General features: G+C 40.6%; 1 protein-coding gene across 1 annotated transcript; it reads left to right on the top strand.

Moving 5' to 3' along the window:
• Window positions 1-14919: 14919 nt before the first annotated feature.
• On the top strand, window positions 14920-61170 carry LOC140536096 (rho GTPase-activating protein 20-like). Its single transcript, XM_072657734.1, has 15 exons — window positions 14920-15009; window positions 29976-30061; window positions 38153-38323; window positions 41847-41996; window positions 43672-43713; window positions 44634-44709; window positions 44810-44884; window positions 45231-45297; window positions 47869-48057; window positions 48153-48334; window positions 49895-50059; window positions 53729-53844; window positions 53958-54147; window positions 56300-56414; window positions 56521-61170. The coding sequence occupies exons 1-15, from the start codon at window positions 14920-14922 to the stop codon at window positions 58215-58217; spliced, it is 3411 nt and encodes a 1136-aa protein (XP_072513835.1). The 3' UTR covers window positions 58218-61170.
• Window positions 61171-63766: the final 2596 nt, after the last annotated feature.

Here is a 63766-nt window from a genome sequence, read left to right as displayed (position 1 = left end):
ACCGTATTGTCATTACATACAGGGTCTACAGAGTTAATACCATTTCTGTGTACTATATAAACACATCATATCCTGATATTACGATTACCCCTGGTTTGGAATTAGCTCAGCCCCGGACGTCCCAAGTGTTGTCCAATGGTTGTACTGTTTACGTTTTCTCAACAACTCAACCTTGCCGTTAGGGAACATCGCCTCTTGGTCATAAGACAAACTTCTGGCAACTTCTCAAAATTCCAGTTGAATCGAATATTCTTATATTTCTGAATAGAGTGTTTGATGCGTTTCTTCTCGTATAAATAAGCAAGTACACCAGTCAGTTGTATCAAAACGATCTTCATGGGCAAAGTGCGTTAACAAACACCTTCCGTCACCTAATTCAGTCCATGCCATAACGCCTCTCTAGTGTCATCAGAGTCAAGGATGGTTATCCCCACTGTTAGGTAAGTGGTCATTATATTACATAATATTCTGATATGACTTTGTATATTGATTATTGTGTTCATAGTTGTCATAATTATGATCCTGATTATTTGTACAGCGTCTCCTTATGTAAACTATGGTGCATGTTTATATATGGATAGCCTATGATATATGGAGTCTGGAGCTGGCTGTTGCTGGGAGATGCTTTGGGTTCTTGTAAAAGGAACAGATTGGAAATGTCGAGCATTGTTTCAGTAAACAGAAAAGCTGCTTCACTCACAGTTTAACGGTGTCTAGTAGATCTGTTCATAAACAGAGGAAAAATTTGTATGACTGGAACGAAAAAGTGACTAACAGCCCCTATAAATATTTGTCACATGCATCAATACTCCCTATTCCCTGGCAAGAAACAAACCCTCTTTGAAAACAAACAGAGGACAAAGAAAAGGATTATGTGTCACATTAGCAATTACCAAGCCTATTTTTCATCTTGGGGGTATGTCCACTGACAATCGTGACCTTTCCATGCAAGGCAAGTATACAAGGTATGTGGTTTCTAATGATCAGTGGTCTCAGATCAATACATGACTCTATGTGATAAATAAATATTGGTGGCAAGCCATCCTTAACATTCTGACAGTGGAACACGACGCTGCGCAAATAACAGACACTGCAATCTCTAAACACCCTCCCAGCCGTCCCTCCCGGTTAGGGAAATAGGAGCATGTTTGTGTTGTGGAGAGTGACATTATGAGGACCTCCTTTTCTCTGGAATTAGTGTTCTTCACCCTTGTTGACTTTCACTTCCTGCTGGGAAATCCTACTCAGCCAGTGGCCTAGTGGATTTTGCTGTGTTTTTCAGTTTATTCCTTCCAATAATGCAGTAAACTCAGGATGTAATTTGCAAAATGTAGAAGCTCCCAACTTTTAATGATGACTGCAGTGCAAAATTATTTACAAGCCTGTTTGGTACTTAACAGTAAAGGGGTGCTCTACTATGACCTGCTGCAAATGGGATGCATAGCCAGACACCAGCTTCAGGATTTTAAACCCCTTCCTCATGGGCAGTGGTCTTCAATTTACTAATATTCCACCAAAGATTTTCTGTGGAGTTCAAGTCAGACCACTCCAGAACCTTAAAGGACTTCTAAAAACCAAGCCTTGGTGGATTTCTGAGGTATGCTTGGGATCATGGTTATGTAGGAAGGTCCAACGATGCTCCATCTTGTCCTCCAGACACTGCAGGTTTCCATTTCCAGAGAAAGCAAAGTCGCCCCAGAACATCACAGAGCCACCGTTATGGTCCATTGTAGGCAGGGTGTTCTTTCAGACGCTAATCCATTGGCCAGTTTTGTTTCATTGCTCAACAGAACAAAAACACAACCACTGTGGCTTATTTAGATGGTTTTGAGCCGACTGGAGCTGACTGGTCTTGTGCTTTTGGATCAGTAGAGGTGTACGGGCATGGGGAACCTTCAGCATGTAAACTGAAACTGCAGTACCTGCTGCCACCAAATCTTACTGCAGCTCTTTTGCAGTCACTTGAGGGGTTGTTGACCACATGCCTTCTCAGAAATCTGGTGACAACCAGTGGCGGCTTCCCCTTTCTGCTACATCTAGGTTTTGTATCCTTTTCCTTGTTCGTGCCAGGCAATGTTTTTTTTTTTTGTTTTTGTTTGTTTGTTTGTTTGTTTGTTTTTCCTCTTGCCCTATATTTTCTAATATTTCTAATATTGACCATGTTTTTAATATACAAATATCACAATCAGTAATGTTTTTAATATACAAATCCCCCCCCCCCCCCCCACAGCCAGTCTAGATATTTGACGTGTTTTATCTCAAGCTCACCTGATGCAATAAATTAAGCCCTTTTTTTTTCTTTTTTTTTAACAGGTTATGCTCTTGTGAGTGATTCTATTTAGGGGGGTTAATAATTAAATTTGTATTGTTTGATTGGTTCATTGAATGTTTGTACATTTTGGTAATAAAATAAAACAATTGAATGGGGGTTAAATAATGGTGATTGCAACTGTATTGAGCTTTCAAGAATTTATCAAAAGCCAGGCAAGCAATACTCCACACAATTTGAGCTTGGTGTATCTCCCAGGTGTAAGTTCAAGGAGGAGTCAAAGCAATGCAATTGCCTATAATGCTTGATACTAATACTATTATAATAATTATTTGTGGTTTAATAATTTGTCAGATAAACTGTTGTGGGCCTTCATTATGGTATCAAATTGCTTGCTCTGCAATCTGCCAATAAAGACCCTCATTTGATGTAAGAGTGTCCAACTCAAATGACTGATTATGTCTGACTGATGAACCTTGCTTGGTCCTTTGTCCAAGAAGATGCTACATCATGATAGCCTAGCACTGTCCCAGTCTTTTGTAGGACACATTGTTTGAAGTCTCTACTTAATAAGTGGTGCAGGTGGCCTTACAATGTAACATTTAGTGAAGCTACTGTCAGACACTGAAGTTTGCAGAATGTCTTCATGTAATGTCAACTCTGAGTTGCAGTTTGAAAGGTACCTGAAAGCAGCGCCAATTCCTCAAAAAGAGAATTAGAGCCGTCTGTGAACCTCTCCCTGAGCTCATTCGCAAAACAGGTAAGTCTAAACCAAATTTCCTAACCAAGTGGTAGGAGCAGAAAATGAATGAAGTGGCTCACATCTGTTTTCTCCCCCTCCCCTCTTGTAGGCCCAGACAGTCGGTGTCTAATCTCATTACTCTTTGCTGCCTGTCTCCCATGTTATTCATTTAAGTGTGGCCTCATGCAACCTGCAGGTTCCCCGAAGAAATCCAAAGTTTGGTCAACACACCGGCCATGCTTTGGAAAGCTGATTTTATAACTCGTTCTGTTTACAGAAACACACTTTGGGTGGGCAGGCTGTGAAAAGTGGGCAGGGCACCGTGGTCAACTATTTTTCAGGGATGTATTTTGAGTACAGTGTCATGAACGGCTGTGCAGTCATCCCAGAGCTGGGGTTCTCTGGTCATCTAACACTTTCCACTCAAAAGAGCTACACTGAACAGCTGTGCATAATAACAAGGTTCGTGGTTATCATATTGTTTCATGTAAATATATTGTAAAACCTAATCAACACGCATCCACACGCATCCACTTTTCCTTAAGATGCTGAAATCTGACAGTCTTCGCAACCCTCCACCACCTTGTCTCCTCCCTTTTAACCCGGTCATGCATCATTCTTGGTTCCACTTATCAGAGGGGGAACTGGTTCCTACCCCAAAGCAGAAGCCGTCTGAATGCTAGCCTGAAGTTCTTCTCCCTCTCTTACAGTCTTCTCCCAAATCACCATAAGCTAAACGCATGGGTGGAACTGGCAAAGAACCTAAAGGTCTCAAGAATCTTATTCTACAATGTAGCTCCTAAAGACGTTAGATTTGACATTGACACACTCCATTTTCAGTCCGAAATCTAGTTGAAACCTTGAACAGAAAATGACATCCTGCACACTAATAAAGGAATCCTATTAGAGGAACTATTGGAGGTTCTTTAGTCGGAAACTGGAACCTCTTAAGGAACCTTTTTCCTCAAAAAAATAAAAATTTTCTTGAAGGTTCCTCCACAGTTTCAAACTGAAGCACCTCCAAAACAGTGTGCTCTATTAGGTTCAGGCTTTCACTTTTACAGCTCCTTTTGGTGCATCGCTACCAAGTCTAACACTGATGTGGTGATTAGTAGCTAAAGGCCTACAGGCAACAGCAGATAATTGTTGATATGCATTGAGGAACCTCTTATGGTGCTTTGAGGAACCTTCAAGGAACATTTTTCTTCTAAAAACCTCTTCTTGACGATTCATCAAAGCACCTTAAGAGAGGTTCCTCCACAGTTTTAGACTGAAGAACCTCCGAAAGTTCCTTAAGGATCTCATACTTTTACTGGTGTGCTCTATTAGGTTCAGGCTTTCACTTTTACAGCTCCTTTTGGTGCATCGTTACCAAGTCTAACACTGATGTGGTGATGAGTAGCTGAAGGCCAACAGGCAACGGCAGATAATTGTTGATATGCTTTGAGGAACCTTCAAGGAACATTTTTCTTCTAAAAACCTTGTCTTGACGATTCATCAAAGCACCTTAAGAGAGGTTCCTCCACAGTTTCAAACTGAAGAACCTTCAAAAGTTCCTCAAGGATCTCATACTTTTACCGGTGTGCTCTATTAGGGCCAGACTTTCGCTTTTACAGCTCCCTCAGGTGCATCTCTTGAACTGCTGGTGCTACCAAGTAGCTTGCACTGGTGTGGTGATAAGTAAGTAACTGAAGGCCTAAAGGCATCGGCAGATGGCAGCGGTGGCTATGCAGAGATTGAAGGGTCAAGAAAATAAGAGAATTTGGGACTGGTCATTGGATTATAACTCCCACATTTAGGTATGATACATAGGGATTTGTGATCGGCCCCAATACAGCCGCACTAGTTTCTAGTGTCTGTGTCTATGTGCCTGGCTTAAACCTACACCCGTCTCTGCTTCTCTCTACCAGTTGTATGCAGTACATTGACCATGGTTTTAGTTGGCTCTTGTGTAGATCACAGCGAATGATCGAGTGATTCATAGCAGGGGAAAATGTAGCTCTAAAGGAAAATATTTCATAGGTTGAGGTCACTCTTTTTCTCCAGCATGATTCCATCGCAAAATGTGAAGGGAACTAATTTGCTCCTGCACTGATTAAGTACAGGCTGTAGGAATACCCTGCGGAATACCCTGTGGGCTACGTTGTGGCCGGGTATATTATTTGTGGTTTACCTAAAGCAGTTGCTACTTCATTAGCTAATTGAATACATAGGGGATGTATAGTCTTCCAGCAGATTGACGAAACCACTCAAGATTTGCTTTTCACACAAGGCCACCCTGTCCGCCCACCGCATTTCCAGTTCCATTTTTCCCAAAGGATTATCTTCATCATCTACCAGGTTTGGCCTGAGCATGTCTCTGATCCTCTATCTAACCATCTTTATGAGGTGGTGTTTGAACTACTGTAGGAGATGTCACCCTCAGTTAGCATCATATTTGCACATTGTGGAAAGCTGGCAATTAAAACTTCTTACTTCGCTGGAAGCCTCACTCCTCTGACACTGCTTATGATGGTGAACTGGCCTTAATGAAGAACAGAGCGCGGTCAGGTCGAGGGAGTGGAGCAAAGACAAAGAAATTCTTCATTCAGACCAAAATACAGAGTTGCCAGTTTATTGGGAACTCATATTTAGTACCTACACTCATAAGTCTTCCTGTGGACGCATCTCCAATGATATTTCTTACATCTGCTTCTTCTTTATCCTGAACGTATGCAGGTCTTGGACAGACGGCAGATTACACAGCACTGTTAAAAAATTTAAAAAAAACGACATATACAAACCAGAGCCTTGGAGGTGCTCAGCTTTAAGGTTCTCTGAACAATGTCAGTTCAAACAGCTAAATTCCTGTAGCCAGCTTTCTGGACCAGACCAAATCTAGACTAGATTTCCAGCAGAGAATCTCCACTGGCAGGACTATTTAGTCCAAGACATACTGCTGTGTATCGAGTATCACCGATTTTCCAATGACTGGCAGCAAGGGCTGTCAAACAAAAACCTTTTCTGCAGAGAAATGATATTGAATTAATTATTTTACAGATATTTTTCAGTGTGCAAATAGATGGTACTGTGAGCCAATGGGACAGATGTACCTGTTTCCTGCAGAACTTTTAGTGCTGTCACTTTTTTGAAGGTGTTTATGGTAATAATTCAGGAAAAATATGAATAATGATGCTTCTCTGCAGAAACTTTAATGAAAACATTATTTACTTTTATTTTAAGGTTTTTATTTGGCAGCCATTGTAAAATTTGTACCATTTGACTAAGTTATACAGTTTACTCATAAATATAATACTTGATCCTAATATATAAAATTACACAAAAAATATTTAATTAATAAAAATCTGCATGTTTAATTACATTTGGTCATAATTTAAGAAAGCAGAAAATCACAGTGTAAATAATTTTTACTGTGAAGAAAATTGGAAATGAATATGACTTATAAATATAACTTATAATTGGTATTATTGGCATATAACTTAAAGTAACAGTTGTTTTGTAATTTTATTATGTTTATATGCAATTAAAACATGTTACATTTTATAAAATTAGGATGTTTTATTTATTTATTTATTTGAGGGCTATTCTTTCAAAAGCGTAAATAATAGCTAGTAGTTTAGTTTACCTTTTGCCTTCCCCAGTGCAGCAACAAACCAGCCAATTCTGGCAGAGGTCAGGATGGACTCAAGGACCACTGTGTAGAATCGTCTGGTCGGGTCATCTGAGGTACAGTCATTGGTATTCCAAATACAGGAGGAAAAGCAGCGGAGAGACCACACATCCCTGAGGTGTGCCGCTGCGGAGGATGAGAGTATCCATCATGTGCTCAGTGAGGTAACTCAGCTAAAGTATTAGCTGGATCATGCTTCCATAAAACCTCTCAGCCAGCCTCTCATCCCAGGCACAATCCCAGATGAACTCAGATGAACTCTAGATGTGCTTAGCATACCTACACTACCTTTCACTTAAACCTTTAGTGAAAGAGAAAGGCTGTGCTGGTTAGAATGGCAGAACCATTGTTGTCGCACTATAGGACCGTTTTAAAAGGTTCCCAAATAACTAAACATGCAACTGGTTGGCCATTATTAAGAACCACTACGTACGTGTACAACAGGAGTTTACTGTACATTTGATTTATGCAGAACTGTTCAGATAATGCTGCCAAACAGGGCCAGAAAGGGTTGATGCCAGAGCAGAACCATTTCTTCCAGATGACTCTGGAGACGAGCGTGGCGTAGGCCCATGTCGTCAGCCCAGGTCTTGTAACATCTGGACCTTCGCAGATCCTGCCGTACATGGAAGGCAGGGGAGGAGCAAACCCCTTGGGCAACCGGGTGGGACCAAACTGGTGGCGACTGGGAGGAAGGACGGAACAAGAGAAGACTTCAGAATCTGCAAGCAGCAAGATAGGCATGTAAGTAGAGGACTTTTAAAGTCAGGTGGAGGCTGGTGAGCAATTGCCTCCTAAATATAAGAGTCGCTTGGTAATGAAACCTTTAAAGGGTGCTTCTTTAAAGAGCCATTATTGTAAAAATGACGTGGGTCAATATGACGAACCTGTAGTCTTTAAAGAACCGCTGCAAAATGTAAAGGTTTGATGTTGAAGTTTGAAGTTAAGTTTTTTACTCAACCCATATGTCCATGATGGGAACCATATACGAACCAGAGCCTTGGAGGTGCTCAGCTTTAAGGTTCACTGAACAATGTTCACAAAGTTCAAACAGCTAAATTCTTGCAGCCAGCTTTCTGGACTAGATTTCCAGCAGAGAATCTGCCCACAGTCCAAGACTAGGCTCAATCAGGGCCTGTCAAAACCCTCCCACAGTTGATTGCATCATGATTTTGCAGCTACCAAGACATACTGGTGTGTTCGTTCATAACCGGCTGCTGTGTTAGTTTTGGCAGAAATAGTATCACTAATTCTCAAACTGGCACGAGGACGAGTGAGGCATACCCTAAAGCCCCATGTGGCGACCATATTTCCCTCCCAGTCAGTCTCACTGGAGAGATGTAATGACAGAAATGTGGAATGACCAAAAAAAAAACAACAAAAAAAAAAAAACACACACACACACAGAGAGCTCTTGCCACTAACCCCAACCCTTCGCTCAGTTCCATGACCGATCCAGCAAATTACAGAGAGGAGTGCTTGGTGGGAAGCGCAGACTGCTGGTTACGACTCCATCTTTGTCTATTTCTGTCCTCTGCCAGCGTGTTGTGGAGGGCGGGGACGGCACATGCTCCTAAAACTATTTTTTTCCCCCCTTTTCCCTCTTTTTTTTATTTTTTTTATTAGCCTCTCAGGCTTTTCTTCTGGAGAAAGACAATCTGAAGGAGCAAGTCGCTGCCAAGGTTTGTGCTCAGAAAATGTTGGAGAAAGTAGGCAGCTGAGTTTAATACAACCTGATATGACAGTAATTCTTATAATTTTACAGGTTTACCATGGAAAAAAGCATTGGGGGGTTATGTCCTTTTGGCTATATGCTTTGGATCCCCCTTCAAAGAGGGTTTGGGGAATTAATGGAATAATAATAATAATAATAATAGATATTTCACCTTCTGGTTTGGTTGGCTGCTTCTCTGTTTGCTCTGTTTCCAGGCCGGTAGAAATGAAGGATTCCGTTTGGGTCTAAAAGTCATCTTTCTTCTTCGTGGCCTCCTACAATCAGATAACGTTCTTATCCATGTTCATATCCTTTATTAGATTAGATGTTGCTTTGGCATTTAATCACAGGCTGATCTCACTCACTCCCATTCACTGAAAGTGTAGATATGGGCTGATAAAGCTGTGCTGCCAGTTCTGGCCAATTCGTTTAGAGTCAGGATGGAACTCCATGGTGATCTTTTATAGCACTGACGAGTGTATTAGAGGTTGTAATGGCCACTTTTTCATCAACTCAAATCCACTACCAGCCAGTGCTTATCTGAAGTAAAGGTTTTTACTCGGCCCATAGGTCCATGACGGGAACCGTATAGGAACCAGGGTGTCGGATTTATGTGACTGGTGCCTAGGAGGTGTTCAGAGTATGTGAACACTGTATAAACGACTGGTTCACAAGTATCACTCAAAGAACCAGTGTAAAGAACCTTGTAAAGGTTCTCCATACTCACACAACTCTATGACAAACAAAGGGCCTCCAGTCGTTCTTAAGAATTTTTGCATTTTTCGCAAAGACTCTGAGATTCAGCAGTGATTTCTTAGTTGGCATTTTTTTTGGACAATTTACAAGGACCATGGGATCCGTCTGAGCTGAGAACAAGTCTGCAGTTTAAAAACAAACACAACGTGAATCTGACGTCGACTTTTTATTAGGACTTTTCTTAAGAACAAATCGAAGAAAATTCCAGGCTTCATGAGTTCGAATCCCGGAACATCAGGAGCCGGAGCCTGAGAGGGCACAATCGGCCATGCTCTCTCTGGGTGGGTGGATGGCTCTGTCCCCCGCTGCACTCCCACTGTGATGCTGGCCGGCACAGATGGCTGTTAGCTGATGTATCAGAGCTACTAGTGATCTGGGGCTTTCCTCTGAGTGCCTTGGCTGCCTAGGGATGCTGCACTGGCAGTGCAAAAATAGGCAGTGGCTGACTTCTCTTCTTCTTGAATGGGAGGAAGCATGTCCTCACCCTCATCCTAGTGTCGGGAACCTTGCAAATAGTAGGGGGAGTCCTAGTAGTCCTAGTGAGTGGGTGAGTTAAGAGACTCATATTGGGAAGATAATGGAGCCAATTTTTTATGGCATCCCTCAAATAACTATTTGACTTTATAACCTTTATTTTGAAGAACTTTACCGTTCAGGATATGAACATCGTCATTTAAGGGTATGTCTTCAGTACCGTTAGTTAGGGTACATCATAATTTGTAGCACCTTTCTTTTCAATGCTTTTCGAGGTCACATTTGCATTGTTTGTACCCTGTGGGAGGGGCATCAATGTTTCAGTGTGGTTAGGCCTTTTTTCCTGACTGCGTGATGAGGGCTTCTAAACTCATCTCTTCAGAACCTGTTGTTAGTGTCATATGAGCTGAACGTGATGGGTCAGTTCCCGAGGGAGATGCCATAATTATGACTTCACAACTTTCTTCCCTCGTTTATCATTTAACTCTCCAAACTTTTTTATAAAGAAGAGTCTGTTCGTTATTGCCGCAGGCACTGGGCTGCCATCGTTACGATGGTTCTCTAATTGTCTGAAGGAGTTCTTCTTGGTCTTCTTAATTATACGAGGTTTCCAGAGTACCCCCCCGCCCCCTCCGTAGGCTGCCTCTGCTAACTGCAGCACAGTTCATGGCCTACTTTCCCTTCCTTTTAACACAATTTACAACAAGGGCCACTTCTACTTCTTCGCTCCGTTTTTACACTAACCCAGTAATTGCTTTTTTTATTGAGTTGTTCTCTGCTTGCAGCGTAAGGCCGAATCGTCCTAACAGGCCCCGTCTGACTTACACTGACGGAGATGCAGAATAGTAAAATGTTTATTGCTGTTTTCACTGCTTTGCTCTCGGCCACTTTCAAAATGCCGCCCCTGGCCTTTTGTTTTCCAGTTTTCAGCAGCCCTTGGATCACTGGCTAAAAGAGTGACGAGAGCTCTGTTAACTTTCAGTCTCCAAGACAAAGCAGCCTGGAGTTGTTGTGACTTGCTGTATCTAGCAGGATTCAGTGGCTTGTCTTTTGAGACAAATGCAAAGTGGATGAGAATCTTGGAACATCCTCAATGACTACAGTCATGATTCAGATTACGGCTTAGATTAGACGGACACTACAGCAGAGATTAATGGACCTCGAAGTGGAACTGGAGTGTGGTTCTGCTCTTTTAACAGCTGCTCTTTTAATAACCCCAGTTCCGAGTTGAAAAAGTGTGTGTGAGTGTGTGTAATGTTGTTCAGCTTGGGAATTTCTTCTAAATATAGGAATTAAGGATACACTCATACCATTTTTCCCTTTCTGAAACTGATACCAATGCCAGAGTTCCAAGTATTTGCCGATACAGAGTACAGAGTACCAAGCTCAGAGCCGATACCCGCTCTGACTTAAATACTGGATAGACGCCTATAAATCCTGATATTTATAGTCTTCCACTTTTTACAGATTGTACTTTTATACCTTGTCCTAAATAAGAAAGCGTTTGAGGAACGGCACATTTGAATAGTTTCAGAGCTATGAAAACATTAAAATTGCCACAATGCAGAAACACAGGCAAGTAGGGTAGCATGGTCTTGCAAAGCTCGACCAAGCAGCTTTTAACTGGTGTTTAAAATTCACGTTTTATAGCAGTGAAAAAATGGCAGTTTCAAAATAAAAAGTGCTTAGTGTCTAAGCTTAGGGGTATCTTTGAATTAATATGTCTATTCAAACTAGCTGAGGTTTTTCTTGGGTAAATAGCAAAGCTCTCTGGATAAGAGTGTCTGCTAAATGCTTTAAATGTAAATGTAAATGCTTACACAGCAATTTCACATTCAGCTACACGTCTCTGTGTAATAAGCTACGAAACTTCAGTGCTTGTTCGTCTTTAAACAAGCTGCTTAAACTCAACTATTGGTTTCAGAACCAAAAAAAAAAAATAATCACATGGAAACATAAAGTGCTGTAAATGTAAAAGTTGCATTAAATGTCTGTTTAATGGTGATAACTATTCATGACTGACTTTAACTGGTTGTTTAAATGTTTTAATGGTTTATAACAAAGTTTGCGACCAAAAAATGTAGGGCATCAGTAAACTTCATGGTATCGGTGCTCTCTGTTGCCTCTCTGTTACTGTGTGTAAGTGCCAGTATCGGCACTGATCTCGATACAATGCAGCGCTAGTAGAGCTAGTACAGCTGCGAAATGCATGAAATGCAACACACCAGCAGTCCTCTAAAAATGGATAAGAATAAGACCTTAAATATACTTTTTAAATATACAGTGAAGACAAAGGTCAAATTCCAGAGCTGTAATTTTCATTTAAACCTGTAAACAAGTAATGAAATAAGGGCAAACTATAATATTATAACTTAAGAAAATGTCTGACATGTGAAGACCTTTTTTTAGTCTTATCTCTTCTAATGAATCTCGTTCTCAGATAACTCTGAGTTGGATCTGATCTACTCATCAGAGGTTTTCACGGCGTTCATGCAGGGCGAGAGCATGCTGTTATTCTTTTTCATTATAATGTTGGAAGTTTCATGTAAACTATATTTTTTTTAAATGGACGTTTTCACCAGTTGTCTCAGATTTGGGCCCTCACTGCAGTATGTAGGCTCATCACAAGCAGTGATTTTGTGCTATTTCAGGGCACATATTTTATTGCCTGTGCTTGTGGTGCGTAATGGCTGTCTAAACATCTGCTCCAAGCCTCACGACAAAGTGCTGACTCCCTCTAGCACCATTCAGACTGTTAGATTTGTGAAGGCATGTTTAGATTTATCAAGGCATTATGATTTGTCAGGTCTTTAATGGCTGGTCATGTTCTTTGGTTAAAAGACTGATCACATGCGTCCTCTGCCTCGAGTCTGATGTGGTCTTGGTTGTTCATATAGAGATTTGTTTTAAATACACAAAAGTAAAAGTAAAGAGGCTGGAGACTTGACTCACTATTTAGACTCCCTCTTTAGGCTTTAGACTCCCAACTCATCCAGATCCACACCTCAGAGGCTGGAGACCTGACTCTGACCTTACACCTCAGAGACTGGAGACCTGATTCTGACTTATACCTCAGAGACTTAACATTGACTCTGGTCTGCACCTCAGAGACTGAAGACCTGACTCTGACCTTACACCTCAGAGACTGGAGACCTGATTCTGACCTTACACCTCAGAGACTGGAGGCTTGACTCTGACCTTACACCTCAGAGACTGGAGACCTGACTCTGACCTTACACCTCAGAGACTGGAGGCTTGACTCTGACCTTACACCTCAGAGACTGGAGACCTGACTCTGACCTTACACCTCAGAGACTGGAGACCTGACTCTGACTTATACCTCAGAGACTTAACATTGACTCTGGTCTGCACCTCAGAGACTGGAGACTTGACTATTACTTACACCTCAGAGACTCAACAGTGACTCTGATCTCACCTCAGAGACTGAAGACGACTCTGATCTGCACCTCAGAGACTGAAGACGACTCTGATCCGCACCTCAGAGACTCAACAGTGACTCTGATCCGCACCTCAGAGACTCAACAGTGACTCTGATCCGCACCTCAGAGACTCAACAGTGACTCTGATCCGCACCTCAGAGACTCAACAGTGGCTCTGATCCGCACCTCAGAGACTCAACAGTGGCTCTGATCCGCACCTCAGAGACTGAAGACGACTCTGATCTGCACCTCAGAGACTGAAGACGACTCAGTGACTCAGATGTGCACCTCAGAGACTGGAGACCTGACACTGCCTTGCACCTCAGAGACTTAACATTGACTCAGATCTGGACCTTGGAGACTGAATACGATTCCATTCTGCACCTCAGAGACTGAAGACTTGACTTTGATCTGCACCTCAGAGACTGAAGACTTGACTTTGATCTGCACCTCAGAAACCCAACACTGACTCTGATGTGCACTTCAGAGACTGGAGACTTGACTATTACTTACACCTCAGAGACTGAAGACGACTCTGATCTGCACCTCAGAGACTGAAGACGACTCTGATCTGCACCTCAGAGACTGAAGACGACTCTGATCCGCACCTCAGAGACTCAACAGTGACTCTGATCCGCACCTCAGAGACTCAGCAGTGACTCCGATCCGCACCTCAGAGACTCAACAGTGACTCCGATCCGCACCTCAGAGACTCAACGGTGACTCCGATCCGCACCTCAGAGACTGAAGACGACTCGGATCTGCACCTCAGAGGCTCGAGGCTTGACTCCTACTCTGCCACTTAAAAGCTTGAGACTGACTCGCACTTAGAGACTTGAGATGTGACATTTCCCATACCTCAGAGGCTCGAACTTGCATCTCAGACACTGGAGACTCAACACTGGATTCTGACCCACACCTGCAACACAAACAAGAGACCTAGACCCTCATCTCAAAGACTTAAGGGTGCCTAAAATAATAGTGAACATCTCTGATGCAGTTCATCCAGAAAGCACCGCTGAAAGCTGTGTTAAGTAAGAGTGTGATGTGAGTAATGGCTTTAAAACGATATCAGCAGCAGAGCAGCGCTACGACAGCATCAGGAACCCCTGGATTAACCGGAGAAACACGCAGGAGGGCTTTAAGACCCAGCGGCGTAGCTGTTATAATCGGCCTTTAGCGAGACTCAGTGAACCGATTCTGAACTGCCGCTCCAACGATTCGTTGATTCCCTGGCCAGGACCAGCTATTCTCCTCACTTTTACTCGGATTCAGGGAACCAGTCTCTTTTCTTACTTCCTCAGTGCTTGAGATTTGTAATACACACAGCAGAAAGAAAGGACTGTTTACATTAATTTAAAAGAAAACGAAAGCGAATCATACATACTTCAGATTTGACACTATATCTTAGGTAATGAACGGATGTGGTTGAACTGTGAAACACTGACCCATTACTCGAACCTGGTTTTAAAATTCGCGGCGCGAATGGACGCGTAGAAAATGACCGGTTCAGTCTTCAGACCTTTGAACCGGTTCAAGTGAGTCATTGAAAAGAACCGTTTCGAACGAGCGAGTCACTCACGAGCCGCTAATAACCAAAAGGAAAGTTGGTGCTTCATTCAGAGCGCTGGAGCGCGAGGCACTGACGCCCCCCATTTCGCCTGGATGTCAGCGACTATGGACCGTGTGCGTCGCGCTGTCGTTCCCCCCTCCAGCGGATTCGGGATGTGTTCTGAAGTTTGCGTTCAGGTCCACGCTGTGTTGCCTTTGCTGGGATAACTTAAAGTTGGGGAGGGTTGGAGGGAGGGGGGTTGCTTTGCTTGGATCAGTCCGACCACCTGTTAACGTGTCTGAATGGAAACTATGTCACCTCAGCAGCAAATAAACATCAGCCAGAGTCGCTCTTCATCCCTGACGGAGGACACAAAAATGGAGAACAAACGGGTAAGCGAAGTGCAGCTGTTTACTATGGGGGGCTTTATGTGTAGGCATGCTGTTTCTGCAGAGTGGCAGCTTGCCTGGCAGCTTCGCAGGACTGAGGGGCAAGCGTTTGCAGAGCAGGAGCAGGCAGCAGTCTAGGCACTGTGGTGGGACCTTGAAGTCTCCAAGAGAGACTACAGCTCAGCACCTTTAGCTAGGGGACATAACTCCATATCTCCACCATATAGTTTATTTTTGCCTTTAGGTTCACACATGCCAGTCTTCACTCTAGTCTATCTTATTTTACTCTTCAGTTTTTTAAGTGAATGCAGTTAGTGCTCAGCTGGACCTTTTTTGGAGCATTCCTGTTACTGAATGTTGGGAATGTAGTTCACCATCAGAACACTGAGGTGGACCACCTGGGTTGTACACTTTGTAAAGGGACACCTTTAAAAGGTCAAAAAAAAAAAAAAAAAAAAAAAAAAAAAAAAAAAATATATATATATATATATATATATATATATATATATATATACTTTATTTTTTATTTATTTATATATTTTTTTTTACAGTAGAAGGACAAAACCGTCTTAACTTTCAATGGAAGTAAAAAAAAAAAAAGTTATTCAGTTATTTTGGAGACTTTTTGTTTGGAGATGTTTTCCGGAGCATTTCTTTTAGCGAATGTTGGGAATGTAGTTCACTCTCAGGACACTGAGTTGGACTTTGTGGAGCATGTTGTACAGCTTTTAAAGGGCACCTTTTGTCGCTGTTGCAAAAAAACCCAAAACAACTTTACAGTAGAAGGACAAAACCGCCTTAACTTTTAATAGAAGGAAAAAAACTTTTAAAACTTTTAGAGCATTGTTTGATTTTTTTCCCTGGAGCATTTCTATTAGGGAATGTTGGGAATGTCGTTCACTCTCAGGATACTCGGTTGGACTTCATGGACAAGTCAATCCGGAGCATTATTCTGGAGCGTTTGTATTAGTGAATGTAGTTCACTATCAGGATATTCAGTTAGACCTTAAGGACCATGTGTTCTACCTTTTAAAGGCACCTTTCATCACTGTAAAACCTTGGATCTCCAAAACAGCAAATTTACAGTAGACTTTTTTTTTTTTTCTTACAGTATTTCTATTAGTGAATGTAGTTCACCAGCAGGATATTCAGTTGGACCTTATGGACCATGCTGTATACTTCAAAATCTCCAAACAGCAACTTTACAGTAGAATGACAAAACCTGCTTAACTTTAAATGGACATTTTTAGGGATTGTATTTCTATCTAATTCATTTTGGAGCATTTCTATTGGTCCATTCGTCATGACATCCTGACACAATGTAAAGAATAACCGGCAGATTCAGAAATGGAGATACTAGTTTGTTTATTGCCCGAAAGCCGCAAAACTGTAGCTGTACAGCCCCCTCTCTGACTGATCAATGTATTTCCCATTATACTTACTGAGGGAGAAATGTGAATATGACGTTATACACTGATCAGCCATAAGATTAAAACCTCAGAAAGAAACATTATCATTATTAGGCAGCGAGTGAACACTGAAGTGTTGGAAGCAGGAAAGGTAGGCAGGTGTAAGAATCTGAGTGACTTTGACCTCTGGGTCAGAGCATCGCCAAAACAGGCAGGTCTGCAGTGGCTAGTGCCTTTCAAAAGTGGTCCAATAAAGGACGGCTGCTGAACCGGCGACAGGGTCCTGGGTGCCCAAGGCTCATTGATGTAGTCCATGGAGGCCCCACCTCACAACTTACAGCACTTACAGGAAGGATCTGCTGCTAACGTCTTAGTGCTAGATACCACAGGACACCTCCAGGGGTGTCAAGAGGTCTTGATGAATTAGAGTTGTTTTGGGGGCACGAGGGGAACGAACCCAATCTTAGTCAGGCAGGTGGTTTTAATGTTATGGCTGGTCCGTGTTTCTGTTCAGAGGTGGGCCTCAGTTTTAAATAGCTACAGTGTGGAATATCAAATGTCAAAATGAGTGAAAATACTCATCACTGTCTGAGCACTAAGGACCGGCTTTCCTGCACATTGATTGAGCCTAGTCTCGGGCTAAATTGCAGTGTCAGTGGTGAGTCACCACTGGACGTTGTCCTAGCCTACGTTTTAGCTTTAATCTGGATCTGGGAATTGACCACAGTGTTTTTCCTGGGATGAAAAAATGACATTTTTCATATTTATTTTTTGCAGCTAAATTAGCATAAATAAAATCATGTATTTAAATGAAAAAAAATCGAAATGCAGTATTCAGTACTATGTTTGACACTAGTTGTCGTCGTGTCTCAGTTGCAGGAGGCTGTCAAGCTGATTTGGCCGCTTCCCTGTGGCTTATATGAGCTGACTCCAATCTGGTAAATCGATTTGTCCAAATAAAGAGGGGGGAGGGAAGATATAATGGGCTAAATGCATTAAATGCGACTGCATGTGGTGGAGACACACTCGGGATCTTTCCGTTCTAAGGCCGCTCAATGAGCCGAAACAAACAGAAGCTTTTCCTTTTTTTTTCCCCCTCTTTTTTTTTTTTTTTTTTTTTTTGGATCGTATGGCTGCAAGCCTCTGTGATCTAGCTCAGCCTTTTGCACATAATACAGCATCTCATGGCTTGCTGTGGGAATTTTCAACCCCGGTGCAGTAGCGCGGCCTATGTAGGGTGGTTTCAGATATTACGGCACATCAGATGTTATGGGACAGGCGTGTTATTCACTGTAATAGCCTATAATTAAAAGTAATAACCTGAGAGGCAGTGGCAGGCCTGACGTAATGTATTTTTCCTCATGCGAAGCCCATGTACACCTTTGAATCAGGTTGATGTCAGTGCATGATATCTTATAATTAACCTATTAACTGTGTTTTTGGGTTGGTCACCCTGAAAGAATAGGCTGCACTAGTTAGAAACTGGAGGGAATTTGAATGAAGGGTCTTAAAGTGTCCGTTAATCCCTTACATTCAGCTGTTTTACACTCCAAGACTTATTGTCACTTAAGTACCTGCAGTCTTAGGAGATACTGTGAAGTTCTAATGTGGGAGTAATGACCACTGGTGGATCCTCAGTATCTTAATGCCCTCTATCCTGGTTGATCGCTGGGTTGACTGTCTTTAGCACGGTTAATTATTTTGTATTCCTTCTGTTTTGTTTTGGTTTGTTTTGGGCTTTCCTTTTCTTCTTTTTTTTGTCTGCCGCCCCTTTGAGAAGCCATGCCTTGTAATGTAATAAGGAGGTGGAAAACTCTTGTCAACAGCGCGTCTCTGGCTTCGTGGTCAGGAGCTGCTAGCCCTGGCGCCCCTGATTGCTAAGGCCTGTCTGAACCGTGCTGTATTTAACGTAATTCCATGTTTACACGGAGGCGAGTTATTTCGGGGATCCCTCTCTCCGGCCTGGAATGTCAGTGGTCAGACCATCCTGTTTGTCATCATTGGTTTCATTTGTTGTTTTTTTCACAGCCTATATGTGATTTGTTTCACTTCAGCTTACCTTCATGCCATTTCTTCTTTTTTTTCCAGCAGAGAATGATTGATGGCTTAAGCTTGGCTGATGCATTTGAAAGGGCGAGGGCTTGATGTTTGGTCAAGAACTTTGTTTAGTTTAGTTGGTCTGGATCACGAAGCCAGCATGGCCCTTTTTTTTTCATTCACGGCTAAGTGGTGCCTGTGCTGCTGTGAGGTTGTGAAGTCCTAGAGTGGGAGTTATGGGTCAAATATTGCCCATCTGAATAATGCCGATACTATTACGCATCAGGACTTTTCTGAAAAGTATGGTAGAGCGAATGTTTCTTCTACTTATACACCAACCAGCCATTACATTAACCACCCCCTCTGCCTAAATATAAGCATAGCCCCCCCTAATGCCACCAAACTCAGCTCAAACCTGTTGAGGCATGGATTTCCCAAGACACAGGCAGCATTCACTGTTTTCAGGAATTTGTGCCACAGTAGCTCTTCTGTGGGATCGGGCAAGACGAGTTAGCTTTCGCTCCCCACTCGCATCACTGAAAAAAGCATGGTCTCCACAAAAACTCTGAAGGCGTACTGTAAGCACCGAAACATTGCCAGCAGATTCTTCCCACAAGTCCTGCGAGTTGTGAGGTGGGGCCTCCATGAATCATGCCAATCACATGCTTTTGGTAGGTACCGTCCACTGCATACAAAGAACATCCCATAAGACCTGCCTGATGTTTTGGAGAGGTTCTGACCCAGGCTCCTAGGCATTAAGCTCTGCCCATTTTTCCTGCTTCCAACACATCACCATCAAGAACTGACTGCTCAGCTGCTGCCTAATTTGTATATCCATTGTAATGCGATCAGTGGTTTTAATGTAATGGCTGTTCTTTTTTTTTTTTTTTTTTTTGTTAGAAGAGCCTGATTGAGACACCCATTCATATGATTCATATGACAGTATAGGCTATAGTATAGTCCATTTCTGTTAGGAGCTCAAATACTTGATTACTATTATAATCGAGAGAGAGCCCTAATCCTAATCAGGCATTTATTAACCCATGCCAGCCGGCCCAGGCCTTGATTACTCACTCATGAATAATAAGGCTTGTGATGTGAATGGCTGACTGTGACATTAAGGGCGTTTGCACACCTGAAAGTCTGGACCGAGGTCTGAACTAAGGCTCGCCCTTTGGTTGTATACATTTTGTCGCACTGCATTTTTCCCAGCGTCATCACCTGTGAGGACTGAACCTTCCTATACTTGACCTTGATGAATGTAGGTGTGAAAGCACCCTAAGAACCGCAAGTGTACAGGGTATATGTTAGTATCTTTATAACTAAGTAGATGTCTTTATATGGAAAGCTGGTGGCCATAGTGCTACCTTTACTGGACTCCTGATTCTGAGTCTGGCTTGTTGGATGGAGAAGGTGCTTAGAATTGGGCTCTGTCTGTCCGTCTGATGTGTCTAGGCCTCCCCTTCATAACCCCATGCCTTCAACCCCTGCCTCAGTGCTCCACTGGACAAACACAAGGTTATCATGCTGCTGCTGAGTTAAGAGAACGACAAGGTCTACAAGATCTACAATTAGCTTTTCCTTTTTTTTTAGCTATATGGACAAAAGTATTGGAACACCTTCTCATTGATTGCTTCTTCTGAATTCTGAAGGGTATTAAGATATTATTCTCTCTCTACTGTCCAGGAAGAAGGCTTTCTATAGATGTTTTTTTTTTACCAGCTTGTGAGGATTTGGTTGCATTTAGCAACAAGAGCGTTGGTGAGGTCAGGATGTTGGATGATCACCACCTCACCTCATTCACAATTACCATCATCCCAGTCAGCACTATTATATCCCTAACCAATTGGTGCCAATAGATTCATGTTTATCTGCTCCAGAGAGTCCTATTCTATTGGCAGTACTTCTCTACATCTGTATTGTGCTTCGTTCAGAAAGCAGGCCAGGCTGAAACAAAGGCCATCTCTTCAGTGTGGACTGGGACTGGTAGGGCTGGACTGTTGGGGGGCAGAATACAGTTGGTTTTGGTGACATCATACATTAGTACAGAATACTGGCTTTTCTGCAGCTTCTGCAGTTTCCATATTGGATTATATTTGCACTGAACTGTAAACACTGACATGAACTTTTATTCATTTTATAATATTTTTAGAATCTAGATTTTATCATCAAAGAGCAAGAACGTTCAGTCTGCCCTTTAAAACATAGTCTGCTCGCTTCTCAGAAGTTCTGCAGAATTGAATGGGTAGTCATTTAGAAAGGCCCTGTATGTATCATTCTAAACTTACTGAGTCAGACTTGTTCACAGTGGTGGGGATTGGAACCACAGCTTGTGGGGGTTAATTGTCCAGGATAAACTCTTGGTGGCCTCAAATTCTGGTCATTCACGCTGTACCTCCAGCAGTCAGAAGAGTGGAATGAAATCAGATGGCTTTAATGCTCTAAACACTATGACATAAAAGTGTTTACTTACATATATTGACATCATATCATAAATTGCATTACATAAACGTCATTTCTTTTACAGCCACTTTGAGAATGTGATGTTTTTACTCCCCTCTACCTGCGTCAGACCAGCTGCCACCTACCAATCCGACCATCAGGCCCACCACCACCCATAACAGACCAGCGGCACACCCTCCTACCACTGCTACCTGTCTAATGACCATGTTAAAACCTAAATAGACTCGTAACTATCTGCCACTATTAATATCACCACTATTAACTATCTGCTGTATCTGGTTTGGTAATTTTTTATCAATAATGTTTAAATAGTTCTGACCAGAGGACGATGGGTCGGGTCCCCCTTGTGAGTCTTTGTTCCTCCCAAGGTTTCTTCCTCCAGCTCTGAGGGAGTTTTTCCTTGCCACTGTTGCCCATTGGCTTGCTTACTGCGGGTCTTTGACCCATATGTCTTTATTTCTTCTTTTTGTCTCTGTCTTTTATTAATTACTAATTATGTTAAGCTGCTTTGTGACGACAACAGTTGTAAAAAGCGCTATACAAATAAATCTGACTTTGAAGAATCTGTGGAATTCCCCTATAATCCTATTGCCTCCTCTCAGACAGTTTATGCAGTATTTACACTGGGTCATGGCTATAGATAGCTTCTAAATCTCTGACCTCACGACAAATCGGCGAAAGAATGCAGTGCATTGTGAAATATCCAATTTCATCACAATTCTGTATTGTATGGTTATGAATCCTGAATATCCTGAGAGGCTGGTGGACTGGTTATACTGGTTATGTAGAAAATAAAGACCATTAAAGACTGATGTGTCGTTCCAAAATTGACTTAATGATACATTGCTTTGATTTATTCATTGTGATGCAACAGGGTGTTTGAGAATGCGGACCACGCTAGCTGAGGCAAGGAGGAGAACTCGAGAAATTTGGGCTGGAGTTCTGGGGGGCTTCGAGCTGATGGGACCCGAAGCCAGACCCTCCTTGCCAGGTAGAGGTTGAGTATGATTAGATGATCAGGAGGAGCAGGGGCGGTGGTGGGGTGCAAGTTTTCGCCACAAGAACGAGAAGGGAGAGGAACGGTTTTATAGTGTGTAGAAATGGAGGGGAGGAGTTTGGGCGTGGTCCTTCTCCCAAAATTTCAGTTATTACATAACTCCCTTTTTTACAATGTGTTTGGACCACCTTTGGCATTTCTGCTGGTAAGGCTCCTAGAAAATATGAGTAATTGTTATATTTGTGAAGAATATGAATCCAGACACTGAAACAGCCTGTCTTCATCTTGCAGGGGTTGATTGTCCAGTATAAACTCTTGGTGAGTTGAGTGTGGCCTCAAATTCTGGCAAATTCATTCTCCTCTTTTACCTCCAGCAGTCAGGAGAGTGGATTTTTTTTTTGCTGAGTGTTTTGAGGTCATGTTGTGCAGTGGATGGTGTCTCTCGGAAACACTGTCTGCTGCAGGCTCCCTATGGAAATTGGAAATTGTTTGTTTCTCAAAATCAGGCGGGTGGAACGCAGGGTACTTCCTGACTGTCCTCCTCCCTCCTTTGATGCTGTCGGGAAAAAAAAGAGAGAAAAAGAAAAAAAAAAAACAAAAAAAAAAAACGGTCCCGCATGTGTTCATCAATTAAAACAGGAAAAGATCCACAGCAACATTTCTGAGAAAGTCTCCTGCAAAGCTGCACATATTCTTCCCGTGCTCTGAGAAAAACAAAAGTTCCTCGAATTAGAAGACAAGTTGAAGTGCTTTAGCTTTGGTGTTTACAGTGTCAACATTATTACATTATTAATGAAAGATTAAACTTCCTCTTCATGAGGGCCTAAAGGGGCCATGTCCTGGCTGAGAGCGTTTGGTAGCAGTTAGCTATGGACTACAGCAATGAATAGCTTTGTGCTTTATTACAAGAGTCAGTATATTACTGCAGTCCAGTAAAGAACATGTATCTGTGTTTAGTTTCCTCCAGGGTGTGAACCCTGTAGCTGCTCTGTACACTGTGTACATAATTCTGGATGAGATAAACCAATAGAAATGCTCTATGTATATATAAAGTTTGAAAATTACATGATGGATTAATGTATGGAAATGCACAGTATATTGGCCTACAGTATATTGTCGCGGCCACATGACTGGGTCAGAGGTCTTGTGGAGTGTTCCCACTATACAGCGGTTATTATCTACCAAAAGTGTTCCAAGAAAGGACAACCAGTGAACTGGTGACAGCGTCACTGGCATCCAGGACTTGTTATGGGCTTGGGGAATGAAGGCTAGCTCGTCTGGTCCGAATCTGTCTATCTCTCTCTGTTTATATATATATATATATAGTATCGTGATATTTCTCTATCCTCTGGCGTATGATGATGTGCTACATGACATATCCTAAAAGTGAAACAAACAAGCTCATGGTGAGAGGAGAGCTTTCCATACCAAAAATAAAATGACATCACTTTACACTGAAATCATGAGCATGATTTTTCTAAGCATACATTAGATCAGGGCTGCTGTGGCTAGAGCAGTATTATGAAAATATTGTACTTTCACAATGTTTTATGTTTTAATATTTATTTATTTATTTATTTATTTAATTAATACTATAAATGTCCAAATAATTGTGGACACCAATTCTAATAAATGCATTCTGCTGCTACTTGTACCCACTGTGCGCACACACAACTTGTCTAGTTCCTGTAGAGCAGAACTGACAAAAGACTGATAACCTGAACCTATTGGCACCATGACTAATACCAGGCGTGGGCTAGAGGGATACAAAGCCCCCCAGCATTGAGCTGTGGAGTAGTTGAACTGTGTTCTTTAGAATGATGAGTGTGTGCCACACAGTACTTTTGGGATGAGTTTGGGAGTTGGGATAATGTGGGGTGGTGATCATCCAACATCCGGACACCACTAACACTGTTGAGGCTGAATGCAATCAAATCATTACAGCAGTGCTGTAAAGTATTTTTTTTCCAACAAAAGCAGGATCAATTATTTTGAATACCCTTGATTTTAGAAGACCACTGAAAGAGCAGGTGTCCCAGTATTTTTGTCTGTATAGCGTATTTGCATCATTTCTAGCAAATCTGACTACATCTACCTGTGTACTGCATTTGTGACCCTATAGAAGTGTAGGTTAGATTCCTCTACTGGGCTATTACACATAAATGGGCCATTACCCCACAAATCCTGAGAAAGTGCTTTCCTAGAAAATGGACAACACCAGTCACAACAAATGCTTTGAAGGAAGGGACACAAACTGGCCATGCAACTACAAGAAATACACATTTCCATAACCATAACAAAACCATATCCGGAAAAAAATCCAGAACCTTTAAAAGAAATATCCAGGCTAAAATAAAACACTGCCTTCATTCTGGCCATCATTGCACACTGCAGTCGCTACAAGTGAGCTCAAAATGCAGTGAGCAAATATTGGCCACTGGGTAAGCCCCTTGCTTTTGGTTTTGCTGATAGTCAAGTTTCATTCTTAATCAGATATGCCACTGAGCCCATATCTGATCAGTGTCTTGCGTTCTGAGTGTTTGAACAAAAAGCTAAACGTCTTCAGTGTGTTGCAGTAATGTGCAGTGATGTGTTGCAAAAGCAGAAAAGAAAATTGAAACCTTGGACAACATTAGATTATTTAAGCTGCAGTTTCCCAGGGATTGACAAACATAATAATACAGTATGCTGTAGCTTTAGCTTGCAGCTAGCCAAAGACTCACCAAATTCCCATCCACATAGCCCAGAATAGGACAATTAAACCTGATCTTTAGTTCAAACTTCAAGTACCATGTTACCACAAAAGAAGCAAATCTGCTATAATACTAAATTTTACTATAATACTAAATACTACTATAAGTATTATAATACTAAATACTACTACATTATATTAATAATGTTATTATAATACCAAATACTATAAATAATACTACATTTCACTATGATACTAAATACTACTATAAGTATTATAATACTAAATACTACTATACATATTATAATACTAAATACTACTATAAGTATTATGATACTTATAAGTGTTATACGTGTTATTATAATACCAAATACTATAAATAATACGAAGTATAATACTACATTTTACTATAATACTAAATACTACTATAAGTATTATAATACTAAATACTACTACATTATATTACTAATGTTATTATAATACCAAATACTATAAATAATACATTTCACTATAATACTAAATACTACTAAAAGTATTATAATACTAAATCTTACTATAAGTATTATAATACTAAATACTACTTCATTATATTACTAATGTCATTATAATACCAAATACTATAACTAATACGAAGTATAATACTACATTTCACTATAATACTAAATACTACTATACATATTATAATACTAAATACTATAAGTATTATAATACTAAATACTACTATAAGTATTATGATACTTATAAGTGTTATACGTGTTATTATAATACCAAATAGTAATACTAATAAGGATAATACTACATTTCACTATAATACTAAATACTACTATAAGTATTAAAACACTACATTTTATTTTAATACTACTATAAGTATTATAATATCAAATGTTACTATAATACATAATTTTACTATAGCTATTATAATACTAGATTTTACTACCATACTTCACGTTATCTATACAGTCCATCTGTCCAGAGTATGTACCTTACTTCAAATGATGCATGTTAGATGGACTGGCTGTGCAATTATCTATAGGAATGACTGGCTTAATGACTTTAATGTGAAAGGGCTTTTAACCTCTTGTGGACCGCCTGTGGACCGCCTGCAGGCAGAAAGTGTTACTACAGTCTTAGCAAAGAATAGCTGTAGTTACTGATTTCTACACCTCAGTGTGTAATACGCCTTTCTACATTAAGGGCTTTTAAAAGATGAATGGGAAAGCAGTGCCTTGGCCATGTTATAAATGCAGCAGCTAAAACTAAATCAAAACTGAAACAGGGAAATTTATGACCTTTTCACTTTTCTTCGACTTTAACTTCAACAATATTCAGCAGCTTTTTTATGTGTATTTTTTTCTGCCAGGAAACATCTTCCATAGCCAGCAGGCCTTGATTGACTGCGCTGATTAAAGCTCCTCACTTACCGCACTGTTGCTTTATCTCTTCCTCTCCATCAGGAACACTCTGTTGTTTTGCCAATATTTAGCAATTGCAACTGCTTTGTTCCCGACGTCCCCGGAAACCTTGCCTTATTTAAATCGACTGTTTGATGCATTTTTTCCAAAAGAGCAGAAATAAGGAGTGGTTGAACATTTGCCTGATTTCTCTCCAAAATAGTAACTTTACAGGATAAACTTTTCTATTGGTGCACTCAGCATGGCAGTGTTCAGGCACTTCTATAATAAAAATAGAAGAATCTAAAACAAATAAAGAAATAAAAACGTACATGCATGTTATTTTTCATGAACAATTTGTTAATATGCTTTATATGGTTGATGCGTCTTTTTTGTATTGATGTGTCCACTTACGATTAGGGTAACCAGCCATTCTCTTATCCCTGGACATTCCTGGTCCTCTTTTCCGGATCTAAAAAATGCATCCGGATGGGAATTCTTAGTTATGTTAGGAATCCACAGTCCAGGAATATGCTTTGTGTCACATGCAGCTATTGCTTACTGCACAGACCAGAGGAAGTGAAGTGTGAAAGTGAAATTGTGATTTTTTTATTTTTTTATTTTTTTATTGTCATCAAACTAAACACTGAAATGTTATGATCTGGCCATATGGGCTAATGAGGTTATTTGCTGGTCTTGGGAAATGATTATAAGGTAGTGTAGTTATGCAGTCCCTCCCACCCTTACACATACACATTACTAAGGTCCTTCAACTTGAAGCCCCCCTGTCCACGACATTCAAATCATGGCGAATGCCTTTGTGTCTCCAGTGTCCTCTTAATAAAAATAATAATAATAATAAAAAACCAATATGGTCACTCTATTCGAAATGCTTTGTAGATAGTTACTTAGACTTTAACTACCAGGTATGATAACCTAAACCTAATCCCAGCTTTGACCCAGAATTCAAACCTAGGCCTAAACTAACCCTTAAAAACTAACCTTATCTCTTATAGGAATAAAATCAAGTGACTGGCAGTGAATATAAGAACTAGATTGTTGCTATATTTAAGTTTATAAAAAAGAACATTATTTTAGACTGTAGTTTACAATGTCCTGATGTAATCTAGCAACAAGTTTATATGTTAGCCCCAAGCTAACACACTAGCCACAAGTAAACATGCCAGTCACAATACCGCAATACAGGACAATACATTCAGTGACTAAATCCATATATATTTCCCTTCCCATCTCACATGTAGCCAGTCTGTCAAAACATGGTTGATGTTAAAAGCTGTCTATTTATTTTCCAATGGAGCTACAAGGCTATTGTAGCTAACCAGTAATTGGGGCTTCAATTAGTATTGTGCAAACTGCATGCCTAAGGCCATAATCAGAAGACGCATGTATATGTGTTGTGGGTTTGCTGTGGGCGTGTTTGTCAGCGGAGATCAATGTCAGCAGGACATTGTTGTGTCTGAAACGTAAGACATGCTGTCTACTCCGACAGGATTCTGAGGCAGGACGGCACCCAGTCGTGTGTGAATCGATGGCTAGTAATCTAGCCTTCTATTGTATTGGGTGAAAACACTAAGGGCTAATGACAGCACAGCTGTACGCTCATATCTTGCAGTGAGCTAGTTTTGCGATATCTTGCTGAAATCTGGATGTATTGTGGTATTTGTGATTCAGTTACAGAAACTTTTATAACAACACTGCCTTCTAAACATGGACTTGGGAGACAGTGTGGGCAGTCGTCAAGTCATCGGTTTCAGACACAGCCTCATTCAAACATGAAAACCCATGAGCAAAAGCTGTTGACTACTGCAGGTATTTCATCGAAGGAAGGAAACAGATGTGTGTGGATTGAATTTTAATCAAACTAGCTGCCATCTTAAATACAAGTTCCCCACTTGGAAGTTTCATGTGCACAGATTACGAGCACCCACTCCAGTGGTCATTTCTAGTAGGAAATTCAAAGATCATTTTAACATGGCGGAGAGGAAGACAGGATCAGTATTGGATGCTACATATTTCTCAGTTTTTAACAGTGCAGCGGCTGTTTATGGTTGTTTGTGCACATTATTTTAATCTGTAAACTATATGCATTTACCTTGCTATGGAATAATGCTATTTATCGTTCTATCTATTGCAAACTGACTGCTCTGCTAGTGTGGTACAAGTTATTACCGTTACATTAGCCACCATTTTTCATGTTGCTCCACCAGCAAAGCACTTGAACCTGAAATGCATGTAATTCTGACTTCCCAAATGGGAGGTACACTTGCGATCAGCACATGAAGGCAGCCTAAGTCTGGTGTTTAAAGTTTTTTAATGGACAAGGGGACATTATAATTATTATTTTATGCAGCCTTAAATATTAAATATTTGCCTCACAGTGTGGTAAATTGTTAATTAATATGAAATGGGTGATTTCTGACACAAAACATCGTACTGTTATGTATAGATAATGGCCAAACTCTTTGTGAAGAGTACTACTACTTGTTTTAGCTCTAGAACATTCTTTTATGGTTAACAGTACATCATACAATGTAAGAACCCACATAAGCTAGTGTATTTGAGATTACAACTTTTTGGCAGTTTCCACAATGTTAATGTATAAGCTTCTGGTACTTGTTCCCTACATTGGCCTCTAAATTTCAAGCTATGGACAGGAAACCCGCATTGGCTGATCGACTACATTTAGGGTAAGGGGAAAATGTTATAAACTTGAATAATTGAGAAACGAATGCTTTAAGAGGCCTCTGTGGTTCGATGTGAAGGACATGGGGTCCACATGGTGTCCAATTACTTAATGTCCTCGCTTAGTTAATACATTAGATTTAGATAACGACATTCTGACCTACTAATAAATGTGCTCTCACCCAGTAGCTTTTCAACAGAAAGTGGCCAGTATCTACAACAGTACAATAATGATATCTACTCTATGTAGCCATGTCGTTTTCTCACCACATACTGAAGCTTAATTGGGATTCAGTTTTAATTACTCTAAAGAATGTACCTCTTGAGTCCCGGGTCTAATTTGACCAGTTGAGCATTAGAGTAAATGAACTAACGTGTAAGAAACTGTGCCATATTATGCAATGGAGAGCTGCTCAAAATTCAATTTCCCCAAATGTCACCAGCACAGTAAATCTGTCAGCGGGCAGAGCTGGCTTAAGAATGGGTTGAGTTTGCAATTATAACCAATACGCAGGCTTCTCTTGGTCTACATGGCCAGTCTTTTTTGCAGATGCATTATGCAAGGTGCTAAAACTGCCGGATGTGTTCATGAAGCAGTGTTGAGACACACATTAAAACACATTAAAAGTAATGGGTGCTCATTACTGTGTCGCCAGTTTACCGGTTGTCCTTTCTAGGACCCCTTTTGGTATGTACTGACCACAGCGTACCAGCTGTTCTGGAGATCCAGTTCTGATCCAGTCGTCTCGCCATCAAAGTTTGGACTTTAAAGTTAAAGTGGCTCAGATTCTTACACTTGTGCATTTTGCTAGCTTCTCAAACTAACTGTTCACTGGAAACAGTCCACTAATATATCCACCCCTTGACAATGGCAGGGTGCTTTCCTTTTACACCTAGGATTAGTTAATCTTCAGTCTAAAATACTAACAAGATCAACTTGCTTAATTCTAAAAGTTTAGAAAAATTGTCATGTGAAAATGAAATACGACATGTCATAACAGGACCATGTGGTACAAAAAAAGTGTAGTTTCCCCCATATACAAGTACACAGTGAAGCAAAATACCACCAGGTTCATGGTGCAACATAAACCAGTGCAATACTGCACAAAATTGCTGATGTGCAAATGTGAAATGGGAAAAGCTAGGATATTAAAAAGATCTTTGAAGTATTTTGAATGTGATTGTATTATCTGATGTTGCAGTTGCCTAGTTCTGCATGTTGTTCTCTAAGCATTTCAATAATAATCCGGTTTCTATTCTCTTCTGTTCTCCCACAGAGGATGAAGGCTCTGTCTTATCGCCGACAGTCTGCTCCGTCCCTGGTCATCAGCAAAGCACTGACCAGATCCAGAACAATGTCCAGGTATGGAATTAGCTTGAGTACATATACCTTTGGCCATTAGTGTAATATACACATGATACACCTTTCTCCTGCCAGTGAAAAATACACTGACAGATTGAATACTTACAGGTTCTAGACCTGCTGTAACCCTGGCTTGCACTTTTTTACGTTAATTGATGGCTCGTTCTAAAGCCCTTAGCACTTTGTTCAGTTTGATTTGAATAGCATTTTTTAGTGCTTGTCTGAAAGAAGCTTTACAGAAATCCAGTTTCAGGTCAACACTGGCAGAGAAAAAAAATCATGAAAAAAGGAGCATGAGGAAGAAACACGAAGGGAACTTAGACTCAAAAGAGGAACCGTCCTGCTTTTGCACAAAACCGGATACTGGAATTATTATTCAATCTAAGCTTGTAATCTAAGCGTGCAAGATTACAGTGGCACTCAGTGAAGCCAGTGATCAACATTAAAGTCAGTCACAATTCTCACAATGCGTGACTTATTTGGAAAGGGTTGCTTCCTGAGTTGTGAGTAGAGCTGGGCAATATGACGATAATTTGTCATATCGTGATACATTTTGTTATCATGATACACAACATGCTTTCCTAACCTTAATAAAAACTGATCCACTGCAGGTTTCATTACAAACAATGTAATTAGACTGATATTTAGAATAAGAAGATGAAGAGCAGCAGATGTTGATTTAAAATCACTGCATTCAGTACGGGAGAGTCTCTGAATAGTAGTTTATAAGAATCTGTTGCTACTGATGTATTTAGTCTGCAATTACATGCATCATGATGAATACTGTGTATCGTAAAAAAAGTCTTGAAATATTGTGATGTAGTATTTTTACAATATTGCCCAGCCCTAGTTGCCCAGGCTGTTTTGTGTACAATGACTGACTTCACAGTAATGAATAACATGGCTCAGTCTTAGAGTCCACTGCCATTTGTAAGCAGGAGGAAAGGATATATTGTATGTAGGTGTGACAGCCAGTGGTGAACTGTGGCAGCGTTCACTCAAATCACCCAAATCCTTTTAGTCATATGTGACACAAATGTAAATCTGACACCATCAATTCTGATTTGGGAAACTTTCATATGTGATATTAAGATCTTATACGTGGCAGTGCTACTCCGTCTGAACAGCCAGATCGGAAATCATGCGACTTTTACATCAATCCAACTCTACTGGAGAAAACAGACGACAATATAAGAGGGGTTTTCAGTATAAGCTTTTATGGTGATGTCTCTGTTCAAACAAAATTAGAAGGTATATAGAAATATATACAAAAAAATGGCTGAACACGACCACAGAAGGATGCTGCTGCAGAGTCAAAGGAAAGCAAAAAAGCTTAAAAAAAAAAAAAAAGATGTTTAAAGAAACCAAGGATGCAAACTAAAGAAGTGACTGTGACCGAAAAACAGGCCTGTTTTACAGCAAGCTCGAGCGCATTCTCCATGATGAGCCCAGCTGTCAGCCAGTGGACCTCCTTGATAGTTCATGTGATGCTGCTAAAGATTCATGAAACTTCAAGTGAAGCTTTTCCCCAGTGTGCAACTGCCTCGGTTTAGGAGTGTGAGCAGTTCAGATGAATGTAGGATATAAGTCACATTAAAAAGACCAAAAGAATAGTAAAAAAAAACATGGAATTCATAAAAACAGGATTTGTGCCACTTTAGCCTCCAGTCCAGGCCACAAAGGCCAAAACTCTTAATATATGATAATGCTAATTTGTGTTAACCCTACTATCAGATTCTAGTAGCATGTTAGCATAAGGCTTATGGCAATTCTGTAAAACATTTTTGCCAATTCTAGATTAATACAGACATCTGAAGCTTGATTTGAAGCTTGTAACAGAGTGCTCTGGCACAGAACTGCCGCAGCTGTTTTCAGTTTCTATCAACTGACTGATTCCTGGTTACACAACCACTTTCATTCACTTCCAACAGTTCCGGTATGACAAAACAGGTCCCAACCACTGCAAATACAGAGCATGATCAGTGACTAGTTAAGCTGGTGGTTAATCACTTCTACTCTTAAACCTATGAGAGTACTCCTTTACATGTAATTACCTAAATACCACAGAGAAAAAAGTCTGTATGGACAAAAGTATTGAGACACCTGCTCATTCGCTGTTTTATCTGAAATTAAGGGTATTAGAAAAGAGTTCATCCTGCTTTTGTTGGAGTAACTGTCTCTACTGCCCAGTGAAGAAGGCTTTCTACTAGATTTTGGAGGAGCATTGCTGTGTGGATTTGATTGCATTCAGCAATAAGAGCGTTAGTGAGTTCAGGATGTTGGATGATCACCACCCCACCTCATCCCCAACTTCTCAACTCAAAAGTATTGGATGGAGCACCATCATTCTAAAGAACACAGTTCCACTGCTCCACATCTCAAGGGGTATAAAGCAGGGGGGGCTTGACTGGTGTTAGGCATGGTGCTGATAGGTTCATGTTTATCTGTTTTAGAGATTCGTATTCTATTAACAGTACTTCTCTACAGCTACTAGACAAGCTGTGGGTTTGCACATCTGTGTCAGAAATGGGTGCAACTTAAAGTAGCTGAATGCATTCAAAAGTAAAAGTATGCTGCTAAAAACATAGTTGAGTAGATGGACAGTACGGCAAACATATTTTATCTCAATACTCGAAGACTAGAAGTGTTTTATGATATTTTGCATTAGTGGGTCCAGATTTTAGGAACTGCTATCCAATTTCATTGTACTGTGATTACTATTTTAACAGTTTCAGCACCACATCCAATTAAACAGCACTAGGTGTGGTCTTTATAATGAAACATTGATTGATTCATTGGTTTAGAGGAACTGACAATATCCACTCTATGCTCAGAAAACATCAAAATGCATCATGATAACGATAAAACATCAAACTGATGCCCACCTCTGTTTAAACTGAAGTGGATTAAAAATAAAGGATACAGTTAAAGTCAATATAGGCTCTGTTTTCTCATTGCACACAACGTTCGATGATGACAGCACTGTGGCCTGATCAAAGTGAGCAGAAACAGTGGGTTTCATCAGCTTAATTACCTGAGCAATAGACACTGCTTTAATTGATTGTAGAAATAATCGTCAGTTTGCACACTGCGTTCCAGTTAGTACGAGTGTCAGGTGGCCTGGGATACCAGTTTAATGCGATGCAGGGAGTGAGTTCTCTAAAGAGGAAACAATCACGTGTTAGCTCAAACCCCCTCGGCTGATAGAGTGCAGCTCATCCTGGCCAAACGGATGTTATTCTAAGTTTCAGCATTTCTCTGGTTATACTTTGGAATTTGATGTGAAGACTCAGATAGGCCTGTTTCACAGTGGTTGGCTCCAGCTGAGGTTAAGTAATATTTGATGTGCTCGATGACACTTGTTGCAAGTATCATCTTACTTTCCTTTGCCTCGTCACGGTAATCTGGTTGGGGATCTGAGCTTTCGTAGAAGCGTATCTGTCTTTGGATCTGAACACTTGATTTTCTTGAGACATTCCCCTTCCAGCTGTCTTCTGTTTGTGTGTGTGTGTTCATTTCACGTGTGGGCTTCAGCTGCAGTGCGTGCCTAAATGTGTGCGTGCTTGTCGCTGTGTATTGGTGCGTCTCTATGTTTCTGGGGAAGAAAGGCTGAGGATGTTTCGGTAATATTGTGGTCAGTGTGGGGGAAACAGTGGTTCATTTTGACATCCTACACAGATGCGAACATGTCTGTCAACCAGCAGCGTGGAGAAATCCATCCTAGACAGAGGGTTACAATACAGCCTATGAGTACTGCATAGCTCGCATTCGTAGGGGTCACTAGGGGCCTTTTGAACCAGCGTGAACCTCTGAACGCTGCTTTTGACAATGAACTTGCAACAGCATTGCGTTCAAGGAACTGAGTCGCATTCTCGCCCTGCCTCAGAGAACTAGAGTGACTCTATCAGCATTTGCAGCAGCAATTGCTAAGCCTCTCAGAAGGATAATGCTGGGGGTGGATATAGAGGCTAAATATAGGCCTTGGGCTTTGACCCGAGACTCTCTGGAAGAGAATAACCTTGTTAAAGCGGTACTGGAGGTTTGCTCACTTTTTCCCACGTACTGGTGACCCTGCGGACACTCGCTGAATCAGATGCCCATTAAGCTATTTGTGTGTTAGGTTCCCTAAGTGTTGATTCATTGATAATTGGGAACAGGGCCAAACCTGCATCCCTGTGATAACTTGGCTACATTGTGAATCAGGACTCAATTAAACTTTCATTTGAAACAAAAAATGATTCAATTATTGTAGATATAAAAGTAGAATAAGCCTCTGCAATAAATCTGCAATGATTACTTGGAGCTTTGCAAGACTTTACTAGGGGCAGTCTAGCACGCATCGTCAAGGCATGCAGGATCCAGAATCCAATCATTGGCAAATCCATCATCCAGCAATGGATGTAGTCAAGCACAAGCTGCGTCCCATAGCCTAGGCTGTACATCACATCACTGTCACATCACTGGAAGCTGAAGTACACATACATTTAAAGCAACAGTATGAAGCATTTTTGCCTAAAAAATAACAGCTTCAAAATCATGTTGATGCTTCACTGACTCGTAATAGGGAGAGAAGTTCTGCTATAGTTGCTAATCTGGCCTCAACACCCCAGAAACTGCACTATGTAACTTTGGTGAATTGGGCAGGGCAACACTCACATTTTTTCACGTTCAGTAATGGTTCTGTTTTTTGTCAGGTTATCCATAAATGCATGTGAGCTGTAGTAGCGGCTGTAGAGATGTGTGACCTGTAGTGGACCTGTAGTCCCACCTCCCGACTGTAGGGGGAGCCCGGGAGCAAGAAATGCCAATTTCTCGCAAAATGCTGCTTTAAAATAATTGAGTATCCGAGTAAGACTAGGGCTAAATATGTTTTTAGTCTTATAGATAATGATGATATCCTTGATATGCTCAGCAGCATTGTGCATTGTGGCATATATGTGAGGTAATTAACACGATAATCATACATATTGATATGTTAGGTTAGATTTTCGAACCTTAATTCTCACAGTTGGTACAGTTGGTGAAGATGCTCATGGAACATGGTATTAGATGACTCATTTGCATAATGTAGCTTCATATGATATCACTACTGCTACCGCTAATATTGAGAGAACAGCTAGCAAACTACGTATACTGTGCATCCCTAGTTAAGGGGGGAAATGAGGGAAGTATTGTAATTTGTTGGCCTTCTCACGGCTAAGCTTCCGAGTGTTTACAGTAACGATCGCTAACCCTTCTCTTGATATTTACCTGCCAGCAGCAGCATTTACTTCCAACCCATGTCTTTAACACTTGATCCGGCTAATCATAATGTTCTCAAGGCATTAATTAGCTGGATCAGGTGTGGTAAATGAGAGTTAAGCATAAACACAGCATGATGAATGTCCACAGAGGACAGTTTAAACTGCTCCACATTCGTGCATGATCTGTTATCACAGAACTGTTGTACAGTGGGCCCTGATGTGGGCCCTGATGTGGGCCCTGACCTGTTGCAGACTGCCCCTTCATGTAATTTCTTTTGGAACCTCATTGGATAAGAACAGAATCTCAGTATAGTGGCATTGTATTGCTGACAGTTTGTGATACATTGAAAACACTTACATTATATGTCTAAATTTTGTGGACACCCCTTCTAATGAATGCATTCAATATTCCTTAGGTTGCACGCATTGCTGACAGAAATGTGCAAATGCAAGCACACAGCTTTTCTAGTCCCTGTAGAGAATTACTGTCAATAGAATAGGACTCTCTGGAGCTGATTTACATGAACCCATTGTTACCATGCTAGAGGGGTATAAAGCCCCCCAGCATTGAGCTGAGGAGCAATGGTGTTCTCTGGAATAATGGATGGTGCCCCATCCAATAATTTTGGGATGAGTTAGGGAGTTGCGGATGAGGTGAGTGGGTGATCATCCAACATCCTGACCTCACTAACACTCTTGTCACTGAAATCAATCAAATCCTCACAGCAATGCTCCACAATTTAGTAGAAAATCTTCCCTGGACCGTAGAGACAGTTACAAAAACCAACAAAAGCAGATTAAACTAAATACCCTTGATTTTAGAAGAAATAATGAATGAGCAGATGTCCCAATACTTTTGTCTATAGGTTAGGTCAATATTGTATTATAGTTTTAACCAAAATAAATGCCCTTTGTTGAATAAAAAAAGACCGTGATTGAATCTACACTCAAGAGATGAGCGTGAAGAACCTTTAAATGAGTACGGAATCGTTACACCCACTTGTTTGAAACAAGGTTCTTAACACACATCACTTCTAGAAAAATCATTATTTTTGTATATATAAAATAATTTAAAAGTTCGTTATTGAACCAAAAATGGTTCTTCTATTTCCTCCACTTCCTTTGTGGGTGGAATATGCAAATTAGCTTGTTGCGAGGCAGTTATTACTGGTGTTTCGGTTGTACTGGGAGGAGTTTCGGTTGTACTGGGTGGGGTTCTGGTTGTACTGGGAGGAGGAATGTTTACTGGGTGTTTACACTGCTAGAATTTGTGACTCAAATGTAGCTCCTCCTGAAGTGGTTTGAGTGAGGGCATTTGTATCTGGTCTAAATGAGTCTTGGGTGTGTTTACACTTGGCCTTATCCAGATATTATCCTGATGTAAACAGGGTCTAGGAATCCTTCGTAGCATAAGAGTTAGAGTAAGGAACTTTGGATGGGATTTGGATTGACCAAAATGTTGAGTTAGGGACGCTTTGTTATCAATTTGATGTCTCATTTGCGTATTGCAGCATCTTGTCATATTGGTATTATTATGATAGTGGCTAACAAACAGCGTCATGCAGCCACTACCCCCATTAGGTTTTTTATTTGTTGCCCATGCAGATATGTTTTGATTGAAGCCTGCGTGTCGTTTTGGAGTGTTTCACAGTACAGTATCTCAGTTCAGAGTAAGGCGATCACAGTTTACTGTGTTTTGTTTTGGTTTTTGCAAACTGAGCTTGGAAATGACATAACACAATCAGCATGGATTCTATCCTCCCAAAACAAGTGGTGATAAAAACAACACATAGTGTGAAATCTAACATATGTATTAATGTTTTAAAATGTGATCATTTGAACCCTTAATATTATTATTATTATTATTAATAATAATAATAATAATATTATTATTATTATTTATCCTTTCATTTGTTCTGTACTTGTTGTTCTGCTATACAAATGCACACCCACAGCTTTTCCTGTCCCTATAAAGAAATACTACCAGCAGAATAGAGAACTCACTGCAGCAGATACACGTTAACCTATTGGCACCATGCCTAATGCCAGGCATGGGCTAGAGGGGTATAATGGGCCCCAGCATTGATCTGTGGAGCAGTGGAAATGTGTTCTGTGGAATGATGGTGGAGCTCCAGTCAATACTTTTGAGATGAGTTGGGGATGAGATAGGCTGGAGATCTTTCAACATCCTGACCCCACTAACGCTATTGTTGGTGAATGCAATCAAATCCTCACAGCAGCACTCCAATAACCTAGTAGAAAGCCTTCTTCTTAATTTCCGAAGAAACAATAAACGAGCATGTGCCAGTACTTTTGTATATATAGTGTATATCTGTATAATTTTGTGTTTTGGTTTACTTAATTTTTTTACTATTATTTCTGTTTATGTATCTCTTTATATACTTATTTATTTATGTATTTATTTATTTATTTATTGCCTATTTTATGCCTATTTTAAGGTGCACCCATAACTAACACAGACGTTCAATAGAATGGGATGCTCATGATGCACATGCCATTGGGCTGGGGAGCACTGGAACTGGGTTCTCTGAAGTGATGGAGCTCCTATTGATCTCTATTAATTCCAAAATAAACAGCACCTAAGATCACCGTAGGTTTTGTGACGGAATGCAATCAAATCCTCACAGTAATGTTCCAACATCTTATGTTAAGCCTTCCTAGACAGAGTCAGTTACTCCAGCAAACTCGTAACAATATGATTTCAGTAGAATACCTGATGGGCAGGTGTCTACCACCCGTTGGACATGTACCGTAAATGGACGCACAATCACCATGCATCACGTTTCCCTGCATTGACAGGTGGTTTTCATTTGTTTCGGCTTTCCAGGGAGAACTGCCTGTCTCCGGTCTGCCCAGAAACCTGCCTGCTGGTGCAGTCGTACCTGACCCCTTCACGGATGTTTATCTCTCATGCCTATGCCCAACTGAAAACCGGCCTGCAGACACAGGAGAGGCACCTGTTCCTCTTCACCGACATCCTGCTCATCAGCAAGGCTAAGTATGTGTGCAGAGGGGGGGTGTCGGGGGGAGGGGGGATATTTGTTGCAGGACAGAGAGAAGGAGATATATATAGTGTTTTTAATGATGGTAAATCAGGTGAGCTGCTGCTGATTGATCCATGCTGGCTGGACTGGGGGCCTTCAAGCTCTGTTCTTCAGACTACCTCACAAGATCTCACCTACTTTCTTCAAAATGAGAAATTCTTGTTCCTTTCCACTGGATTTATGTTCACCTGCATTTGTTCTAATGTGACCTGGAGTGCTTTCTTTTACAAGCAGAAGCTCTTATTGCTGAGAGAAATGGTTTTAAATAATGTGTTGAGGTGCCTAAAATGTCTGCACAGTACCATATATACACCAATCAGCCATAACATTAGCACCATTGACTGGTGAATTGTCTTCATCTGTGGCAATGGCCAAATTGTTTCATTAATAAATTCATAAATAAATAATTTCATAAATAAATCCAGTTGTTGTGATGTTAGAAATTTAACATAGCGGAATTACTCGCGCAAAATGAGGATGTTAACTTTCAGTGAAGGTCAATGTAAGGCCTAATTTTGGGTCATTTGGGTCAGTGTGACATTTTGACATAATATAAAGAATAGCTGCTGTTTTCAATTTATATGAAAATGAAAGACAGCAAAAATAAATGGAGAAACAAGAAAATGTTAATGTGAGCTAAAGACAAAACAACATACATTTCTTAAAGTAAGTAATAATCTAAGCTTAAATGTGAAATTTACTTTAGTGATTTGTCTGAACTACTCTTTTATTAGTCCGGCAAATATAATCAGTAGTTCTGACAGCTGTGTAAACATTTTTTTGTCTTAGCTTGCGGAAATGTGCTGCATAAAATGAGAGGAAAACCTCTAAATATGATCCCAAAATATGACAGTGAGTAGTAGACCACAAGAGTAACTGGCAGTAGCATGTATGGGAGGGCACGGGTGAGTGCCAGTGGTGGGAAGACTGGCGACATTCCTCCACCCTTTCTTTTCCCCTTTTTATTTGGTCTCATGAGATCCCGTGGCCCACATCCCCTTCCTTTCCCTGGGTGCCTTGCACAGCCCGAGGGGCCCATCTCCATAATTACCACCCAGAGGGCCAATTAACTCGATCTGAGGCCAGCCTCGGGATCAAAGCCACTGTCAGCCCCTGTGAAGTCTTTGGGGCCTGCAGTAGTGAGCTTATCACACACGACGTTGCCTTAATGTTGACCTAGCGTTATCACCACACTAAGACTGGTGTTGCCGACTCATGAAAGGAAACAGGGTTTCCAGTGCTGACCTATATTTGGGATCACATGCAGGGAAATAGCTCAGTCCCACTTTTAAAAGCATACTGGTCGGCCAGAGCTGTGTTGTACTGTTGTGTATGGGTTGGTTTTCTGTTTTTTTTCTTGACCAGTTAATTGACAGAGGATCTGTGTCTGAGAGGCTGATAAGAATCTTATTGAAAAGATGACTAAAGTGCACAGAACACTCTTTAAATGTTAAGAGGAACGCAGAAAGAACATCCTTCCCCCTTCTTCACTGGTTCCTATGCCACTGCAAATGACTGTCAATGGTTCACACTACTGCCCGTGCTACAGATTAGGATGAAAAACACTGGAGTATTCCTTCTAAGGGTTCTTGATGGGGCAGCCATTGAAATGTGGGAGGTTTTCGCCTCATGATTGGCTCTTTAGTGCTTCGATAGGAAGCTAGTTTGAGATGCTGTTGTCACACAGTATAAAACTGTGTCACGTCTGTAATAACAAAGTGCAATCTTAGATCTCTTCATTGCACACCAATGGTTTGTGGATTAGAAGTGAGAGACCAGTTGCCCTTGCTGATCTGCTGATTTCAGTCATTGCACTGTTGGGTAAAGAGTGTCTCCTAGTTGTGATGAAGGCAGAAATCTGAGATCTCAGTACCTAAAGTCATTTTTGATACACATTTAAAAAAAAAATGCACTCTTAAAATAAGAAAAAACTATGGATAGAGCGGTGCATTATGGCTGTATCTGTAAAAGCTAATGAGCAGGTATTCGGTTAACTGAGGGGGTGGAAATTAGCAATGGCAAAAAACAGTTATAAATGTGCTTATGAAAAGTGTTCCCACTTAATTACATTAAATACTACATCTCCTGCGTCTGTTTCATTTGGGCCACGTTTTATAATATTCCAGAACTTTCAGCACTACCCACAATATTGTCCAAAAAGCTTTTAATGAAGTAAGAAATATCATATAATCATATCACCCATTCTTAGAGGGGTGGCAGATCATTGAATTTCTGTTCAACAAAAGCTTATAAACTCTGTGGTGAACTGTTTTCTTCTTGTCCCCCCAAAAGAACAGCCTGTCCCCCCAAAAATTCCCCATGTATGCTGACTAATTAGTGATGTCACTCTCTGAAAACAGGCGGGCAAAAAAAACAAGACCACCTGAGTTTGACTAAGTTAACTCCAGCACGCTGTATTCTAATTGTGTCTGAAAATACCCCTAAGGCCATACCCTTGACTTTGTGCTCTCATATATGAGGCTTAATCTCTTTAAACGTGTGCGATCTGAGCCTCAGTTAGCTGGATCACAGTCTGTGCTGCGGTGTTTAGCCTGCTAGCTAGCGCAGACCTATCTAAGCCTCGAGAACCAGCTTCCAGTCCAAAGACAGCAGAACCAGTCTCATTTAGCCTCTCTGTTACTCCCAACACTCCCAAGTCGCTCGACTTCGCTTCATCAGACATGAGTTTTTATCGTCAACTCTTGTGCGGATGCAAAAAGGATCCAAAACCACGTGGGAAACATTTTAAATTTAGCTTTCTGTCCTTCCAACAGCAGCCGCTCAATCATTAGTCACCATCATTAGTCGAATCATTCTCGTCTAGACGTTTATGAGTGAGGTTTCAGTCAGCCAGACTTAAATTAGTTCTGTAGTGAGCAGACTGCAATCCTGCTAACTAGGCTAATGCTAACCAGCTTGTCTGTCCTGATTCAGAGCTGTTTAACATTTGTAAGACCACCGTCTGTAATACCGCATACCGCAGCATTCTTTTCAGGCGGTATGAAAAAAGTGGTTACCCCCCCTACAACCCTAGAATGCACCCTAAACTGGTTCTTTTTGGACTGTAAAGTACAGTAGATAAGCTGGCTTGTTTATAGCAGGGTTAAAAAAAGGTGCATGTGGTAATCACCCTTTCATTTTCTGTTGTAGACTGTGAGGCTCAGCAAAATGACTAAGCGAGATCTTGATGGAGATTGTTGGGCAGATGTGAAGTGGGAACTGAAAGTGTGTTTTGAATGTGCTAATAAAGTACCAATGCTCTGTTCGCCGTGGCTATATTGTGGTCGGTTTCGTGTCTTGCCCAACATCTATGGCTAATGCAATTTCTGGTAATCTTACAAAAAAACAACAAAAAAAAACCCCACATAAAGCATAACTACAGATTGTGTAGTTATGTTGATAGGGTGAGCAGGTTACTGTACACTGTACCACAAGCTTTCAAGCGTTTGGGGTTATTCTGTTTCTAAACCCTTCCAGATCTTCTACAAACTTCAAGCTGAAGGCACAGGCACGTGTGTGTGAGATGTGGACGGCGAATTGCATGGAAGAAGTGTGCGAGGGAAGTACCAGCCCTGAGCAAAGCTTCGTCATGGGCTGGCCCACTTGCAACTGTGTGGCTACATTCAGGTACTGTATTCTTTTGACCTTCTGTCATGACCCGTCACTATCACTATAAAGAGTTCAGATGTTACTAAAGATTTGCAGCAGAGGCACCAGTTAGATAACTGTTGGTTATCTACTAAGAACTGACAAACGAACACAGGCGCAACATCGTATTTAACATATGACCAGCTCAGTATAAACACCTGTGGTGCTTGTTTTCACCATTTTCCCAAGATTTAAACCTCTGGATTTTAAGGGTGTTTTCTCAAATGTTGCATATCTTCCTAAAATCGCCTTTAGAGGCACTTGCATATGAGATAATGCCCACATTTTATATGGAAATAAAGAATAATCAGAATATTATTCAGAATAATCTCAGCTCTCACTGTAATGAGACCCCATGTGCCCTAGAGCACTGCTTAAAGAGATACCCTGCCCCTTAACCTGAAACATTGAAACTGAAGATTTTAGAAATTCTTCATATTTCCTGTAAAAACATCCCTTTTCTCACATAGACAAATTGTTTTGGTGCTTGAAGTGGATTTTCCAGACTCTGAATAAAACAATATATAAACTGCAAGCGGCAGAGGCCAGGTTTCTAAGTGTCCATTGGTCAGTTTCACACAAAACCTTAGATGGACGCACAAATCATCCAGTAACAGATAAGAGGCAGATGACGGACACACGAATTCACCAGTTTGACGGGGCAAAAGGCTGAGATGAGTATGTTGACTCGTCTTCACAGCCTTATAACTCCAGATGTGAGTCATGTATGATCTGGCAAGATGCAGTGGAAGGGACAGGCTCTACGGATACCATATATCTGTGCTGTGTTATTACAAAGAATTTAATAGAAACATCGAGAACAGTGAATTTGACTCGCCGGCGTGTTCGTAGATTAGAGAGAATTGGGTCATGAGTAATAAGATATTAACTTTTAATAATGACATATCAATTTTAATAATGACATATCAATAAAAACTGTACTTGTGGTGAGCATCAGTTCTTAGCTACATACAGTGGATCAGAATATAGCTTTAGCCAAGCAGTAATGCCTCCAATGGGCCATATATGGATGTTGTGATGGTAAATCTTTATAAACCCTTTATATTAATGAATAAAATTTCACCTCGCCTGAAGTACCGAAGTATAGTCAACAAGTGTAGTGGAGGTCTGAGGCCTAATTTTTTTCTTTAGTTTTTCACTAGCCGTAGGAGGATACTATGGACAACAAGACATGGATGTTGACGCTCCATCGGTTAGAATTGTGTAACTTGCTTGCAGTGCCTCAAACTGTGTGTAGTTATAAAAAGGTCGTCTCAGACTGACTTGCTTATGAGGTTTCAGACACTGTGTGACATACTGTTATCTATATAATTGGAAAAATGTACACCACATGACTAAAAACAGTAGTAGCAGCTGTCTGCACTTTTTTTCGTTATTGATAACAGTGTATAGGCATGGCATTTGCATTATGCTCATACATTTTACCTCATTAGTCTAGTCTTGTTGAGTTTGCAAAGAGCAGGAGCTCTTGAGACGCTGCTCCCTGAAGCAAATGTATTCAAGCCATTGAAGAGCATGACCATGTTCTGTGAATAGCTTTCAGAGGGTGATAACGCTGCTCAGATGATAGTTCTCGAACAGTGGGCTTTATTGATTCAAGTTTTTTTTTTATGCTTTTTTCCCCCCTCTACAGCTCTACTGAACAGAAGGAGAAGTGGCTCTCCCTTATAAAAAGGTACGGTAGGACTAAGAAAAATGACTGTTTGTTGCCAAAATGCCATGTAATGACCAGAAATATCCTTCTGTGTATTAGGCCATTAGACACACTATATGGACAAAAGTTTTGGGACACCTGCTCATTCACTGTTGCCTCAGAAATCAAGGGTATTTAAAAATAAGTAAATAAAAAAACAGTTGATCATGCTGTTGTGGAAGTAACTGTCCCACAGCTGGAGCATTGCTGTGAGGATTTGATTGCCTTTAGCAACAAGAGCGTTGGTAAGGTCAGGATCATTACCCTAGCTCATCCCAAAAGTATTGGATGGAGCTAGAGCTGGGCGATATGGTACAAATTCCATATCACAATATTTGAACACATTTTAACAATACACAATATTTATCACAATAGACGTGATCGCAGACAAAATGCATCAGTAGTGACAAATTCTCAAAAACTACTGTTCAGGTACTCCCCCATACTCAGTACCAAAGTGATTTTTATTCAGAAATCTGCTGCACTTCGTCCAGTTAAACAGCACTAATTACACTGTTCATAATGAAACATGCTGTTGATCAACAGGTTTATGGTTATCTGCTCCAGAGATTCCTGTTCTATTAGCATTACTTCTTTACAGGGACTAGAAAAGCTGTATGTGTGCATTTGCACATCTGTGTCAGCATTAGTAGCAACTAGATGTAGATGCAAGTAGATGAATGCATTCATTAAAAGGGGTGTCCACAAACCTTTGGACATATAGTAAATGTTGTCCATATTTTCTCAGCCACATTAGGCCTCATTTATCAAATAAAACCACAGAACCCATTTTCAGAATTTCTCATGATTTCCATAATATTTTTTTTCGATACTTCTGTAATCATAAATATTTTGTCCTATTTTAACATTGTTTTTATGCCACCTCTGTTCTTTCTCTGCAGTCGGATAAAAGAGGAGAAAGAGAAAGATCACCCCAAAACAATCCCCCTTAAAGTGTATACCAAGGACTTTTCATATGTAGGTGCTTTTACATGCAAACAGACATACTTACCCTGAGCTTACTGAAGCACTAAACATACTGGATACCGATCTGATTAAACTCACTCTCGTTCCCTAGAAAACCCTTGCTGTCAGTAATTCGGACAATGCCAATGAAGTTATTCGTCTAGCGCTGCAGCAGTTTGGCATTGTGGTAAGTTTCTCCACACTGCATGCATCTGAATATTTACAGTAGCTCTAATGTTAAGTGTGTGTCTAGGAGTTCTTAATGTAACATGATGGGTCAGTTATGTGGAAAGGCCTGTAGGGGGAAAAAACAGTGGTTCTACTTTGTCTTATGGCAACAATGACTGCACAGAAATGTTCATACTAAAATCAAGGTACCGCTAGCAGTACGTAGAATTCCAGTGAACTCTTGGTAACTTTGCATATATGACCTAAGACCAGATACCTGTACCAAGAAAAACATGCCCCTGCAGGGCTCTCTGTCGTGGTGCACAACAATTCCCTGAATGTGTCTGATTCTCTCTGGCGTGCAGGGTTGTGTGAAGGACTACCAGCTGTGGGTTAGTTCCAGAAAAGACAACTCTCCTTACCCTCTCATTGGTGAGTTTGCAATTTTAGGGTGGTTTTAGTTGTTATGTAATCTGACTGTAGTTGTGAGGTTCATAAATCTGTTAATATTTTAGTATAATAATGGCATGTAAGTAGGAGATACTGTTCAACTGTGTGTTCTTGAAATTTGAAATCATACCAAATGGAGGTCTAATGGTTCTAATTGAACACAGTCAATTGAGTGTATGTTATTATGAGGCTATAGAGCATATCTCCACTGTCCAGTGAAAAACATCCATAATCTCCAAATTGTGACTTTACAGGAGAAAGCTAAAATGTTCTTAACTCTAAATGGAAGTCAATGTAAAATAAGGGGTTTATTCCAAGTAATTTAGAGCATTTCTATTGGTCCATTCATCCAGAATTATTCACACAGCGTACAGAAGCAGGTCCAGGGTTCAAACCATGGAGAAAACTAAAAACAGACAAAAATGGACATACATGGTTTTCATAGGACAGCAGCAATATAGACCATATGACATAAGAATACCACCTGAGATTGATACCTTGTAGATTAGGAGAGCTGTAGTTAGAGAGGTCTCTCCCTCTCTGGTGCCCCATCCTCCTCCAACCCGACTCCTCCAACCCGAATTCTTTCATTTTGTGGGTTATTGTTTAAAACAACGAATCAAACGTGACCACCTGTTACAAACTTCCCCCAACCTGAATCAGTACTGTTTGTCTGGGACTTCTGATACTGTAGAACCAGTACGTTTGTACATTTGAGGTGGAAGTAAAGAAGCTACCTGCAAGGCTAATGCCTTTTTTTTTTTCATGCCATCATGTTGTAGACTGGCAAATTCATGGTGACATTCACTTTATTCACTGGGCAGTGACTCATCCTGATCTGAGACCCTGTTTATACCTGGTCACTGCATCCGTCTGGAGTATCAATCATATCTGATTGAGGCCAAGCCAGATAAAAATGACAAGTGTAAATGCACTGAAGACTCAGATACAAGTCCTGTCACTCAAACTATTTCAGATAGTGGTCTGAGACGTGATTGGGCCACATGTTATAGCAATGTAAAAGCATCCGTCTCTCCGAGACGCATTAGACATCCAGAACTCCTCCCAGTACAACCTAAATTCTTCCCAATGCAGGACAGAAATTGGCATTTTTTGTCAGCATGGACGGTCGAAGCTTTCCCGTAAGTTTAAAGAAATGCACGACAGCAAGTCAAATTTAGAGTTTCGAATGTCGATGCAGCAACCATCTTTATCACAGCTGACCAATAAGCAGCTGTTTTTTTGTCCCACGCAGCAGTCGGATTTCAGTCTGACTAACCAGAGACGCATTTGACTACGAGTAGACAGGGTAAATGCATGTGGCTAAAATCTAATCAGCAAACAATCCAGATACTGATCACAAAGTGACATGGTGCAAACGGGGTCTAAAGACACTGGTCTAAAGAATATTGATCTTTTTATATTATTGTATTCTGTAATCATTTTGTTTTTGGACTAAATGAGCACTTCATTAGGAAGACTATACCACTACTGGGTAGGGCTGCTTTAGTCTGAAAGGAGCTTCAGTTCTTCATATTCCACAAGATGTTGTGTTCTATTTGATTGAGATCTTCTGAACTTTTGATTGGATGGTTTTGATTTTTTAATTAATTGAAGACGGTTAAATTGTGGCTATGAAGAAATGCTCAGAAATCGAGATTCAGTGTTCAGCTTTACAGTTTTGGTGAGCTTATTCCCACTGCAGCCTCAGCTTTCTGTTCTTGGCTGACAGACCCCCCCCCCCCTCCCACACACACACACACACACACACACAATGTAAGATTCACAATGTACAGTGTCAGCATAGCTGTTCTGTCAGCTTGAACCAGCCTAGCCATTCTCCAGTGACCTCTCTCACTAACAAAGCGTCTCTGTATTACACCATTCTGAGGACAATCTAGAGACGGCTGTGTTGAAATTCCCAGGAGACCAGAAGTTATAGAAATACTCAGACCAGCCAATTGGCACCAACAATCATTCTCAAAATCACAAAAATCACATTTTCCCCCATTTTGATGGATGATTTAAACATTATCTGAAGCTGCTGACCTGTGTCTGCATGACAGATTAGATAATTGCATAAACTATATATATATGCATATGTGTAAAAACATGTAATTTTGTGTATTTATTATTATTATTATTATTATTATTATGTACGTACCAGCCAGTGTTTTCATAGAATTTAACATAGCAAAGGAATCAGTCCAGACACCACTCTGTCAGTCTGTCTGTCTTTATGTGTAGCAGTTCAAACGTTTAGTTTTTAAAAATCACTTGTCATATTAATAATTACTTTGTTGGTGATAATTTATACTTGACTTTTTATAAACTACATAAAATATCGGGTTTGACTCAAAATGCCAGGGTATGCAGGATCATCACCCACAACTCTGAACACATTTGAAACCTATGATGTCACACCATAACATCATAGTTTAACAATTATATACAAAATAAATTTCAGCATTTTATGCAGTTTATGGCAGTGTATATTGATGTATTGTTAGCATGGAAACATGCTCATTTCTTTTTCACATTGACTCTGCACAGGTCATGAGTTTCCTTTCAGTATTCAAATGAGCCATATAAGAGAGCCACTGGGTCAAACAGGTGACAAAAGTGATGCCACTACTTCACCTGACAATGAAGTGGAGCTACTCTTTGACCAGCTGCAGTCTGACAGTCAGTGCCAATTCATCCTCAAGCCAAGTAGAGTGGCTGTAGGCCACTCTTTTGTGGGTAAGAGCCTTGTTAATGTAAGACAACTTAGGCAACATGCTCTACGTTTCTTTCTCCTGGTACTCAGCATTCTTTTTATCTTCTCACGTTCTAAGTTGATCCAGACCAGAAGCCATTCAAGAGACGCCGTTCGCTCATCAACTGGGCTTTTTGGCGTGGCTCCACCACTCAGCTGGATGACCTACCCCCATCACCTCTTCTCCCCACCACTGGTAGGCTCTTTGGCCTGCCGCTCAGCGTGGTGTGCACGGATAACAGCCTCCCCAAGCCCATCATGGTGAGTGTAGGAATTACTAATGAATTATTTAGAAACAGACTAGTTACATAGTCAGAAACAATTCCTCAAAAGCATCATAAACTTTACCAAACGTTGTCAAATAAGCTGATGATAATGATGCTGGTGCTGCGCAATTTATCATTTGTTAATTATCTTAGTATTGGCCTGCAACCGACAATATGAGCCCACTAGTGAATCGTGTGTTATTTAGTAATGTGAGCTGTAAGCATCCATACCAATCACCAATCCTTCTTAACTGCATATGATTCAGCACACGTTTGGTCAGACTAATGCAGGTCTTTCATCACATGACAGATTCACTAATACATCACAAGACAAATCACAAAATATGTCATCGTATCGTTATCAAATGGTAATCTGTCTATGTCTTCCGTTTGAGCTTTGATTGAGCACTGGTAGACAACAGAGATAGTAACATACTTTTTAAAGGTACCTTCTCATGAATGGTCATGCATCCTCTGATTTCCTGACTGAATTTTAGGGCTTGTTCATCTAGCCTATATTTATTAGTGATAGCACTCATACCTGCCCAGTGTTGAAAACTTGCTGGAATGGCAGTTCACAGGGCAGCTTGAAATCTAACCTGCTATTGGGTTTCCTGCCCTACCTTCTCTTCCCTCTGGACTAAAGGAAGGAATGTATAATAGGGCTGCATAACATATTCTTTATTATTTGTTAGTTCAAGTATGTTTGGGTTCAAGTGTTCCAGATATGTATATGTGGTTGTTTTCATATATCATATGGTGTTTAATCTTACACAAAGGTGTCTTCACATTCATTACTCAGATAAAAGTGTAGATACAAGGGTTTATCAAGCTTTTTACTCACGTAAAAGTCAAAGCTATTAAGCTATAAAGCTATAAAGTATAAAAGTAAAAGTAATGTAAGGAAAACAAAGGCCAAAAGCTTAGGCTTATGTTCTTAAAATTCAAATGTTGATGTTAAAAAATTTGGGCTGCACTAGGCTGCCTGTTTCAGCTGCAGATCTGCCCATTGAAAATGAATGCATTTCATATCAAATATATTAAAGGAGGATCTATGTGCACTACTGAGCATTAACGTGTGTTTCATGGAGGGAAAATATGATGTGATTGAAGTGAAGTATTGGTGCAAAAAGTCAAACTGCAGAGGCATGTGATCAGTAACCTTTATTGGAATGTAAATTCCCCCCACTTAGTTGGGACACTTCTTGAGTCTCTGTCTTGGTTCCCTTTGTAACAAATTATATACAGAAAGAATCACCAGGAAAAGTTCATATATAAAATTAATACCACACTGCCCTTATTGTTGGATGCACTGCATTTATTATTGCACTTGTAACTATAAAATATAGTTACACAGTATACTATACAGCATAGCACTATATAGAAATGGCTACTTTTGCTTTAAGTGGTTTATATAATTTAGTGCATACGACAATATGTAGTGGTAAAATTACAATATGCTATTTTGTCCATTTCATGTAGTGTATAATATATGTTATATCTGGCTGTTATATATTTTCTCTCTCTGTCTCTCTCTCTGTATCTATCTATCTAGGACATGCTGGTGTTTCTGTTCCAGGAGGGGCCCTTCACACGGGGAATCTTCCGGCGCTCTGCCGGGGCCAAGGCCTGCAGGGAGTTAAGAGACATACTGGACTCTGGATTCCAGGACATTCAGCTGGCCCGTCAGTCCATTTTTGTGATTGCCGCCGTCTTCAAGGCAAGTGTAACTCTGTAATATTGGACTTAACCTACAGCATTATATATATTCATTCAACATAAAGTACCTGCTAAAGTACATGCATAGCACCTGCTAAACCTAATTGTGCATAGACTATGCAAAATAAGGTTTAGCAGGTACTATGCATGTCTATGGCTACTGATTTCCGCCGTTCCATGGTTGTTTAATTGCTTGTATGGATGGATGTGTGTTTGTTGCTAGACATCATGTATCTGTGGGACATCTTTCTTCTCTGTTTATTTTTTTGTGTGTCTCAGAAAATATGGCATATGCATCCCACATGTTCAGAGTTTAGACCAACCGACTTACTGGAAAAGCTTTTCTATAAACCCACAGAAAAAAACGCAAACGTCATTTTTTCTCTACCACTTGTTTCCCCTTGCTCTATTAACAGTTTCGGTTCTGACAGGTAAAATTTGGCCAGAATTAGTACTGAATAATTAGTACTTTTTGAATCGTAAGTATGTACTAAATAATTAGCTGGACACTAAATCCGTAGTAGTTAGTAAGTACTGAATAATTAGCAGGCACTTTTTGAATAATCTGTAGATACAAAATAATTTGTATGTAATTAAAATTACAACTGAAATATAAGGCTTGGTTTTAAGATGTTAAGATCTTATTAATTAGTACTGAATAATTCATAGGTGCTTAATAATTAGTAGGTACTAAATAATTTATTAAATAATTATTTAAAAGCTAGTAGCTACTAAATACACTGCCTAGCCACCTGGATTTAACAAAGCAAATAGGTAAGAGCCTCCCATTGGATAATTATGGCATGGTGATATTGTTTCAGCTGGCAACAAGTTATTTAACTGTAACTGATGCAGTAAGTAGTTTTTCATTTGTTAAACATGTGGGAAGACACATCATGGAAAAGATGTTTCAGAAGGGTCAAATTATTGGCATGCATCAAGCCGAGAAAAAAAAAAGGAGATTTCTAAAACTACTAAAATCGGGTTAGGAACTGTGTAAAAAGTCATCTTCAAGGAAGGAATGTGGTTAGACAAACAATAGTAGAGCTCAGGGAAATGTTTAATAGTGAACGTAAGAGCATGTTTACATATACAATGCAAAGGGGACTAAACAGCTGTGTAGCTTTAAGAAAACCACTTGTCAGTGAGACTAATTGGACTGTCGGAAATTGGACTGTCAATAGAAACAATGGAAGAAGGTCATGTGGTCTGATAAGTCTAAAAAGTCTGTCCTGATGGGCGCATCAGGGTATGAAGAGAGGCGGCTGAAGTGATGCCCTCATCACGCCTAGTGCCTACCGTACTAGCCTGTGGGGGCAGTGCTTTGATCTGGGGTTGCTGCAGTTGGTCAGGTCCAGGTTCAGCAATGTTACGTGCCCAGAGAATGAGGTCAACCAACTACCTGAATAGACCGAACAACCATTTTTTTCTCTTCCTGATAACACGGGCATATTACAAGATGGCAATGCCAGGATACATCTGGCTCAAATTGTGAAAGAGTGGTTCAGGAAGCATGGGACATCATTTTCACACATGGATTGGTTATGTGTGTGTGACCTTTTTTTGGCCAGCCAGTGTACTTAACAGGTACTAAATAATTAGTACGGACTCAGTAATTAGTAAGTATTGAATAATTACTACTTATTGAATAATAAGTAGATACTTAAAAGGAGGTGCTAAATTATTAGTATATTAGTATTAGCAATTACTATTGAATATTTAGCAGTCAGTCAATCAGTGTCCTGGCTGTTAAATCAGGCAAGACCCTTTCAGATATGCACGGTAATTCCTTACCCGATTAGCCGTATGTGTGAACGCAAACGTCCAGACATTACCCAGACTTTATCCTGCCAGCCCCCTAGTAGAGTCCAGATGATGTCTGCATGAGCCCATGTGTGAACAGAGCAGGTACACAGGTGTCTCCCCTTGCCTTAACCACACAAAACATTTCCTGTGGTGAGAACATGAGAGCATCAGTGTGTTCGGCTTAACCATGAATTGCAGTTAGTGGAAAGTTAGTGGGCTAAAATGGTCAGGACTATCTAAAGAGACTGGTGTAATCCTGACCTGACAGGATTGGCTCTGTCAAAGAATTGGCAAGAGAACACGTAAACAAGTATTAGGAAACAATGTGACTACTTTTTTTTTTTTTGCCTGGGGTGCTCATTACCAAAGAAAACGGTGATAATGTTTTTTTGAAGTATTTGTTAATTTTTTAAGCCTCTTAATTAAAGTCCTTATGAGATGTGGTTGAAGCCCACCGTTACCACCATGTGCCTGAAAACAGTTGAAAACACTGCAGAACCACTGCAGAACCATTCTTCTATCACCCTTTCTGTTGCTCTTGTGTCGGTAGCTCAGCAGTTAGTCAACAGCTGGTGCACTAAGCTATCTGATACTAGGTGGAGCTGCATCTGAGCTAGCAAACTGAATGTTGTATTTGGTCACTTTTCTGTTTTAAACTAAGGCAGGATGAGATTGTATACACGCCACACAAAGTAAGACCACCCACGGCAATACCGCATACCACTGTATTATTACATATTTATTATTACATTATTATTATAGACGGTAAAAGGATATGAAAAAGGATATGGTGTAGCAGGGACGTGTCAGCGAAGTCGCACGTCGAGCAAGAAGAGGCGTTGGCTGCCTTTGCATGTCCTTACCCATCCAGTGTTTGGAGGGCTAGTGCTAGGGCGAGTTACGTATGGGTGGGTTAATTGGCCCTACTAAAAGATTTTTTTTTGACAAGGCCAGAATTAAGCCTAAACCTAGACTAGAACATATTTCCAAAAGTGATTCACCTTTGACATGGCAGTTAAGGCTAAGATTAGGCTTGTCCTGGAAACCGACTCTTAAATTCATATAACCACTAAGACTTTTTAGTGGATTTTTAGTGGCTGTCAAGATTCCTCATTAACTGGTCTCTATGATGGATGTGCGAATTTCATGTGGTTATACATAACATCATTTCATGGACCAATTTAAGTCAGGCCATGCTGGCCCAAAACTGGACATCCATGGATTTCTCAGTTCTGTCAGTGCTGACTGGGAGGTCTAGATTAGTTGGTCCACCTGAAGGTCTGTGTTCTATTTCACATCATTGTCTGAAGTACAATAGGGGAAATGTTGCGTATGCCATGTCACACTCATCTTTCAGTCATGCCGGTGATGCATACTGTACATGTTCTGCACTGCTGGTACTTTAGCTGTGTTCTATGAGTCATGTTGTGTGATCGTGTTACACCTCAGAAAGGTAATGAGAAATGTAATCCTCTCTACAGTTAAATACCCTTAAGCTGTTCTGAGAAACTGTCAGTCAAATTAAGAAGTGCTCTTCAAGAGTGGCATCGCATGATCAGATTTATACAGGTGGCACATGCAACTTTACATGGATCACCATAAGCAAATATCAGCGGTTTTCAGGATTTTCTCAACTATTACTCTAGCCAGTCAAGTGATTAACGTGTTACTGCCTCCAGAGTTTTTTCAGAACTTCTGAACTCCACTGTTAAAACCCTGTGGTTTAAAAACACGCTGATATGATTCACTTTGAGTAGAATTGATGTAATCTGGTACAAGGTTTACTCCCATTGTGAACATTTTAGTCCAGTTTTTACTCCAGTATTGTGAATTTGCCAGTGTTTTCTCTATGTACATAATGTAGGACTTCCTGCGGAGCATTCCGGGCAGCTTGTTACTGTCAGATCTTTATGAGAGGTGGATGGCCACCATGGATTTGTCTGACGAAGCAGATGACAGCCAGTTAAAGGCCATTCAGAGGTACTTCAATACTTCAAAACTACCTCTCAATGAGAGACTCAGCATCTCAGTTGGAAATCCAGAGCTAATGCTCAAAGCCTAATTGCTCATTAATCTTTGTATCTCTCTTTCAGCTTGGTGACCTCTCTCCCTCCCGAGAACATCGTCCTCCTAAAGCACGTCCTGGCAGTGCTCTATAACATCCAGCTCCGTGCTCAAGACAACCAGATGAATGCCTTCAATCTTGCCGTTTGCATTGCTCCCAGCATGCTGTCTTCTTCTGCTCCCAGCAGCCCTGAGATGGAAGGAGAAGGTGCCAAAAAGGTAGGTTGGTCTTCCATCCAGGTTACCAGGTCACTGGGTTGGTTTTGTAGCTGCACCGAAATTTCAGGCACAGCTGAAAATAGTCAAAACTTTTGCTTTTGGCCAAAAGAGAAAAAAAGGCTGAAATACAGGTTAGAATGACATTGTCATCAGGATCAAAAGAAAGAAAGTACAAACGTCTCAATTTTAGTTCGATTTTACTACAGAACATCACATTCTTGATACACAGAGCACAGCAAAACAGCAGATGCAGAATGGAAAGTCCCAGTGAGCTCTCCCAAACAGCATCTGTAGCCACAGGTTTTGAAATGACCAAAAAAAAAAAACAGACGACAGAGTATTTAGTCATACAGTCTTTTTTATTCAAATGCGTAAATGAAATTGCAAATATCAAAAATTGCAAATTGCAGAAAGTTTCAGAAACTGTTTCTTAACAGGTGTGCTGTGAATTTTCATTTTGACTTCAGTCAGAAATTTTCATTTTGGTGCATCACTAGTGCTGTTATTACTAGGACACCTTATATGATCAAATATTCTAAGGCTCAAGGCAAAAAAATTGCATCTTTACCCTAAAACAGGAGTGAACCTTTATAATAAATCATATTTAATACTAAAATGTTTTGTACAGACAAAATGGCATTCACCATCAATTGAGATTACAAAATGGGTCAGATTAATCTCCCCATAATCTTTAGGCCTTAACAGGCTTTTTCCTCAGGCTTTATTATGGTAAAGGTCATTTTGGAATTATTGTTGTTTAAAGACCTGTTATATGCAGGGTCTTCTTATTGACCATGTCCAGATTTTTTTTTTTTTCCTAAATAAAAGCTTGTACCCTCTTCTGTGTTGAATCACACACATTTGATAAACGTGTCACCTCATCGTTTTTCACCCATGGATCTGTTCCCTTGTGTGAAGATCGTCTTTCACACATTTTGTTTTTGTTTTGGAGATGTTTTTGAGCTAGTTGCTGGAAGCAGCAGCTCACTGGGAAATATTTCAAGCATTTCCTTCAGATTCTTGAGGTCAGCGCCATTCTCACAGTATCCGTTATGATGGAGCTCTCGCCTCTTGCGGTTTGTTTGGATATGCGTGTAGTGGCCAGTGTGTTGCTGTTCAGCACAGAGAGTTTTTGAATTTCAACATTTCCACATTCCCCAACGACACTGATCTTGGCAGCATTGGCCGCAACGTCGCCTGAGTAAACCATTGGAAGCTCCAGCTAAACTTAGACTGAATTTGTTTGTGGGGTTTTTGTTGTTGTTGTTGCCCTGCAATAACAGTTATTTTTCTATGAGGAAATAATAAAAGCCTGGAATTCTTCCTTCCAGTTAGTCTTGGTCATGAACACACTGTTTTGTGTGGGAATACATTTACACTCACTATTACTGCTCTATAAATCTGAAGACTTTATGTCTGGTTACTTGACAACTATCATTTCACTTTGATAGCAACTATTTTGAGGACTATTTTATAACATGTCAAAGTTTTAATTCAGACGATCCTGTATGTACTGCTGTTTTATGGGGATGAGATGTGTGATAAAGGTGCATCATCTGTTATGGCATCGTATAGTATTGGTGCTTTTGTGACACTGTACACTGCTCTCTAAAACGTGTATGCACACTAACCAGGACTGGAGCTATTTGTTTCTGAATAAGTGAATGAATGTTTTCCCAATCACTAACAGCCCTTGACATTTTTATGGGTGACACTCTTTTTTTTTTTTCCTCAGAAGACACATGGGCCGCGAACACATTTTGGTAAACAGCTGAGAAATCAAAGCAGAGCGTTAATGCACATCTGTTGGGTTCAAACAGAAATCAAACCAGAATAAACCTAGACTAAGCATCCCCTGCTGACATCATTCCACCACTCAATGTGTGTTGAATTCTTGTTCTAATCAACAAGGATTAGGAAACAAGAGCTTTCTGAGCAAATCTGGCCTCCAGGTCGACTCGGCATTTCTTATAAAGAATTAACCTTTGAGATCTCAAACTGGAACAATGAACTTTTAAGCCCTTGGTTCTTTCCTGGGATTAATTGTCATTTCATTTCCACTGTTTACGGGTTCTAATAAACCTGTTATGATATATAGTTCCATGAAATAACAATGAAAATTCATGTTATTTTGGTATTGCCCCTTTCTCAGGTTTGTGACTTGGCACGGTTAATGATCGAAAATTGCACAGCAGTAATGGGAGAGGATGTGACCACCCTGTTTGATGGTTTTCCTCAAAGATGCAATATAGACGGTCACGGGTCAGGTAAATATTTCTTCTCACCAAAATTCAAGTTTAGACTCAAGCTCAGGGCATACTTTTCATTAACTTCACCAACTCTTTCCCTGACCCTGTTTCCCTTTCTGCGCAGACGTGTCCTCTTACCAGATGACGGACTCGTCGTATGACAGTCTTGAGAATGAACTGAATGACGATTCTGGATCCCCCTTCCAGCCCATGCAGAGGTCGCGGGGGAAGCCGGACAGTCGCAGCTGTGACTCAGTGCTCACCCTGAGTGACTGTGACCTGGACCAGCCTGACCAAGAAAACACCCTAACCACACACCACCTGCTTCCCCCACTAGCCCATCCTGTGAAAACTAGCCCAGCGGTGAGCCCGTCCTCCCCTTGCCCCCGCTCCCCCTGTGAGGTACCTTCCGTGCAGCCGGGAATTCGTCAGTTGAGGCGCTGTTCCGAGCCTGCCATCTGGTCTTCGACCTCCTCCTTGAGCAAATACCTGGAGCGGTTTGGAAACCGAAAGGGCAGCTATGACGGAGCCGCAAGCCAAGGCAAAAACGATGCAGAGATGTTTGCTAAGCATTTGAAAAATCTCAGGTTGGACAAACACGATAGCTCTAGCCAGAGTGGTCAGAAGGATAGGCCCGTTCCTAGACAACGAAAAGAGCAACTTAAGCCGCCCCCTCTGCATCTAGACGCCAGCTGCTCAAGTCTCTATTCTCCCGGGGCTTCTCCAACACGCTCTTCAATGAGCTCCTTGGACAGTGCTTTCTCTCAGCACTCAGCTGACTTTGCCAAACCTTGCTCTCAGCCTCTTGGCACCTTCAAGGCAATAGTGACTAGTTCTCCCAGATCCCCTGGCATTGTGTCCATACCTTCGCCAGGCCCAACAGTTCCTTCCCCTAAGGAATCTCCGCCCAAAGAGAAATTCGACTGGAGCCAACTAAGGAGTACACATGGGCTGCATCCAAACACCTGGCTCAAGAGAGACCACAGACTGTCCTTGTCAAAAGACAAAATTGGCCTAGAAGATGAGGACACTGATGATCCACAGTGTGAGGTTTCCTTCAAGATGGGCCATAGCAAGGAGAAGCAAAGTCTGGAGTCAAGCAATTCAGTATCTAGACAAATATCTACCAGCCCTCCTTCTTATCAAGAAGCCATGCTGCAGACACAGCACAGCAGGTCAGTTTATTACCCTGCCTCGGAGAGACCACTAACAGTCAAAGAACTGAGAGAGCTTCACAACCAGTCATGTTCACTCCGCAGGACAAACCTCGGAGGAAGGAGATATATTCAGAAGAGCACGTGTAACACAGCGGGAGGCGAGAACAGCACCCTGCCAAAGTCTTTGTTTTATGGGCAAAGTGGTCGATGTTTGGCCTTGCACAGGCAGAAATCGTACTCCCTCATTCCTGTTGAAGAGAAGTCTTACGGACATCCTTGCAGTCGGCGCCGAGCATCTGAACCTGGAGGGACTTGCCTGGGGTTAGACAGGGAGTCTGCAAAGAGTCTGGAGTGTCTCCACCGGCAGGTCGTAGAGGACCAAGATGGAGATTCGTTCTCCCACCCTCATGGACTGAAGGTGTCTGATGTGGACACACAGGGCGAAGATAGTGAACCACGCTTTTGCTTGTCCCCTGCTGCCACGAAGGCTGTGAGGGACTACTTCTCATTGCACGGAGGTGAAGATACCCAGAGTAATGTAAAGAAGAGTCAGGAAGTGGCGCTGGCTGTCGTCCATGGCAAGCGGGAGTGGATTAGACGGTGCAGTGACCCACGGCTGGAGGACTTTGAAAAAATGCTTTTTGCGGAGGAGTCATACGTTTGAGTTACTAGCTGCTAGTAACACGTTTCCCAAATGCAGTCCCAAAAGAGTTTTCCCTCTGTTTTGACCTGATTCATTACCTGATGCCTATGGATGGTCAAGATACACAGAATGCGCTGGACACTCCAGGACTAGATGAGAAAATAATGTTGTAAATATGGTTGAGGATGGGACGCATTTGGCTGTGGGTGCGGCTGTGGCTGTGGCCTGTTGTGTAAATACGTACTTTCTTCTGGTCATCTCTTTGTAAATTGTAAAATTCTTTACGTTGTGTTGTTCTAAAAAAAAGACAATTCCATCCTTAAAGGCAACTGTGTTCATGTGCTGCACTTATTATAAGCTTCAGTCCAATCAAATGAAGTGGAATGCAGTGACACACCATTCAAGGTGTTGCGTAGTCTGACTGCGTAAATACATTAACTATTATTATTAATGAGTGAAATAAATATATTATTAATAGATTAAGAGCAAACATAAACTGTAGGAATTCATTTAGATTTACTTCTCTGGTGTTTCTGTGTGTTTCTAAAACCACTTGGATCCTCAATTGATATTGATATTGTTTAAAGTGTAGGTGCAATGTATCTTACCCTCAATCGATTCGTGTTGATTATCATCATAAAGATACAAAAAAAATGGTTTTAAAATGTTTAAATATCAATAATTAAATTAAATTAAAATGATAAATATTATGATTAATATTGTAAACCACAGCAGTGTGTAGATATGTAATTAGTGCTCAATCTCCTCTTTATTTTTTTGTGTATTTGCTTTATTAAGTGTAAATAATCAGATAAACATTAAGACCGCTAGAGCCTTTTATTAAGGCTCATTGAGAGCTTTGTTGCCACACTTATATGATTAAGAGATGTAGGACGGTTTGGCAAATAGTTGATGTAAATTTGCTACTTGATAGCTGCTCGTACAAACATAAACAAGCCAAAACGTTTATGTGCTATAAGAGATTATATTGCAAAATATCGCATCTGTAAGTACTGTATTTATGCTTTAGACATATATTTTTGGAGAATCTAAGAGTATGAATAGATGTATGGCGTGAGTGTGAATGAATGTTGGTTGGTGTGCATATAAAGCAAAGCAGAAAATGTATTTGAGTATTTAATTTCCCCCAAAAAACATATTGAGAGTTTTCATATATATATAAGTAAAATAAATAAAAATGCCATGAAAATGAACAAATGAAAGTCAGACATTGTTTCAATGCTTCAACAGAATTATTAAAAAAAATAAACTCATGAAACAGGCCTGGACAAAAATGATGGTACCCTTAACTTAATATTTTGTTGCACAGCCTTTTGAGGCAATCACTGCAATCAAACGATTCCTGTAACTGTCAATGAGACTTCTGCACCTCTCAGCAGGTATTTTGGCCCACTCCTCATGAGCAAACTGCTCCAGTTGTCTCAGGTTTTGAAGGGTGCCTTTTCCAGACGGCATGTTTCAGTTCCTTCCAAAGATCCAAAGATTTAGGTCAGGGCTCATAGAAGGCCACTTCAGAATAGTCCAGTGTTTTCCTCTTAGCCATTCTTAGTTATTTTTAGCTGTGTGTTTTGGGTCATTATCCTGTTGCAAGAACCATGACCTGCGACTGAGACCAAGCTTTTTAACACTGGGCAGCACATTTCTCTCTAGAGTCCCTTGATAGTCTTGAGATTTCATTGTATCCTGCACAGATTCAAGACACCCTGTGCCAGATGCAGCAAAGCAGCCCCAGAACATAACAGAGCCTCCTTCATATTTCACAGTAGGGACAGTGTTCTTTTCTTGATATGCTTCATTCTTCTGTTAGAGCTGATGTGCCTTGGCAAAAAGTTCGATTTTTGTCTCGATTTTTGTCTCATTTTGGGGCTTGTCAGCATGTAGGTTGGCAAAATTCCAGTCTGGCTTTTTTATGATTTGTTTTTTTTTAACAATGGTGTCTGCCTTGGTCGTCTCCCACTTTGGCTCAAATAACAACGGATGGTGTGATCTGACACTGCTATTCCTTGAGCTTGAAGTTCACCTTTAATCTCTATAGAATTTTTCTGGGCTCTTTTGTTACCATTCGTATTATCCGTCTCTTTGATTTGTCATACATTTTTCTCCTCCAGCCACGTCCAGGGAGGTTGGCTACAGTCCCATGGATCTTAAATTTCTGAATAATATGTGCAACTGTAGTCACAGGAACATCAAGCTGCTTGGAGATGGTCTTATAACCTTTACCTTTAACATACTTGTCTATAATTTTCTCCTGAGACAACTCTTTCCTTTGCTTCCTCTGGTCCATGTTGAGTGTGGTACACACCATGTCACCAAACAGCACAGTGACTACCTGTAGCCCTATATATAGGCCCACTGACTGATTACAAGATTGTAGACGCCTGTGATGCTAATTAGTGGACACACCTTGATTTAACATGTCCCTTTGGTCACATTATTTTCAGGGGTACCATCATTTTTGTCCAGGCCTGTTTAATAAGTTTACTTTTTAAAATAATTCTGTTGAAGCATGGTTCAAAATCAGTGTCGGATTTTCATTTGTTCATTTTCATAGACTTTATTTATTATTACTTTTGTCAGATTCAAGTTATTTCTGTGACCATTGTGGGTTTTTCTCATTAACCAACAATTGTGTCCATGAGTGTATATATCTATTTTTGCATAACATTGTTGCCAATCCTTTGTACATATATTACCTTATCAGGTGATTAAGTGTATCATCAAATACTGCACCTCTGCCTCTCTATGTATGGTCATATGATGCTTGTGATTGTGTTCCTATGGCGCTTGTATTTATATTTATAAGATGCTTCCAATAGTGTCTTAAGGCTGTAGTGCATATTTAAGCATGCCTTTGCAGCTGCTGTCTTAGGAAGGTAGTTGCAGCTGCAGCAGATTACAACTGGTCATTTGTATCTTGTGGTTTGTAACGATCATAATAAACTGTCACATCTGTGATGACGTATTGCTTCGCTTCTGGAACATGTGAACACAGGGTGAGGGTGATCGTGCTCTATACACGCCATCCTACGACTTGAATTCTGCTCTTAGCGTATGTGGCACAATGTAGGTCAGTCCTAGACTGAAGGTGTCTGATGTGAAATCACAGGGCGCTTTTGCTTTCCCCTGCTGCTGCAAAGGCTGTGAAGGAACCTTCTCATTGCACGGAGGTGAAGATACCCAGAGTAATGTAAAGAAGAGTCAGAAGGTGGCACTGGCTGTCGTCCATGGCAAGCAGGAGTGGATTAGACGGTGCAGTGACCCACGGCTGGAGTACTTACTACATTTAAAATAAATATATATATAATAACATTTTTGTGGTGTATTTCCAGTACTTGCAGATGAACATAATAAGTTTACATGTCTGCAAATATAAAAAAAAACCCAAAACAAACAAACCCAGAATCGTGCGTCAACTACTTGACACGCTGCCAAATTCCATCTGATCAAATGTCAGTCACCTGCAGCTGAACCTTTGAACCGGCCGAACGAGTACAAACATTCACCAGGATGCTTGGTCAAAATATTTGTAGTTATGCAGCGCAGGTATTTGTTTTGTACAGGTTTTGTAGAGAAGCCCTGAACTTTTCCACTGGACATCAGGTCAACGCAGAGTTTGCGCACTGTCTGAACTTTCTGTAACTGAGCTTTCTATAAGAGCAGGCCTGCTGACAGGGTCGACATGCTTAGCTTTTATAAACTCATGTCTTTTAATAAAGGGATCACATTGAAACCACCTGTATGTGCACTAGACAAAGACAGAACAAAAGCAATAGATACTTTGTTAGATTTACTTCGCATATTAGAAATACAGTACTGTGCAGAAGCCCTAGGCAATAATTATGTAATTAAATAAACTCTCTTAGCATTATGACTCTAATACACTATATAACTTTAAAAAAAAAACTTTAGTCTCTGGGGTGTGAAACATAAATACAGTAGTCAGAATGTCAGTAAAGTTGCTGAACTCTCAGTAAACCCCAGCCACTGTATTGCTGCTGTCCAATGGAAATGTATCTCCATTTTTGTCCGTTTTTGAGTTTTCTCCATCGTTTGAACCCTGTAGCTGCTCTATGCACTGTGTAAGTAATTCTGAATGAACAGATCAATAGAAATGCTCAAAATTACTTGGAATAAAGTCTTATTTTACATTGACTTCCATTTACAGTTAAGAAAAGTTTACAATTCCTTCTCCTGTAAAGTCACCATTTGGAGCAGCAATATGGACTTCTTCAGTATCACCTACAGCTCACCTGATTTACTTTAATGAAGGATTAATTGGATACACTGGGTACTAGATGGGAGCTGTAAAAACTGGCCTTCTTTACTGAGAACCTGGGAAATAGTTGTGCTACCTAACATACTGGCATACAATCCAAATGTACTGTTTACTGGTTTATTTGTCATTTCTTCACGTTTCCGTCGCATAAACAAACAGAATGTCGGCCTTCCTCAAAGCGATAGGTTATAGCTAGGTCGTTCATGTCTGCCAGTCTACATCTTTTGTACTCTATATATTAAATACTACATTGCACTGAAAATACAGCTCTACAGTTTAGGACACCACTACAAAATGACAGAACCCCAGAATAGTGCACTACATAGTGAATAGGGCACAGCTTATATAGTCAAAGCTATTGGGACACACCACTTAATCATTGAATTCAGGTGTTGCAGCCAGCCCCATTGCCACGGGTGTATAAAATCAAGCACCTAGCTGTGCTGCCTGCCTTTACACACATTAGTGAAAGACTGGGTAGATGTAAAGAGCTCAGTGAACTCCAGCGTGGTTCTGTAACAGGAGCCACTGCTGCAACAACAAGCCAGCTGGTGAAATTTCCTCCCTCCTAGTTATTCCACCATCAGCTGTGGTTGGTGTGGCACAACAGATAACACCACTACCGGCCAGTAAGCTACCACACCATGTGAGAGACTGGGTGACTATGCTGCGCTACACCAATAAGACTCCTAACACTACATTGGCCCAACTCTGTAATATGATTAACCTTGTAAGTTGCTCTGGATAAGAGCGTCAGATAAATGCAGATAATGTAAATGTATTATTGAGCGGTTAGGAACCACAGAGAGCAACTCAGCCACCAAGTGTCTGTCAGACCACGTAAAGTTACAGAGCGTGGTCAGGGCCGAGTGTTGAGCTCAGAGCATCGTGCAGAAAAGTCTCCAACGCTCTGCTGAGCTTCAAACCTGCTGTTAGAGCTGCAAAGGGGACCAACTCCACACTAAAGCCTATGGATTTGGAAGCTCATTAAAGCTCCTGTAGGTGTCCCAATACTTTTCTCAAATGCAACAATTGCAAGTCTTTTTGCACAGTGCTGTATATAAATATGCTAATTGCTTGATTGAAATCTAATTTTAAACTCCACCAATTTATCAACATTTCTACCACAGTTAACACAGTCATTCAGAGTGGTAGCTAGCTACTGCAACCACCATTGCAGCCACCCCAAAACACACACAATATATATATATATATATATTGTGTATATATATATATGTATTGTGTAATATATAAGGTGTATACTTCCAAATAG

This window comes from Salminus brasiliensis, chromosome 15, assembly GCF_030463535.1.
Source record: "Salminus brasiliensis chromosome 15, fSalBra1.hap2, whole genome shotgun sequence".
Classification (NCBI taxonomy): domain Eukaryota; kingdom Metazoa; phylum Chordata; class Actinopteri; order Characiformes; family Bryconidae; genus Salminus; species Salminus brasiliensis.
This window is presented reverse-complemented; position numbering and strand designations above follow the sequence as displayed.

What these genes read in the sequence shown, in the direction of transcription:
- LOC140536096 (XM_072657734.1), top strand. Translation starts at nt 14,920, where the DNA reads ATGGAAACTATGTCACCTCAGCAGCAAATAAACATCAGCCAGAGTCGC. An exon ending in ATACCAAGGACTTTTCATAT is followed by an intron (nt 44,710 to 44,809) that starts GTAGGTGCTTTT and finishes CTCGTTCCCTAG; the next exon opens with AAAACCCTTGCTGTCAGTAA. An exon ending in CAGTTAAAGGCCATTCAGAG is followed by an intron (nt 53,845 to 53,957) that starts GTACTTCAATAC and finishes TCTCTCTTTCAG; the next exon opens with CTTGGTGACCTCTCTCCCTC.